The sequence below is a fragment of the Cynocephalus volans genome, chromosome 6 (genome assembly GCF_027409185.1).
Source record: "Cynocephalus volans isolate mCynVol1 chromosome 6, mCynVol1.pri, whole genome shotgun sequence".
Lineage (NCBI taxonomy): Eukaryota > Metazoa > Chordata > Mammalia > Dermoptera > Cynocephalidae > Cynocephalus > Cynocephalus volans.
The window spans coordinates 137990231-138062319 of record NC_084465.1 but is presented as its reverse complement, the minus strand read 5'-3'; the positions used below and the strand labels follow the sequence as shown (position 1 = coordinate 138062319).

The 72089-nt window shown below is 35.1% G+C and overlaps 2 protein-coding genes across 3 annotated transcripts; one reads left to right on the top strand and one right to left on the bottom strand.

Annotated features, from left to right (window-relative positions):
* Positions 1-5164: 5164 nt before the first annotated feature.
* On the bottom strand, positions 5165-25797 carry ARL5B (ADP ribosylation factor like GTPase 5B). The gene is made up of 6 exons (XM_063100610.1): positions 25517-25797; positions 12765-12825; positions 11028-11175; positions 8677-8760; positions 7433-7584; positions 5165-6374 (listed from the first exon to the last, which is right to left on the bottom strand). The coding sequence occupies exons 1-6, from the start codon at positions 25563-25565 to the stop codon at positions 6326-6328; spliced, it is 543 nt and encodes a 180-aa protein (XP_062956680.1). The 5' UTR covers positions 25566-25797; the 3' UTR covers positions 5165-6325.
* Positions 25798-34085: 8288 nt separating this feature from the next.
* Positions 34086-71534, top strand: NSUN6 (NOP2/Sun RNA methyltransferase 6). Of its 2 annotated transcripts, none has more exons than XM_063100619.1 (11): positions 34086-34383; positions 37284-37439; positions 41421-41497; positions 44175-44284; positions 45582-45735; positions 49505-49586; positions 57354-57473; positions 60577-60721; positions 66809-66957; positions 69599-69724; positions 71059-71534. In XM_063100619.1, the coding sequence occupies exons 1-11, from the start codon at positions 34309-34311 to the stop codon at positions 71290-71292; spliced, it is 1428 nt and encodes a 475-aa protein (XP_062956689.1). In that variant the 5' UTR covers positions 34086-34308; the 3' UTR covers positions 71293-71534. The 2 variants fall into 2 exon arrangements, with proteins under 2 accessions (XP_062956689.1, XP_062956687.1); XM_063100617.1 differs by having other exon boundaries at positions 41418-41497.
* The last annotated feature ends 555 nt before the right edge of the window (positions 71535-72089 follow it).

The window sequence follows — 72089 nt, the reverse complement described above, 5'->3', positions numbered from 1 at the left end:
AATGAGCTAAAATGTGTATAAAAGATGAACATTTCCAGAGCAAACAGCATCCTCTTTCTTGTGTAAGCAGGCATGCAAGCAACTCATTTTAACATAATTGCAGAAATAAAAAATCATGAGTACCAGCAACCTATACTTAACATATAAAAGAAGTTATTTCATGACACTAATGAAGTATTAAGAATTTAAAAACATGTCTTATAAACAACCCCACCATCAGAAGAACATGCTTTGAGCCATTTTCAAGAAGTGATGATGTGAATGCATTAACTAACTTGTTTGCTCTTAAAATTTTCTTTTCTAATGCTTATACATTGAACCAATAGCACATGTTGCAGTTGCTTAGTTGGGGTTCAGAAGCACAGTTTGTGGCATGAAAGACATTTTTTCTTTCCTCTGTACAATACCATGGGTCCCACAGAAAGATTCAATTCATAATTTTGACCTTATTAATACCATCTTCTATTTGACCAAGCTGACTAGCTAAGATATTGTTAGAGCTTTTGCAGAAAGCTTGAAACTTGTTGGATAACAAAAGTTTGTATTTAAATCTTAAGAATCAACATAAATATGAATACAGACACTTTAAAGTAGTTTTACATTCTGAGGCAAGAAATAGATTGAATACAGGACCAGCTGCTTCGTCTTTAATGCTTTAAAGCACCAATTTATGTTAAGATGGCAATGTGTGGTTATAATCATTATACTCTGATTAGAATTAATGCAAGAGCAAGGCTATAACTGCTTTTAGTTTTCGTTGTTTCTTTTTTAAACTATGGTCTGTGGAATAGATGAAGAGGGTAAAATTTATAAATATTCTGTAACTTAAAAACCTCATAACCATCATTCTATTTCAAAATTTCAATGAAATAACAGTTAAGCTTTTTTTAAAATCAAAATTGAAAGTTTTCATAGCTACACTGAACAGTTTACTCCAAGAGAATAAAATAGGGGCTTCAGAGTCCCTGAATGTCCTGAGGGAAAATAAAAAAAAGATTAAAATGATTACAGTCCCTTATGAATAGGGCTAAAACATGCAAATAAATCATAGATAAACAAGACCAACTGATAGTCATTTGATATCTTACCAACACTGATGGAAATATATTCACAGTACAGTATAATCAATCAAATTTAAAGATTTTGCCTTTCCCTTATTTTATTTAATTAAACTAAATATTGACTAAGTACATGCCCATGTACATTAATAAAAACCATATGTGAATCTGATATACCATGTTAGCCCTCCTAGTACTAAACAACTAAGAATAAAACGAAACAAAATGTCTAAGGAATGTTTCTCCTTAGTTGTGAATTCTGCACATTCAAATACAGTTTGGGTGAAGGGGGTATTTATGGGATGGTACAACATCCCACAAACTCTAGCAAAGCACCTTATGGATTGAAAAATGAGGTAATTTTTTAATTAAAATTTTACAAGTCTGTGCAAAAAAAAATTCCCATTCTGTTAGAAGTTGTTTTCTATTCCCAAAACTATACACAGCACATTTTATTATTTCTCCCTTTCCAGGAGACAAAGTAAATTACTGGTTTAAAAATGTAAAAGACATGACTACAGTTCCAAATTCTAAGCACCTGAAAGTCTTCAGTCTTTGGCCACATTAAAAATAATGTAGGCCATCTAGTTGTACTGTACAAGACTGTGCTTTCTAGTAATGTTAAGTGTCTTAAGTGGGGACAGGGGAGAAATTCATTGCCTTTGTTCACATTTTCTCTTACCTAATATCCTTTTGAAGATTTCCCTTCCCCATGTTTATCTTTGCATTTGACTTTGACTTGTTTCTAGCTATGCCTCTAAATGTCCAAATTAACATTTCCCGAACATTTCACTAAACCATTTACATTTAAAGCTGATTTTAGAATATTTTCTTACTTTAAATTTAAAATAGAGTAGTTGAACATATTTTTTTTGACATTCTCTATTTAGCTTTGGTCACCTGGAATTTTTAAAAAGTACTTTTTTGGGAACCTGGCTTTTGGATTTCAGTCTTCACGGTGATACTAAATGAATAAGGATGACACATTACTGAAAAATCTAAGCTTGAATATAACCCACATTCAGACTTATGAAGACATTTGTAAAATACTGACAACCTGGCTACACTCTTCTCTTTCAATACGGAGAAGTCAAACAGGACTGCAGCCTGGGTTGGTGTCTAAAGGCAATAAACTGAACAAACGAACCACTTCCAGCCTAGTAAAGCCAGGAAAAGAAGCAAGGTGAATTCTCTATAAGACAGTATTTCCAGCACACACTGGTGCCTTAAGGCAGATTAATATCACTTTTGTAGCAATATGGTTTGCTTTTGCATTGTCATTAGCTATTAGCTCGATTTAAGTTGAAGAACAGTTACTACTTGCTACTTTGTTTTCCTACTTGATTGTATTCACGTACTAAATAAAATGATAATGGGGTGGGAATCAAATAGATAAAAATGAATTTAATTCCATATTTTGAGGGTTTTTATATTCTAATAATAGCATATAAGGATTCAGGATTTTAAAAACAAAAGACCTGTTAGAGATTTAGTTTGCTTAAGTTCCTCAGTATGGGAAAAACAAAAGGAAGGCTATGAACAGTAATTGCCTAAAGTCAACTAGACAATCGATAAATCGTCAAATTAAGATTCAAATCCACTTTAGGTAGCCAGCACAATATTCTACTACATACAAGATATCATGCTGTATCTAGAAGTGACTTTACCCTGACAAAACGTAAAAGATCACTTTGAATTGAATTAGACTTTAAGTTCATTGGCTGCAAAGCCATAGATGAAAAGTTAGACTCATAAAATAGGGTCTTCAAAAATAAATGCCAATGAACTCTGTCTATAGGACAAAGTACATATTCCTACTGATATGGGCTTACACAATTAAGGATTACATGAGAGCGCTATTCCAATATAATTCTGTTTATAATTTGACCTAAAATAGTACACCAAAAGAATTTTTTTAAAAAAACGCTTTTGTTTTCTTCAAAATTTTCTTTGCTTTGTGACTCCCAAAACTCTTGAGAAAATATTGTTTATAGCACTGCCTAAACCACTCCCTGTTTCCATAGGAAAATAATGATTTTCTCTTTATGCTATAAATAATGAAACTTAAATTATGCTTCATCAAAACAATTATAACTAAAGGGACAGTACTCATTTAAAAATTATTTTTAGCAATGAAACTTGAATTTATTATCTTTCCTGTAATGAATATAGAATAAAATTAATTATACCTTTAAGCACACTAACACAAGAAACTAAAAGCAAAAGAAAAATTACATATTTAATCTCCACTTTTCAATAGATTATATATATTTGAGGTTTTAAGGAATTAAATTACATTAACAATGAAAAATATTCAGTATACTTCCTTATAAAAAGGCCTGTTAATTCTAAAAGAGTTCACAAATGGGCTTCGGTATAAGTATGATGGATTTAAAGACAAAGAACACAACATGTCCAAAATTAAGATAAATGCCATATTTGAACTTACGAGGGTAGTTTTACATTTTTAACACATTAAAAAGATTTGTTAAAATTTACTTTTATCTTCAAATTAAAAAAAGAAAAAAAGTAGAATAATCTGAAGGTAATATGCATGGGTCCCTTGCTTTCTACTTTCTAGAAACTTTGCTAGGCAAGAAGTAAAGTTGAAGGAGAGGGTAAAACTCAAATGATTCCATTGCTGAACAAGTTAGCTGCTAATCTGACTTCTAAAGAATATGTATAGGACAAAATTGAGAACTTATCTGAAAATATGAATAAAGGCAGCAATCACGAATTACATTTTTCATCAGACAGTATTTCTAGTTGGTTGACTGAATGTCAGAATCAATGGCTGGGTCAAAACATTCTCTTGGAGTAAAGGGTAATCAGTTCCATATTACTGTAACAGGCAAGATCTAAGAAAACTTATAAAAAACTTTTAAAACGTCTTACATGAATTTCCTAACTGAACTTTTTCCCCAAATGGCACAAAATCTACTGGGACGCTGATTTCATCTTCAACACACAGCTAAGATAAATCATTTCTAATCCAAAACTAACAAAATGTTTCTTAAAAAGGATTTAGAAAATAAAATAAATTGTACTTTAAAATTAAATAGCAAATCTGAGTCGATACTAGTAGTTGTTTAACAAAATACAGTCAACTATTAAAAACACTTTCAATATAATGCTGATGTGGTAATATAAAAAATAACTGTATAATTTGACAGAAGAAAATTGAGCCAGCCAATCTTATTAGATACAAGAAGGCAGATAATCATTTCATAAGAACAAATACAAGAATACTAAATATACTTTTTCTCAGGACAGACTTATATAATTATCTTCAGTACTTACGGTAAACAATAAAACCAAATAGAAATTCAGGCAAAGTGTGCTTTAGGTAAATGGTATTTTCTTAATTCCCATTCCTAGCACGCGCACAGGCACGCTCACGCGCACACACATACATACACCATCCATATTGATTTATGTCCACTTTTCTCTCATGTTCTTGATATTATGGATTATATTAAAAACAAAACAAAACTAAACTACACTTATCCTCTACTTAGTACAGAATCACTAAGAAAAAGATACAAAACAAGGTTAAACAACTATTTCCTGAAGTCTAGAAAAGCATTCCTCTCAACATTTTTCAGTTCAAGGATGTACTACCACTAAATAGAAATCAGAAAAATGTTACTACATTTCACTTAATTAATTCAACTTAATATAATAAATCAAATACACCTGAAAACAGAGCAAAATTGAAATCAACTTACAAATTAAAAACATTAAAATTAAAATACCAAAGGTATTTTGATATTCTTATGAACACTGAATCTTATTTTGACCCAAATTTAAAAATACTGCAAAAATGAAGTATTATTCTCTAAGTATGCATTTTATCCCTTTCATCACAGATAAATCACACATTTGAAATAAACAGAATTGAAATTACAATACTTGTCCTCCCTCTCAATTCAAAGTATGCACTGTTTAGATTACTGGTAATATTAGATAGACACTGCTCTTATTAGACAACTGTCTCAAAAACGTTCTAATGTTATCCAATAAATTTTTAATAGATTATGACTTTTTCTTAATTATTTTTTAATTTATAAATTGTTAAGAGTAGTAACTTGGAGTTTCACAGTAATATTCTAAAAGCTAGGATTAAATTCAGCAGTTTCCTATAAGATTTTAGAATATGAGGCATAACTATAAAGATGGCAATTGTTTTAAGCCTATTACACACACCCTCTACAGATTTAAGAAAAGCCACATGGTTTTTTAAGTAACATACTGCTGGTGGTAAAAATACTATGGCAGACACAATTCCAAATTTTAATAAGTAAAATTGTCTGTGTATACTTCTGCTTTAGCTAATGTCCAAAGCAGATGTGATGTCTCTTGCAAACAGAATAATTGTAATTTTTACTGATATAAAGTTATTTGAAAATTGACAGTAAAATATATTCCAAGTGTCTTATTTTTAGTGCTGGTATCCTTTAATAACTTCCGAGAGTTATAATCAGCATTGAATAATGTGAGATTTTTAAAATACCAGATTCACCCAACAATATTTACCATCGAAGCTGGGCTTTCAAATAAATATTTTACCACGATTAGTTTTTGGCCAAATGTTGTAGGCAGAAAAGTGAACTTAATTCCTTTGGGTAAATTAATAGCCTTTGTCATTTCCATGCTAATAGCGACTTAAAATTACTCCATGACTTGCAATAAGGTCAGGGATGTTTAAAGGTAAGTACTCATGATGTTTAATCTTCATTATTGTATATCTTCTAGGCACATTTCTTTCTTTGTAAGTTCTGTCCAAAAGATAAACGGTTTACAGAGGGAGCAAATATTTAGTGCTGGAGAAGTTTGCAAGCACTACCTGATGATTTCCACTATGACTATCAAACCAGTAATTAAATGGTTGGGAGTGAATGGTGGTCAAGAATTCAAAGAAACTGGTCATTAAGGTTATAACAATACTTCAGAAAACCTAAACATTAAAGATATGACAAACATTTCTTACAAGGCAGTCACTGACTAATTACAATAAGCAGTCAGAAGAATTCTGTTGCTGAAAACATAGTTATACATTAAGTTCATCCAACTGAAGATTAGTGCATTAAAAAAAAGTTAAGAAAAAAATCTTTCATGTTCCAGTTCAGCTGCACTTGATTCAAGTGTTGCTCATAGAGGTTTGTGTTGTTATAAATTAAACATGCTGCTGCCTTAGCAGCCGAAGGTTCTAGGAAGAAATGTTCATGTCACAGAATAAATAGAGCAGTCTCTTTCAAGCAAAAAAGTTATCTCACGCCAATCCGGGAAGTCATCCACTCTAGACCTTGACATAACCTGAACAAGAGATAGAAGTATTACCAAAATTAAAAACTCCATTCTTCAGAAAAGAATTGAAAGCATACTTATTATTTTTAAGTCTCACCCAAAGATTGGTACTACAATCATTATTTATATACTTCAGTGACAACGTTCAAGTAACATCATAAGTGCAACTTTTAAATGGAAGATTGACTTAAAAATGGTTTTAATTAGTTAAGTAATGTGGGAAATTACTTCAGTCTCATCTTACACATACAGCTTTGACAGTTTTGCCATCAAGATCACAAATACACCCCATCCTTAAAATTATTTGAAACTGAAACCACTATAGAAAGATAGCAGCAACTTCACCTTACCCTCCTAAATTCTAAAGAATGGAATACTTATGGCTCAGTCTTAAAAGTACAGGTCAAAAAGGACTACCCATAGCTATTATATACTTCAAGCTATTTCTAGTATAAGAAAAACTAAGGTAAGGTTGATTTGAGGATAAAAAAGTTCTTGGATATAAACTGAGTAATCCACATATAACACATGGGGTTCTCCTTGGCCCAATATCCACATTCATATTCTTAGGAAAGGAAGAATATACTATAATGGCATTAGTCTCAAATGCTTATTGTCTATGCCTCCCAAAAGGACTCCTGATAATAAAGGAGATGTACTCTTGCAGAAAGCTGGAAGCTTAGGTTTAAGTCCTTACAGAAAATGTGAAATTTCTTTAAAGCTTCTTCATTAATTCAGGTGACATTACAATTTTCTCTGTTAGTAAATAATAAAAGGAACAAATGAATAACAAAAAGTTGGACTGTGAAAACTTAATTCAAAAGTTCATTGCATTTTCTGAGTAAAACATTACATTTATGGTAAAAGTTATAAAATAGTTGCCAGTAATTTGGTCATTTTGTTTACCATAATTATTTCAACCTGTAAGCCTGAGACACAAAGTAAAAATCAGGTTTAATTACAAACAAAAAAAGGGAAGAATATCTAAGAAGAAAATAAGCTCGCCTAAAAACGTTGAAAGAAATTAGAAAGAAGTCACACCGCCCCCCAGGTTAATTCACACTTACCCTTCTCCTGTTAAAGCACAGCAGGACTGAATGTGCCAAGGATGGTCCTTAATTGAACTAAGGGTGAGGTACTTAGAGATTTCAGCTGCTGTCATACACCCCTTCATATCCTGTTTATTTGCAAAGATAAGAACTGCAGCCTTCCGTAAATCCTGAAATTAAAACAAAATATTTCTAATGTGTGAAATATCATTATTCAAATTAAACTAATGAAGCAGGAGGGTAAAACATACCCAGCAGGACAGTTACAATGAAAAGCCTCTAAAGTGATCAGTCACTAATATTTAATTTTAAAATTTTATTGCAGTAAAAATAATCTCAAATAACTGTGATTTAATGATCCACTCTAACACAGACAGATTAAGATAAGCAGAATAATTAAAACTTATCTTCCTATTTTTGGGCAAAGGAGACCAAGCTAAAAAAAAAAAAAAAAAAAAAACACAGCTAAAAATTGACTTAAAACTGTATGAGCATTATTTTAAAGGGCAAATATGTTAGTATGTTGCCAAATATTACAGAATTGCTCCAAAATTTAGAGTACTGAAAGTGGAAGCTGGGCAATACTTATTAGTGTTTGTATAATTTAAGCTCATTGATAATGTTCATCACAGCATTGCTTCTACTATAAAACATTAGAAATAACCTAAATAGTCACTAACAGAAGAACAGATCAACTGTGGCATATTCATACAGTGGAATATAATTGTTAAAAGGGATAAACTAAAGCTGTATGTATTAAAAAATACACAGATAAATCACAATGTTGTCCAAAAAAAGCAAGTTCCAGAAAAACATGCATATTATGATACCATTACAGAGTTTTAAGAATATTTAATACAATATTCTGTACAATTTAGATACATTCCATGTATCTAAGTATTTAGAATTAAGTGATTTCAAATTATTCATTAAAGAATTTTCAATTATTATAAACACTGGGGGAAAAGACACAAGTTTTCCTTTTTCTTCTCTCAATTTATCAGACTTTCAAAGGTATGCATAAGTTTTAGCTTTAAAAAATCCTGGCAAAAACAGTAGTAGTCTACAGATTAATATGTTAATTTTTTTAAGCCTGAAAAGGTAATGAAAATTTTTAACTTCAAGATTTTCATCAATTTAATATAAAGTTTTGTTAATAATGAAATAACCAACATTATATAATATCAATCTTTGCAAAAAAGCAAAACCAATGTACAGATACCTCACTCCATTTTTTTAAAAGATTTGCTTCCGAAATTTACCTCATGAGCCAACATTCTATATAATTCTTCTTTCGTAATAGCTAGTCGTTCCCTGTCAATGCTATCAACAACAAGAATGATGAACTAGAAGACAATTAAAAAGAAAGAAAATTAAATGGAAGTTGAAGTGTTCTGCAAAACTACTTAAGTGACGTATTTTTTTCACATTGCGTCATCATTACTATAAAACATCTACTGCTTTTTCATCAGAAAGAGCTTATATAATACTGAATAACATATCAAGGAGTAAAATCCAAATGTTAATAATAAAATACCTGTAAGTTCAACAGATAAAACCTGTGCTCAAGTTTTGTTTTGTTTTTTTAAGTGATATATTATCCTGTACCAGTCAGCTACTTGCCCGCCCCCAAAAGGGGGAAGAGAGTGGGGCTGGTCAGTTAGCTCAGTTACGGCATGGTGCTGATAACACCAAGGTCAAGGGTTCGGGTCCCCTTACCAGCCAGCCACTAAAAGAAAAGAAAAACGTGATGCCTGAATATATAATACTATGTAATACTAAGATTTGTTTCCAAATGTTGGCAACAAAAAGTAATTTTTAAAAATAAACTTACAGGGCAAACCAGTTAGCTTAGATAGTTAGAGCCTGGTGCTGATAACACCAAGATCAACGATTCAGATCCCTGTATGGGCCAACTGCCCCCCAAAACAAACAAACAAACAAACAAAAACTTACAGTAACTTAAATACTTAAATAATACTCTTTCACTAAAACTACAAAGTACTCTATTATCATTTATTTAAACAATCAATAATTATTTACTTATTTATGTCTCTCATGTCTATTAGAGAAGCTAGTTTGAAAAAAAACAGATTAAAAAAACCTAAGAATCTAACACATTTTTAAAAAACAGTATCAAAAATAAAAGCTGAAGAAAAAATGTGCTAAATAGAAAAAAACATATACACTTAGACGTTAATATGCTAAAAGGAGATGCAGGTAAAATTAAGGAAAGGCAAGAGAATCAGGAGAACTGGAGAAATTTCCTGGTAAAGGTATACGTGAGATAATATTAGACCTTTCAGATCCCCATACCAACCAGTTACCCCCCCAAAAAACTCAATTCTGTACCCCATAAATATGTATAATCAATTATGTTTCAATTAAAAAATAAATTTTAAAAAATGTGCCTCTAAGAAGAAATAGAAGCAGAAGATGTTACAGTTTGAATGTCTCTTCCAAAACTCCTGTTAAAATTTATTAGCCATTGTTATATTATTAAGAGGTAGGACCTTTAAGAGGTGATTAGGTCATGAATGGATTCATGCCATTATAGTGGGAGTGGGTTAGTTACGGCAGGAGCTCAGTCCCCTTTCTCCCTCACCATGTGATACCTTCTGCCATGTTATGACACAGCAAGAAGGTGCTCACCAGATGTGGCCCCCTTGACCTTGGACATTCCTGTCTCCACCACTATGAGCCAAATAAATTTCTATTGTTTATAAAATTACCCAGTCTGCAGTATTCTGTTATAGCAGCAGAAAACAATCTAAAAGAGAAGATACACCAGATTTGTTCCCCAGGTTGGCTCTGAACTAATAATTAAATAAGTGACAGAGAACTCTGGAGGATGGCTTGCAAATGCATTTTTTTAAAGTTAAAAGACATTTTCACCAAAATTGTAAATGTTAAACTCATGTTATTTGAAAACCTTTTATTAAATTATTTTACAATATTTTATTCTACCCCTAATCAGGGCCTCTTATAAACATATGAGATCTTGGAAAAAAATATATAATTTCTCTAAGTGTTAGATTTCTACAAAACTTGAGGATATTATGGCATTATTGCGAGGATGAACTGACAGAGCCTAGCCAACAAAAAAGCAATCAACTAGCAATAGCTCTCAATACTTTCTACTTGCATTTTCTCTTCTATTTGAAGCCCAAAATTCCTTATAAAACTTATTAAAAGGCAACTGTCAATATGTTGTATGTACAGCCTATCCATTTTCTGTGTTTACTATTTGGTTCATTAAAATTCAAAAGTGCAGATGATCCCCAACTTACAACAGTGCAACTTATGATTTTTCAAATTTATCATGGTACACACCATCGCAATTTTAAAGTAATGTACAGTATTCAATAAATTATATGAAATATTCAGCACTTTATTATAAAATAGGCTTTGTGTTGGTTAATTTTGCTTAACTATAGGTTAGTGAAAGTGTTCTGAGCACACTTAAGGTAGGGTAGGTAGGCTAGGCCAAGCTACAATGTTCTGTAGGTTACATGTATTAAATGCATTTTCAACTTATATTTTCAACTTAGGACGACTTTATTAGGATATAACCCCATCATAAAGTCAAGGAGCATTTGTAATCAAAGCATACCTCTGTGTTTGAGTAATATGTGTTCCAGGATGACCGCAGTGACTCTTGACCACCAATATCCCACATAAGAAAATGAGTGTTCTTCACAACTATTTCTTCAACATTGCTTCCTATGGTTGGAGAAGTATGAACCACTTCATTCATCAAGCTGTTGAAATACAGACATCATAAAAACTCTTCTGTAAATCTTGAGAAACTGAAGCAAGTTTTATCTCTATGTTTTTTAGATGAATACCTTATTTGCACCAGTGATGGTATAATCATTAGCATGAAAAACAGAAACTTGGGGAATATTTGTGCAAATAAATATTTAAACAAAGAATAACTCCTGAAGGAAGATTATCTTCTGTTTTTTTCATGGAATGAACTGCAGGCTTGATCTGGATAGAAGGAATTGCTGTGGTTGCTGTGCTGTGGTGTGAGTTTGCATTTCTGTAGCCCAAAATTCCAATACCACTGTGCCCTGTTATCAGTTAGATGAGAACCAATGCCCTATCCTGAAAGATCAAGTTTCTAGGTGACTATGACACCAATACTTTTTCAAAGTAGCAACCACTGAATAGTAGGCTATCCATTAATACTGAAGACTGTCTATGTGAGAAGATGAAGACTTAAGCTCAGCTATAAAAATTTGTTCAGGATTATTAACCATAACTATAATCTTAAAAAGAAAAGGCCATGAGCAAATGGAAATTGTCATTAAAATAAACTATAAATATATTTAGAATACTGATGTCCATATCACTTATACTGTCATAATCATTGGTAAAGCTATATTAATACAGTCAAATATGCATATGTTGATAACATGCCAGTATTGTATTAAATGAGGATCAAAATCCTCTTTTGCGTTTCATCTATATTTTTGAGGCTATGTAAAAAATTATTTCAAAAAAATGACAGCTTTCTAAAATGTTTATATTTGATGTTTAAAGGCTAAGTCATAATAAAATACATAATAGCCAAGGAATAAAAATGTTTTAAAGAAAAGCAATAGTTAGTCAACTCCAAGACAATAAATCATAAGTTAGCAGCTTTTCAGCAAAGTAGCTGAAAAATGTATTAAGTTGAGTATTTCTGAGTCCAGATGTACTTCATGTAAGATATGGTGGGAAGAGAAAAGAACCACACAGTGGTTGCTTGGGCTACAGATCCATGTTCCCCGTTTAACAAGGATCATTTCATTGGTACTGAACGGATAATGAGAGGTACTTTGACAGGTGGATTGATGGACTGTTAAAACTTCCTTAAAGGTAAGTATCAAATGTACTTCTCTAAAAGTTTCAAGTCTCCCTTTTGCAACCTACTAAAGCAACATTCTCAGGGGTGACAGTCATTTTTTTTGACTTGACAAGTCTGGCTATGTTAAACAATTCCAAAGCTATTAGTCAGGAGAGCAGCAAAAGTTTCCTAGATATATCAATGGATTTACACAAACCTCAGTATGTGGAGAACTAAGTGGAATCCACTTAATCACCTCACTCCAGTGCTACAATACATGCTACTTTGGTTTAATATTAATTCTTCCTTTAAAATCCAGAAAACAATGTTTGTGAAGGCTTTAGCAAACATACTGCAGTTTATTTTACTTGTTTTGTAACTTTTGTGTTTGGCAAAATAAAAAACCCTATGTTCATGTTTTTCCATCATATTATAATGGCATCTCCCTCTTATTATAAAAAATTAGTTTCAACAACTAATATGATAAAAAATTGTTTAATGAACACCCATACTTACAATTGATAAAGAATGGTGGTTTTCCCTGCATTATCCAGTCCCACTATAATTACTTTGTGTTCTACAAAAAGAAAGCAAACCATAAACATTTAACACTGCTACATACTGCAATTACATGCTTTCAACAATGATTATTAGCTAGTTTGTTAATGAGAATTATTCACCAGATAACTATTATAGGACTGTTAAAATAAAGAAACTTTATACTGTTAAGGCTACTGCCTTAAGTGAGACAATCTATTGTGATGTTTTCTTGTAAAAGAATTTGGGAGATGGGTAAGAGGGAAACACAGAAGAACCTGGTCACTTATATTGAGTTTGGAGGGGAAACCAAACACTAATCTGAACAAGATATTAGGAGTTAAAACATAAGTAAAAAGAAAAAAATGTTTTACACACCTGCTTAAAGTCTCTACTAATCAAGTTACCTTTTTATCAAGTTGTTTTTACACCTGGCAGTTTTCCCACCTACAAAGATTTTTTTTCTTCCTTTCACTTAAAAATCCCATTTAAAGCTTAAAACTGAAAGGTTCCACTAAGACACATACTCTCAACCAGTTTTTTACTTCTTCCATTAATTTACAGATATAATTACTTAGTCTTTAACATTTTTTCAACCTGGATTATACAATTCTTTTGAAAAGATACCGTTTCTGTTCTCTGTACAACAAAAACCTTGCCAGTCCTTTCCTCCTTCTGGTGCCATGTACTAAATACTCACTTCTCTTACAAGTAGTTATTAAGGGCCATCTAATTATTCTGTTAAGTAGTATATAATCTGAAATCTCCTTAGAACACAAAAGAGAATACTCCAGATATCATCTTGCCTAGATTTAAGATAAACAAACTGTATTAAAGATTCCCTTTCTCTAGGGCAGAATGTTTAAAAAGCTACCAGTGAACCTCAACAGTGTATTTAAGAAAGATGCCACAAGAACCATAACACAGTTGATTTGTAGCCAATGATTTGGCACATCTCATATCACAATACTGCTCCTCTTTATAACCTCTAATGAATGTGTAAATTCTGATCATACAGCTAGTCAAATATCAGGTCACATTCCTATTCTAAAGCTTTAATACTGTATCAGCCTAAAAAAAAAGGGGCCATAATTAACAGATAAGTTCTTGAGATGACAAACCATCTTTGTTATCTCCTAATGCCTTCCACACTGAAGGTACTGCCTGTAATATTGCAGGACAAATAGACATGGTCCTCTGGAAGGGCTATTTTCACTACATAAAACAAATCTTGTTTGCTTATTATAACTCACTGTAATTCTCCTTCTTTAGTTCATATGCCCTAATTTCTAATGAGCCAACCTTGAAGAGCTGCCCTGTTTCTTTTACCTTACAGTACAAGAACAAGAGCACTCTTATCAGTGGAAGAACAGACTGCCTGGCACCAAGCATTCTAAGTTTTGATGACACATGGACACTCCACCTACCCAGCATCTGAAGACTATGGGGTCCCCATGGCAGTGAGAAGGAAGCTAAAAGGTAAGCAAAACTTGGGCACAGGTACTCCTGTTCAAGGAGAGAATGGTGGGATAGTACCAGATGGCTCACTGTAGAAGCAACTCAAATGAACACCTGCGGCCATTTTCAAACAATCCTACTCTTTGCTTCCCATTTTATATTATGATGATGATCATAGTATTAAAGGCCTATGACAGTAAAATTCATAAATAATGCATCATTTTGAAAAGTTGGTCACCAATGTGAACAGGTAGCAAACCCTGAAAGTGGATAGAGTATGGATTTCATTAATTTTGCATTAAGTTTCAAATGTCTGACTAACAACTTATTTTTCCGATTCCACTTTTCCCGCACTGATAGGGAATTATAGCAGTTAAGACAAAAAACACAATATCAACTCTGCCAATCAGATGAACATTAGGCATGTTAATTAACATCAATTTTACTTACAGAGCAGGGAGTAGAAGTTTCCATTTCAGTAGGATTGAAATGTCTAAAGTTGTTAGGAAAAAATTATACAACTGTATACTTTTACAACTTCAAGTGATCCTCAATGTGTATGTATAAACTATATATGCTTTACTTCTAACTCCTCAAACTACTGTCCATGAAAACTAAATATCTTGTTGATAAACTGAAACACAGTCAATTCTCAGTCGGCATTAAGGAGGGCAAACTATAACATGTACAATACTAAATTACTTATTTAGAATAAATTCTGCAAATATAACTATAGCAAATTTACCTTCTTGTTTTTCAGAAGCGTTATTAAATTTGTTGTTACAGAGTACAAGGCGCCTATGCTTAGAGCAGAAATGTGTGTGTTAAGGGTGGGGTATCACAATTTAAAAGGTTTTATGGATAGTCAAATTATCTGGGGTTAAGACATTACTGTAACTATCAGAGTTATAGTGAAACAAAATGTTTTAGAAATGTGTCTGCATATCACAAGACAGTCACCCTGGGCATCATATTCCACTAGAAATCTCTTCCAGGAAACCAAGCTGCACTCCTTTCCCCAACAAAGGGCTGAGACAGAAGAGTAATTCTAGTGTTACTAATCTATGCATCTCCAGAGCCCAACACAACGCATGTTTATTTATGCTAAATGAAGAAAAGGACTAATCTCAAGAGTTTTTGTTTAATTTTTTTGTTTTTGTGATGATGATGTTGCTTTTCTTAAATTGAAATGAAGGACAAAAGCTGGTCACATTCAGAGATTAACAGCATCATCTAGGTGGTAAAGACCATTTTTCTCTTTCTTGGTTAACCTGGTCCTAACTTCAAGTGATTTCCGCAAGTTCTTTAAACCCATTTGGAACTGTCTTCTGAGAATATCTATTACACAGCTCCATAAAAAAGGCTGGGCCATCCATACAGCAGGACAGTTCTTCACTGGATATTATCACCGAAGAAATCATCAAAATAATTGAAGAAGTCCACATGAACCGCCTTTTCATTGGCTGCCAAGTCCATCAGGAGCCCAGCCTCCTGCCTCCTCCAGGTCCAAGTGGGGCCCAGTGCCCTCAGGGAACATCACAGAGTTTTTGTTTAATTTTGATCAAGTGTTTGCACAGAAGTTTCTCTGGGTCTTGACTATGGCTTTTGTTCTCCTGGATCTCTTTAAAAACTGGCTCATCCTTGTTTGTAAGCAGGGCATAAAAATGAAAAAGCCATACAGGATGAGGATTCAAAAGAAAATTAGTAAGAGCACTTGCTTGTAAACAAGTGCAGGTAAAAATAGCTAACAAGAAAAATGATAAAAGAAAATCCAAAAAGTGGAAGAAAAAAATTTTTCTTCTTTTACCCCATTTTTTTCATTTTCATTAAACTGAGCAAAAGAATGTGTAGTTTTCACATAGAATACCAAATGATGCAAAAGGAGTAACACTAAGGGAAGAAAAGTATTAGAGAAGCACTAAAGAGCGGCAGTGTTAAATAAATTGTGAAATAATGTGTCAAAATCTACTTCAGACTAAAATATCATATTGTTAAAATGTATGATAAAATTACCAACTTCTAACTTTAATACATATGAAAGCCCAAAAGATATCATAAAATAGGGATTGCCACCTTCTAGGTATATAAAATCTGCACCAACATTATCATGGAACTAGAGCAAGCCTTATATGTACAGAGTGTGAAAACAGCTGTGTAACCAAACAGATAAACAAAAAATGCCAAATTGGGTGATTTAGCAAATTAGGATAGAGCATATACAGAATACAAGTTTGAATTATTGCAAGGGGTAGGCAGTAAAAAGTCCGAGGATGTGATGTCACAATCTGAGACCTGAAGGCCTAGACAGCAACGATAAGCACCCACAGAGGTCTGGCTCTTGAAAATAAATGAAAAGCCATAGAAAGCTAGTTCTGTCCCTCTATTATACTGATTATAGAATTATAAAATGTTATAGCTTCGGACAAACTGCAGAACTTGAGATCTATTCGTGCCCTCTCACACCTTCATCTCCAAATGTACCTCCGAGGAATCCAGACTCCAAAAAAAATAAACACACAAAACTACTGACCTAGGCCACCTTTCTTATTTTATACATAAGGAAACTGAGGTCCTATAAAGTTAAGTAATTTGCTCGAGTAAACACAGGCATATGATTACACAGTGAAAGCTAGAATTTGTTTCCCTATTCTTTCTGCTACATCATATTAAATTCCCTCCTCAATTCTTTAGCCTCCCCCCACTCCCACCACAGTATCCACATTCCTTCCTGGATGCCTAAATTTTTTCAGAGTGGCGAAGTAAACCTGATGATTCAACAATTCAACATCTATTAAGTTCATTAAATGACTAAGTCTATGATATCTGTGATTAAGATGAACAAGGCGAGGACTCTACCCTCAAGAATCTTAAAAGTCAGGTATACAAACAAGCACTTACAAAATGGCATCATTATTACAAAGTTACAGGTACAGAGGTATCACTTGGCAATATTTTTAAGGATAAATGAGATCTAGAATCCAACTCTCAAGGAAAAAAAGGTCAATAAAAAAGAATTCTCTAGCATGTAATTCTAAGTGTTTTACATGCATTATGTAAGTTAGTGCTCATAAACATTCCATGAAAAAGTGATATGATTCCTCATTTTACTGATGACAAAACTGAGTTAGGTTGAATAACTTGTCCAAGGGTGATATTGCTGGCAAGTAAAGTTAATCTCGGCCAGGCATTTGATTGCAGAGGTGGAGGTCTAAACTATTTAACAACGTATTGCCTCCCTAGTCATCTTTTAATACCATTTATATAAAACTGAGTCTTACAATAATAAAAAAGAATACCTTATTGGGGAGAAGAAAAACCATCTTCTGCTATACAAGGGGATTAAATACATATAAAAGCAAGATCAAAGATTCTAAGTAGGTTAAACTCTGTAGGGTCCCAGGCCAGGTTGAAGTTAAGTGCCTAAGAGGATACCAAAGACATTTTCCCCAACTCACTGAACAAAAGTAATGATAAGAAGTCTTTAAAAAGAACATACTGAAATTGATCTAACACATTTAGTTACATAGAAAATTCAAATATTGCCCATGGGAATGTTATGATCTGGAAGGCAGATGTTTATGCATAAACAATCCAATCCATGGTTTTCAGATTGTCTAACCATGACCAGTTGAGAAATATATTTTACATCACAACTGAGGACACATAACTTAAGCAAGTTTCACAAAACAACACCTTAACCATCTGAGATATAGTCTGATAGTTGCTATGTTTAGAATATTCCTTTTTTAAATGAGGGTTCTCACTAAATTGGCATAATAACAGATGATTTATACAGGGCGCTGTGGGAAAAAACTGGTCTAACAAATATGAGTTAAAAAAAATAGACTGGATGAGTACAAAAATACGAAAAAAAAAGTTCAAATTCAAGAAGCTCAGCAAACTTCAGATAGGAAAAGTGCAAAGAAAAGCAAAACTAGTTCAGATCCCTGTACCAGCCAGCTGCCAAAAAAAAAAAAGCAAAACTAGGGATAGGTACATCACAGCTAATCTGCTGAAAACCAAAGATAAAGGGAAAATCTTGAAGGCAGCAAGGGAAAAATGCCAGGCTACATAAAGAGAAGTAAAGATACTGATATTAGCTGACTTGTCATCAGGAAAGAAAAAAAAAGGAAGCCAGAAGACAGTGGAATGATGGAACGATAACTTTAAAGCACTAAAGAGGGAGAAAAAAAAAAAATCAACCAAGAATGCTATATTCAGCAAAAAATATACTTTAAGAATGAAGGCAAAATAAAAACATTTTCGGATAAAAGAAAACTAAGAGAATTAATCACCAGCAGAGCTACATTACAAATATGCTTGAGTTCTTCTGCTTGAAGGGAAATTACACTAGACGGAAATTCAAAACATCGAAAATAATAATGTGGGTAAACAAGAGATAATATGTTTCCCTCTCTTAAAACTTAAAAGTACATGCGACTGTTTATAGCAAAATTTATAACACTATATTTTGTGAGGTTTATATCATGTAGATATAACACGTGACAAAACAACATAAAGGACTAGGGGAGAATGCAACTCTACAGTTTCAAGGTGCTCACATTTTATAGGTGTTACACTGTTAACTCTTAGTAGACTGCAAAAGGACAAGGATATATGTTGTAATCCCTAGAGGAGCCATAAAAATGCAAAAAGGAATAAAGTCAGTATATAAATTAAAATATAATTCTAAAAAAATAATTTATCACCAAAGAAAGCGAAAAAGGAAGAATGGAGCAACAACAACAAAAAACAAAAGTAGACAAGACAAAGAGAAAAAAAAATAGTAAAGAACAAGCCTAAATATACAATCACATCATAAATTAAACAATATAAATAAATTGGACTAAGCATTCCAATTAAAATTGGACTAAAGATTCTAATTACAAGGGAGAGAATTTCACAATGAATAAAAAAACAAGATCCAATTACATGGTCTGTACAAGAGACACACATTAAAGTACAGATCTTAACAAGAGTGAAAACCACTTTAACCTAATAAACATTGATACGAAATTACACAACCGCAGGGTACCCATTCTTTTTAAGTGCAAATGGTACATAGACCAAAACAGACCATAGATAGACCAATAAAAAAGTCTCCGTAAATTTTTTTTTTTAAAAAGGAAATCTTACAGAGTACATTTCTGACTACAAGGAAATTACATTAGGAATTAAGAGCAAGCTATCTAAAAACCCTCAAATATTTGGAAAGTAAACAACTTAAACAATCTGTATGTCAAAGAAGAAGTCACATACAAAAATTAGAAAATATTTCAAACTGAATATTGAAATACCACATATTAAAATGTATGGAATGTAGCTAAAGCAATATGCAAGAGGGGCATTTTTAACTTTGAAATATTTATATTTGAAAAGAAAAGACAAAAACAGTAACATAGTGTCCAACCCTTAAGAAGAGAGGTGGTAAAAAGAAAAAAAAAAAAAAAAAAAGTAAAGTAAAGTACACCCAAAGTAGAAGGAAAAAAACACCAGAAAAACAGAAAAATGTTAAAAATTAAAAATATTTCTTTTAAAAGATTAACAAAGCAAAGTCAGAGGACTCTCACTACCAGACTTCAAAATTTACTATAAAACCATAGTAATCAAGGTGGTTTAGTATAGCAAAGGAATAGACATACACATCAATGCCAGAGTAGAGAAAGCCCACTTCATATGATCCTTTGAGTTTTGACAAAGGCTCCAAAGCAATCAATTTGGGGGGGGGGCGGGTGGCAGTCTTCAGTAAATCATGCTGGAGTAAGCAGATGTCCATGTAAAAAAATAATGAAACCCAATCCCTATTCACATCATAACCCCAAAATAATTTGAAATGGATCACAGATGTAAGCATAATAGCTAAAGCTTCCTGATTAAACAGGTTTCTTAAACAGGACACAGAAAGCAACAGCCATTAAAAATTTTTCTTTTTGAGAAATTACATATCACCACAATTAGAAATTTCTGCTCAGCAAAAATCCCCATTAATAAAATGAATAGTGAAACCACAGACGGCGGAAAATATTCATAAAATATATATCTGACAAAGGACTCGATTTCATAATACTCGTCTATAAATAATTCCTAAAATTCAATAATAAAAAAGACCAAACAAATTTTTTAAAACAAAGGATTTGAACAGTCTTCAAAGGAAGATAAAAAATATCCAATAAGCACATGAAAAATAGCACACCCAACAGTCATGAGAAATGTAAATTAAAACTACAATGAGATACCACTACAAATCCAACAGAATGCCTGAAATCAAAAAGAATGACTACACCAAAATTTGGTAAGGATGTGAAACAGGTAGAGCTCTCAAACATTCCTAGTGAAAAGTATGAAGACAGTATAACAACTTTGGAAAATAACCTAGCAGTTTCTTAAAAAATAAATGATATATCTATCCTATGAACTAGAAATTGCACTTCTAGATATTCATCTAAGAGAAATGAAAACATATCTATAAAAAATCTTCAGGGTATTCACAGTATTACAACCCATCAAGATGCAAATGAGTAAATTTACTATGGTATATTCATACACTGGAATTACAACAGAGTGGAGAAAGCTTCCAATGTGAAAGGCTAATGTAAAAATAAATAGAAATGGAAAATTATAGAAAAGTTCAAAGAAATTTAGAAGACATATAGTGTTCATGAAACGATGCCATGAAAATTTTAAAAATAAATAGGAAAAAGCTTTTGTAAATGAAAATTATGATAGCTAAACCACAATATTCAGTGAAAGGATTGGAGAACAAAGGAATTAACCCAGAAAGCAGAACTCAAAAAAAAAAAAAAAAAGACAATACAATAGAAAAGAATCTTTAATAACCAATTTAGCACAACATGACCAATAGTACTTCCAGAAAAGGAGAAGAAGAAATCTTGAGGAAAATAAAAAATTTCCTAGACCCAAAAGAGGTACTAAAGATGTTGAAAAGGTCCAGACAGCACACACACAATTAATGCAAAAAGATATAACAAGGTATACCCTTTGAAATTTAAAAATACCAAGGATAAAAAGAGAATTCTAAAAACTACCAGAAAGAGAGATTTAAAAAAAAAAAAAAAAAAAATCAAGGATACTGGTCTTTTCAACACTGATAGCTGGAGGACAGACAATGTCTTCAAAATCCTGACAGAAATATTTTCCAATTCAGAATTCTATAGCCAACCCAATTATAAATCAAAAGTAGAAGAGATCAATAAATTTTCAGGCATTTGAAATTGCAAAAATTTACCACTTATGAAAATCTTTGCAGAATATTTCTGAGGGAGATAAAAAGTAAGAGTACTCTTACATCAAAGTAAGAGTAAAGCAAAAAAGAAAACACAGGTTTAATAAAATAGAAAATCATAGGAAATTCCTAGAATGATGGCAAAGACAAGTCCTGAACAGCTGTGTATCAGAGGGAAAGGCACAAGTCCAATTTAGAGCAGGATGAAGGACTAAGGGAGTTGAGAGGAAGGATAAACCATCTTAATAGGTATGAGGTGGGAAAAACTGTTACAGAAAGGCTTTTGTATAGTGTAAATCAACTTTGCCAATCGGATAAAAAAAAAAAAAACTAAGGCAATAAGAGGTTGTAATTACTCTTGGAGGAGAGACAGTGTGAATTAAACCAACAAACTATACTGGGATGATGAGGGAAGGGAAATGGGCATAAAAAGTGCTAATTTCTTATCTACCATAAGGCAAAAAAAAAGAGTTTAAAGAGATAAGAGGGGGGGGGTGGGGGGGTGGGTGGGTGTGTGTGTGTCACTTTTATACTTTAGAACCATTAAACTTTTTAAAAACAATGTATATGTTTTACTTTGATATAAATTTCTATTTAAAAAAAAATCAACAAAAATTAGCACCTACTGTGTGCCAGGCATTGGGGATAAAACAGTGAATAAGACAAAGTTCATGCCTCAGGGAGTTTATTTCCAATGAAATAAACACAACAAACAAGTAAACAAATTTATAATATGATAACACAGGTAGTAATAAATATTACTCAGAAAAACAGTAAAGACAGTGAATAAGTGCTGAGATGGGAAGAGTGCTATTTTTGATAAAGTGGTCAGGAAAGGCCTCTCTGAGGAGTGACATTTAATCAGAAATCTTAATGAATTAATGGACTGAACTATTCAAAGGTGTGGATAAAGAGTGTTCTGGAATACATGAAGCAGATAGAAAAGGTAAGATAAATAGGTAAGTTTAAGTTTGATGCGTTTGAACCCAGCAAAAAGTCCGAAATTAGGAGCAAAATAAGCTAAAGGGAAAAATGTAAGACACAAGGTCTGAGCACTCAGAAATGATGAACAAAAATGATCTCATAAAAAGTTGGACATCAGTGCTCAAAATAATAACATGAAATTCACCAATGAGAAATGATTAGATAATGACGTTATGATATTATTGTTATTTGGTTCTGAAAATGAACTTCAACTAAAACCTTAATTCATTTTGTCCTTAATGCTGGGTTACACTAGAAATAACTGATGACCAGTTCATATAGTCACAACACAGAAAAAGACTATGCCTATGAAAGTAAAAGAGAGAAAAAAAAAGGAATGCAAAACTTTGGAGGTGCCCTTAAAGATACCACACATAACACACACAGACATATTTTACAGAAACACATACACGACCACATGGATATATAATATAATGTTTGCAAAGGTAATCATATTTTAAAAGTATTTCCTTCAAAAATAATTGTGTCAAATTAATCAGTCTTCTAGTTTAAAATTAATATAAAATCACAGGGATTAACTATGTATTTTTAAATCCCTTTACTTAAACAATACATGCTTTAGTATACTTATTCCCAGAAAGGTACCTGATTTATGATAAGATGCCTGGGGCTCTAAAATGCTACAGGAAAAAAAGATAGGAGTGAGGAAATATTGGAAAAAAGATAAGAGAAAGGAGTATATCAAGTAAGATTAGTAGTTCTTAACACTAGCTGCGCATATGAATCACCTCAGCACTGATGCCCAGGCCATCTCTCCCCATTCTGATTTAACTGGTCTGAGGTAGGGCCTTGGGCATATTATTCTAATACATCTATCTAATGCCTCTGGACTGGATGTGCATAGTGGTGAGAACTGAAAATGCTGATACTGGCAGCTAATTTTGTTGATACAGAAAACAAAACTACAGTCTAAAATATGAATCTGGTCACATTATTCCCCTGCTTTAAAAAAAACAGTCAATGACCAAACTCTTCAGTGGCTCCCATTGCTTGCTCTATACAGTTTAATGTCTTCCTTGACATCTGAGGCTCTCTGTGATCTGGTTCCTATGGCTACCTCTCCAATTTCATCTTCTCTAACTGTGAGACAAGCAAACTAAGATACAGCCATGTTAAACTATTTTCAGCTAATGTACCAAACTATTTCATTCCTCTTTCTTTTGCCTATTAGTCCTTCTGCCTAGCATAACTGCCCCTTCTGCCTCCGTCTGCTTAGCATGCCCCATAAACTACTCATCATTAAAGTCCAAGTATACTTTATTCTGCAATGTCTTCCAGGAACCACCTGAGAAAAATTAACCACTTCCCTCTTGGTGCCATCACTACATTTTTATATGTATCTGTTAAAACTTACCACAATGCACTTTTTTTCGTACGTCTCATTTACTAATCTTTGAGTACTCTGAGAACAAGTAAGGTATGTATCCTTTTTACTTATTTTCAATCTTTTTATTTCCTATGCCTAACTCTGAAGATGGTTTATGGTCTGAGTAAATGTTACATAAATGAATGAGAATAAAATGACAGAATAACCACTAGTTCCAAATTTTCAACAGGGAAGTTAAAGGAAAAGAAAAATTCTAAGTAAAAATGGGGATTTAGGAGTCCTGAACAATTAATTATGTGATTATAAAGCAGCCCATAAGAGTCTTTCTCCATTTTCTGAATTTTCTCTTTACGTCTTTTATTTCCTTCTAGTCTGATTAAGGAAGGCTTAAACTGAAAAAGATAAACAGCAGTAATAAAACAGAAAAGGGAGAAAGGGGAATGGGATGGAGTCCACGGGGGGAACCAATTACTTTGATAATGTTTTATTTCTTAAGCTCCGGAGAAAGATAAACAGATGATTGTTCTATTAATCTTTATAATTTTTCAGCATGTCTTAAAATACTGCTTTTCATAGTAAATTTACTTAACAAGGATAAGAAAATATAAACCGCTGAAAAAATAATGTATTATTTAACTCTGGACCCTTTGAAATCACTTGAAAAGTGATATTTATCTGTGGCAACTGCATATATGCCACGTAAATAAGATTATCTTATTTATAATCTTAAAAAACACTACTTTAGTGCTCTTTTAGACCTAGAAAACAAGTGAAACAAACCCATTCATTCTCCTCACAAATTAATCCAGAGAAAAGAAATCTACATTAACAGTAACAAATAGAAACCATCATAAAAATACAACTGGTTTATAAACTATGCCCAAGCATTAAATGAAAAATAAAACTGGGTGAATTTAAAAACTGGTTTCAATTTCTAAGAAACCATTCTGCTAAAAAAAAAAAAAAAAATGCCTAAAAGTTTACTTATTAATGGTCCCTTTTTTGTCTGGGTACTTTCTCTTCTGAAGACATCACATCTCATTCTGATTCAGAACAGGTTTTACAACTTCTTGGCCCTTTGGACTTGCGACTTCTAGGTGTCTCATAACCTGTTCTAGACTAATTACGGACACGTAACATCTTACACAGAACTGAGAGCATTTAAGCTTTTAAAAACCTAAAGAATAAAAGGGGGGGTTAGGATGAAGGCTTCCGGAAACTCGTGTACCTGAATAGGACAACTCATTCCCCAGAACTAGAGGGCAGGTGAAATCAGAAAGAACTTGAAGGTGCACTGGTTAAGAGGGCAGGGCGAAAAACAAAGCAATATTAGTACTAAAAAGTTTTGTTTCTGGGCGGACACTTGTCCTGGGGCTAGACACGGACACAGGATGTTTAATTAAAAACCGAAAAGGCCCGCAACATGCCCAAAGGCATCATTCGGTGTTTTCCGTTTTGCTTCGCTAAAATCCCCAAATTCTGAGTTTGGATTCTGGGATACCAAATGTCTCCTCTTCTGTCTCCCTCTTTCTCCTGCTCATCAGGTCTCTCCCGCACATTCTCCGGGTCTAAAATACTGATTTTTCTGCCCGCCTCCTGGACTAAGTCACTTCTCTGCGCCTCTCATCGCTTCTCTCAACTAAGCCCTGCCTCTGGCTCTTCCTTCGGCAGTAGGACCCGATGCTCCATGCTTCTCACCTTGATTACAGAAGAGGCTCCACAGTTTAGCGAAGATGAGCCCCATCATGAGCACCTGGGCGGGCCGCGGGGTCCCTCAGCAGCAGGTGCCGCTGCGCCGGGCCCCCCACCGCGGCGCTGGCTGTGGGGAACCGCAGAGAAGCCGTCTGAGACCAGGCGGTGAGGACACTGGTTGGCCGAGAAGCTTCGCCCCACCGCTCAACGACCCGTCAGAGGCTGCCCCGCCGAGTCCCTACCGGATACTCCTTTGTTTCGAGCTCGCTGAGCCCAACGCCGACCCGTAGTCCCCTCGGTCTGAACCCACCTACCCACCACAGCCTTTACCAGCCCCAAGCCCCGCCTCCGCTCCGCCTCTCCTCCCGATCCCAGGACCACCCATCGCAGGAAGGACGGCCCGTGACGTCGGCGCGCTTACGTCATCTCACGCCTTCGACGTGGCATTTCCTCCAGTTTCACTTCCGGTGGGCGGGCCCTAGCTGGGAGATTGAGGCATGATACCGGGTTGTGGTGCAGTTCGCGCTCCCTTTACTGTCACCCCTCAGAAACCTTATGCGGGACTACCTTTCTTGAGTGTCTCTGCTGTCTGGCAGCTGCGTCCCCGGCATCTAAGACCGGGAAAGACCGCAGTTTCTCTGAGCAGCCGCCGTTTGCTACCTTTTTGCTGCACAGAAGTGAAGAGTGTTTCTCCCATAACTGACCTCTTCTTGTTACCCTGGGCAGGCGGGCGTGGGGTTCTACCTTGATTCTTATTTCTGAATAGAGTTGATTGGGAGACGAGCTTTGGAATGCCACTAGCCATCAGTTATGTGGTTAATTTAGGTCCCGCTCCCCCCAGTTTTGCCAAACATTACGTATTTTCGTAGATCACAGATCCGCGCATAGGCCAGTTTGCTGCATAATTGTTTCAATTCCGTTTTCCGTGGTTAGGTTCTAAGAAATTGAAAAGAAAAGCTTCACAGCCTTTAGGGAGACAAGACTGTTCTTGAAACCAGTCAGTTGACGGAGCAAGCTTGCCTGTAAAGAGTATGGACTTTGGTCAGGAGGTAGAATTTTAACTCTGGCATCGTGGCCTTTTAACAAGCCAAACTATTTCGTACCTGTACAAAGAGACTTATGCCCTCGCAGTGCTTTGACTTAGATGCAGAATAATAGGCTCCAACTTTATGATATTAAAGGCAAGTTTCATTCTTGAGGAAAGGGGATGAATTGAGCCTGTGTTTAACTTTCGTGACCATCATTTGGACCAAAACTATAAATGATTTTGTGTTTGTGTAGAGGCTTAAAGGGATATTTGTAGTCCTGGATTCATTATCAAAAGCAAACTTTAGATTCAGTAACAATTGCTACACATGAATATAAACGAGTTTCTTTTTTCTTTCTTTCTTTTTGTTTTCTTGGCTTTCAGAGTTCTAAGACAGTTTCTGAAAAGAACAAAGAGTTTTTGTATTAAAATGCAGAGCTTTGAAGCAGAAAACTATAGATTTCTTATTTTTATGATGCCTAAGAATACTTTAGAGACACTAAATTTGAATTATTCCTCTTTTAACGAAATAGAATGAATATATTTGAGCAGGGCTGTTGATATTTTTATCGGTTCTACTCCTTTGAAATATCTGAAAATTTTATTTTTTTTAAATATCTGAAAATTTTATGTTGAAGAACTGTTTGTTAAATTTTACTTTACTTTTAACATCTTTTCTATAAACAATTTACCTGACAATGAAACTGCTTTAACATTTTTAAAATATTTTTTATATTAAAAAGTGTTATTTGCAGATTTAGAAATTTAAAATTTTTACTAACTGGAAAGAAAGAAAATTAGCCACAACTAAAAAATGAAGATGATTGTTAAAAGAACATAGCTGTGTATTATCTAAAAAGAAATCATGCTGATGTAGATATTGATTTCTTAGAAAAAATACACCAGTTCATATTGTACATTCGTATCAATTGTATATCAGGTATAAATTGTAGTAGGAATACTTGTTGATAATTACATCAAACTCGAGAATTCTGAGAATATACTTTTTAAAGCCCCACTTAGGATATAACATCTCTGAAAAGTTTTTCTTAAAACATTCCTTTAAGGGCTGACCAGTTAGCTCAGTTGGTTAGAGGACAGTGTTATAAAACCAACATCAAAGGTTTGGATCCCTGTAACAGCCAGCCACCAAAACAAACAAAAAAAATCCATTTAAAATTTTTTAAAAATTAATTTGAGTGTAGCCCTTGATCCAGGGGAAACACTGTTCTATGGAATGGCACTATACGAAAATAAATATATTTTGAATTTATGAAATAAGAAAAAATGTCATGATAAAAAGAAACATGATAATACTATCATTAGGATTATAATTTATTTTCTTAAGTGCTATTTAGAAATAACTTCCTTTAGAACTCTCATACATTGTTGGTGGGACTGCAAAATGGTGCAGCCTCTATGGAAAATGGTATGGAGGTTCCTCAAACAATTGCAGATAGATCTACCATATGACCCAGCTATCCCACTGTTGGGAATATACCCAGAGGAATGGAAATCATCAAGTCGAAGGTATACCTGTTCCCCAATGTTTATCGCAGCACTCTTTACAATAGCCAAGAGTTGGAACCAGCCCAAATGCCCATCATCAGATGAGTGGATATGGAAAATGTGGTACATCTACACAATGGAATACTACTCAGCTATAAAAACAAATGAAATACTGCCATTTGCAACAACATGGATGGACCTTGAGAGAATTATATTAAGTGAAACGAGTCAGGCACAGAAAGAGAAATACCACATGTTCTCACTTATTGGTGGGAGCTAAAAATTAATATATAAATTCACACACACACACACACACACACACACAAAACTGGGGGGGGGGAGAAGATATAACAACCACAATTACTTGAAGTTGATATGACAAGCAAACCGAAAGGACATTGTTGGGGGGAGGGGGGGAGGGAGAAGGGAGGGAGGTTTTGGTGATGGGGAGAAATAATCAGCCAAAATGTATATCGACAAAATAAAATTTAAAAAAAAAATTTAAAAAAATAAAAAAAATAGAAATAACTTCCTTTAATTAAAATGGAATCCCAGTAAAATCTATGTCCAGTTCAACAAAATATAAGAAAAGGTATAAGTGCTATCTATCTATAGCACTGAACAAACTGAAAACAAACTGAAATTTCAAGGAAGAAAAATGTTGAAAAACTTGGGAATTTAAAAAAGAAAACCATAGTATTTTTTAGAAGGAATTATTTGTTACACTTCTCACTGTGTAACAGAGATGGAAAAAGGATTACTCAAAGCACCGTGAATGCGATGAGAAGCCCAAAGGGACTGCACCTCAGCAACTCCTCTGTTAGAAGGAGAAAACTGGGTACAGCCCCAATTCAAAATTAGGTTCTGTTTTTTTATTGTTGAGACAAGGAAGTTTCACAAGAAAAATCAGTTGATTCAGTCATTTCAAAAGGACACAAAGACATGGGCAATGTGACAAAAGTTATCTATGGCTAAGTATAGCTTAAACAATGGAAACTAGTAACATCAGTAAAATTAACGTGACATTCCAAAGTACAATTTGTGAACAGCTAAGTTAGTCAGACTGTGATCATTATCTAAAATATAACCTCAAATGATTTAAGCAAAGTTACATTCTTATGATCAAATCCAAGTATAATTATCTGTAAAGTTTCCACCAACAAACAGCTTGCCCCTAGCAAACATTTTTTCACATCTTTCCCTTCAGCAATTCTTAAAATCTCTTAACAGGATCAGTATGACAACCACCTGTTAGCTCTAAAATCCTTTACATATACAATCCCATACCTAAGCAGTAATTAGAGTTGATTAGATGGGCTGTTGTCATGCTCTCTGTAGACCATTGTCTCCTAATTGAGAACTTTTGTCCTGTACATGAATTTACCTAAAAAAACCTATTCTAAAAATCAAATGAGAATCAACATTATTTAATCAGAATTGATTAAATGGGCTGTTGCCACTCCGTAGACTGCTGTATCCTAAATGAAGACTTTTGTCGCATACATGCATTTACCTAAAAACCATATTCTAAAAATCAAATGAGAATCAATATTTCTAACCCTCTACAATTATTATAATCTAACATCAACTTGGAAGAACTGGCTGAAACTGGAATTGAATTCAATGTGTTAGTTATCTAAGATCAGTGGTTTGAATGAAGAGTTCAAAAGACAATATGTTCTACCACCCAGGAATGAAACTTACTCTTTTAAAAAAAAATAGAAATAATTCTCCTCAACTTTTATGGCAATGTCCATTGTGATTTTAGTTTAATTCATTGGTCTCCAGATGAGTTGGGTGTATTGGTTTTTTGTTGCTTATAACAAAATACCTGAAATTGGGTAACTTATAAGAAAACAAATTTATTTCTTACAGTTTTGAAGTCTAGGAAAACCAAAGTTGAGGTGTGCATCTGGTGAGGGCCCTTCTTCTTGGTGAGGAGTTTCTATTGAGTCCTGTTGTGACGTAGAGTATCTCGTGGCCAGGAGGATGAAGAGTGCTTTTACGTGCTCACTTATTCTCCTTATAAAACTACCAGTCTCCTCCTGATAATCCATTAAACCATCAACCCATTACTCCATGAATGGATTAGTCCATTCATGAGAGCATAATTCTCACAATCCAATCACTTCTTAAAGGCCCCACCTTTTAAATACCACATTGGGAATTAAATTCTGACATGAGCTTTGGAGGGGACATTCAAAACGTAGCATTGGGATTGGTAGATTTCCCTTCAGGAAATTCCCTTTAGCTATATGGTCTAATAAATCAACATTATCTTATTCAGTAAACATTTATTGATAGACTAACACTCTTTAAAAGAAATTTAATATGTTATTCCTGTCAGCAATAGAGTATATTGGTAAAATTCTCAAAAAGTTATTTTATGTTGACAAAGAGGAGCCATAATATTCTAAGTTTCAAAACATCTATCAGGTCAAAATATCTTTAGGTGTCTGACTTTGATCATAATTCAGTCAATGAGAATTAACATCTCTTCTGTACTTGAGGGCTCAATATGACCAGTCTTCCCACATCTGATAATGTTCCTTCTAACAGGTACCTCAAAGCATTCATCATGAACACATGTAGTCCTTTAGGGGCTCTGCTGATTCTCCCTCTCTCCTTGCTCCGTGGCAGTCATGGTGGCTTGTAAATTACCAGTTTACAGTAGGTTTTTGAAGCTCATCCAATTTCTTTAATTTTCTAGGTCTTCTCTCCTTAGAAGCAACTGTAGCTCCCCATTGATACAGTCTTATTCCTTAGGATGGAAACTCTTACACACATTTCCATAACACCTCATTTAAACATCTGAAATCTTCACTACTCTTTTAGATGGAAAAATTAGCTCCTGATATATCAGAATTTGGGTGACTTTAGTTCTTCCCTCCTGAACAATCTTCCACTATCCTATAGCCTTTCTTTCAACACATGGATATTAATACCGTCTAACATTTATTGAGGGCTGACTTTGTTCTAGCACCATTGTAAGCCCTTCACTTAGTTGATTTAGTTTTTAGTAAAAATATGACATAGGAACTATTATCTCTATTTTACGGATGAGGAGACTAAGGCGCAAAGAACTAATAATTTGCCTGAGGTTATAAAAACTGGAATTTGAACCCTAGCAGCCTGTCACCAGATGTCATGTTTTTAACTTTTGCAAAGATATGGATCACCCAAGAATCCTGTTAAACTCCACACTTATAAGTTAAAGCCATTTTCTTTTCCAGAATCTATGTAGTTGGTCCCTACTCAGGTGGGAAAGATGTATTCAAGATAAGGCAGGTAGGGATTTAAGCCTGGTAACAGTTGGACTGCTGGATCTTTAGAGAGGTGTCCCCCAAAGCAAAATGTGCTAAGCACAACAAGGAAAATGGGATGTCCTAGGTAAGGTATATATTGCTGTTTCTTAAAATAAAAATGAACCAGTTTAAAGTTTGTTTGTTTAATCCTGGCAGCATTCTGTAAATTATGTTTATTCATCCCTTTATTTTCCAGATAGTAAAGGTCCTAATTTATAGTGTCTCAGATGAAGTCAAACAAATTTGAACAGCTTGGACTAGAGATGCTGTACTGTCTCAGGACTGGATTTATGGGTGAACAGATGACTATAGGTCTCATGTTATCTTTATCAGAACCTTACAGGGTTGAAACTAGGAGGGAAATAAATTTTCTTGAATAGAGGTAGCAGGAAACCAGAATTAAGACTGTTCTCCCAGGATCAATCTGGAATAACATTTTGAAAGGTTAAAGAAGGCATGGCTGTCATAGAAGAAATAAAAGGGTAACATGGAATAATTATGAAAAGGGAAGACTAGACAGAAATTACTCTCTTTCTCTTTTTTTGTATTGGTAGGGAAGTGAAGGCCTAAATTATATTTCTCAACCTTTTAAAATGATCAGCCCCCTAAAGAACCTTTCTAGATGATTTTTCTCTATGCGCCTAATATCCTCTTAGCCCCACCATGAAATTAAATACTAAGGAATAAGTTTTGTTTGTTTGTTTTTTTGCTGAAGTTAAGTTTTGGAATGGCACAAACTAATATTTAAGAAGATAAGATTATGTCTAAGATTTTTTGCTCCCACTCAATCCCCACCCACCCGCCAGCCTTGAGGGCCATATCACCCTTGTTATAGCCTAAATGACTCTTAAGTGGGTATATTCCTATAGGGCTATTTCTTTGCTTGGATAGTATATCCACTATGACAACTTCAGATTTGTAATATGCTTTTCTTGCAATAATATCTAGCTAAGAATAGTCTAGATGTCCTCAGCTCTGTCCATGTGTGCTGAACTAGTGAACTAATTTCCAACAAATATATGCTTTATCAGCATTTTCTTTCTCTAGTTCATAAAGATGTCCATCCATGTATTCATTTAGTCATTCAACAAATATTTGAGTGCCTATTATGTGTTAGTGTACTGGGTATGCAGTGGTGGGATAAAGTCTCTACCCTCATGGAGTATCTAGTTCAACTTGTTCCTTCTTCTGCCTTACCTTTTAAATACAAATTCCAACCATTATTGGTCCTATGGTCACCATAAAGTTGAGGCTGCAAAAATTCCTTTGGAAATGTCTAGTTTAGACATTTCCTACATCATTTTCAGATAATTTGGCCACAAAAGAACCCAATGAATTTATTGAAGAAACATGCTATGGTGCAAGGACAAAGTACTGGCTTTAGAAGCCAAATTACTATGGTTCTTATCCTGACTTTCTAATTACTTGTGAGGTCACAGAGAGTTATTTCAGCGATGAGAGCCTTGGTTTACTCATCTCTATACAGAGATAACCGCCTTGCAGAGTTGTTGTGTGGCATAATGGCCATATGTTACAGAAGAGTTGGTGTATCACTGAAAGCAGTTATTTCATATATATTTAACTTCTGTGTGAAAATTAAAGAGAAAAAAACAAGAAAAAATCCTTTCCTACAGTTACGTGTAAGTGACCATGGTGTACTGCAAAAAACACCAAGACAAGGAGACAGGAGAACAAATTTTACCTTCCTGTTCAATCATAGAATGGCTCAGTAACTTTGGTTAGCTAACTTCTTCCTTTGAATCTTTTTCTTCGTCTAAGTATGACAGATGTCATCTGATTATGACCAAAAAAAGATTATGCCAAGGGTCTCCCAAGCTCTAAAGTATATGTCAATTACGATACACGTAGCAGTTAGCCTTATAACTAATTGTAAATATTATCCGTGGATTTTAAGTTTTATCTGAACATTCAAAGATTTTTTGTTGTTGCTGCTCACGGCTGGCTGGGACAAGAGTGAACACTGTACCTTGCAACACCACGCTCTAACCAACAGAGCAACCGGTCAGCCCTGAAGGATATTAACACACCATTAAACCAACAGTTCAAAAGTATGAATAGTGTTGTTTATTCACAACTGGAGTCAGATCTGCATGTCCCAGACAGGTGATTTCATGAAATCGAAGGATGGCTGATTCATCATAATAAACTCTAGCCTCATCTTCTACTTCGAGGCCACCCAGCAGAACACTAATAGGGCACCTCCCCTTATTCAGGCCAGCAATGTTCTCTACTCAACCCATGCCGTTTCCCCCAATTTCCACCGCAGCCACTACTCCGCTCCCAGGAGATAGGTCTGTTTGCGCGCCCGCCTTACCACACCAATCTACTTAAACAACCCCTTGCCCTCAAGCCCCGCCCTAAAAGTAAGCACTGCCCACTGGGCTCGAAAACACCGGAGTCGTGAAGCGGCGGCGATTTGCGGCTGCGTATTAGGGAAGCGGAAAGGGAGGGTTGGGCTGCAGGCGCAGGAAATGACGCAAACCGGAAGCGCCGTTTCGCTGAGAAGCTGGGGGCGCGGGTTTGGAAATTGGGATGTAAGATTGAAAGCGATAGAGCGAGTACCAACCTGGTTACCGGGTCTGTGTCCAGTTCACCACGGATACAGTCACTAAGCCCCCCGTTTTATTTTTAGTTCTCTCTGCAACGTGAGTGGTATTGCTTCAGTGATTTCTGTGAGCATCTCCAGAGGACCAGAGACGAGTGTGGTGGAGGCGAGGAAGCTGCTTCTAATCTGGCTCAGCTGGATAAGTGTGGACGTTCCTCTGCATTTCTGAATGTAACTTGGCGTGATCAGCGCGACTTCCCAGGGTACCTGGTGGCCCCGGCACTTTGTGGGTGGCTATTCGTTGTCAAGACACTGCTCATTATAATTCGGAAAAAGAAAAACCAACGTTTTCCAGCATTTCTCTTGGAGGGAAAACTAAACAGCAAGAAAAATGTCTGTTTTCCCTAAGATATCTTTAAGACCAGAGGTTGAAAACTATCTTAAAAAAGGCTTTATGAATAAGGAGGTAGGTCAGATAAAGATGTTAGGTGATGTTTGTAAAAGTGCAAATATTTTTCCCACTCTAGAGGAATAGAAAAAGTCTAAAGGGAAATCTTTACAGCCATCCTATCTTACTAGTCGTCTATCCGAATATATATAAAAAGAGTACCAATGTCTGTCTACGGGTATTGATGCTTACTGAGATAAGAGGTGAATAAAATATACGTTTTAACACAGGAATGGTAGAGAAGGGAAAAACCGACATGTGCTTCTCAGTAGTCATAGCACTGAAGGCGTTACAAGGATTAGCAAGATCCTTGTCCTCAAGTACTCAAATAAAAGATACACCGGTACTCATAGAGCGCTTGCTCTGTCATTCAGGTGAATGGATACTATAATTTGTGAAAGCCTCTTAAATGCTATCAGTTGTGCTAGGTGATTTGCAAACTTTTGCATTTTAATCTCCACAATCTTTTTGGTAGAAGTTTGTTCCCATTTTATTTTACTTTATTTATTTGGTGGCCTGCTGGTTTGGGTATTCAAGCCCTTCCTTTTGGTGTTACAACCCCGACCTCTAACCACAGACCTAAACGTCCAGTCCTGTTCCTATTTTAAGAGGTGAGAAAACAGGGTTTGAGGAATCGTGTAACTGACCCAAATTGACATGGCTGTCAAGTAACTTCTGAAATCTGAAGCAGAGAACTCGGGCATAATGAAAAATGATATAGATGTAGAATCTCAAGACCTTGATTTGTGTTCCAGTACTTTGAATAACTGACATTGCCTAACCTTGATTTCCTCTTCTATGAAAATTGAGAATGGTTAGAAATACTTTACATGGTTGTTTTAGGGTATTAAACAAATGAAAGCAGTTGGTGTAATTTTGGCACATAATCCTCAAAAAATGTTTATTCTCTATGATTGCAAACGCTACGTTCTGTTACACTTTACCATGCTGCTGTTACCAAACTCAGGTCAGGCTGCCTGCCTTCTCAAGAAGGAAAGAAAAAAAGATTCAGAAGTCAGATGGGTGGTGTTTAGGAAAGCAGATGTATTCAGCTGAAGGAGGTGGTAGGCTATCCCGTCTCAAAGACTTAGATTGACTGACTGAGGGGGTTTTAAAGGTGGCAGGGGAGGTGTTGAGGGAATGAAACGTGGAAGTGAAAACAAAACTAGGAGAGAAGGAGACATGAACTATGAGAGGTCCATGTTTAAGTCAGGTACAAGGTCTCTCCAAGGCCTCATCTGGTTTCTGTTCTCATCTTCACTGTTATCTCAGGACTTGGCAGGATTTTGATTTGCTCCGGAGTAGAACAAACTCTTTCGCATAGTTTCGCTTCGCAGAGTTCTGGTTGACTTGGCTGGTGCCCAAGGTCAGCTTCCAGTCATTTGGCTTTGATCACTTCTCAAAACTCTACAAGTCTCAAAGAAAGAACCGTTAGCTTTGCAAAGTACTGATTAACTTTTCAGCCTTATTTTCCTATTTAGCAAGCAAAATAAAAAAGTCAGGGGGTGGGAAGAAAGAGTGGAGAGAAAAAAACTGTCCTTTTTAAAATTAGCCTTCCTCCCCTGCAGCCCAGGTGGTTTTAGGTCCCAGCATGGCTTCAGTCCTGCTCACTCCAACACTGCCTGTAGGCTTTGATTTTTCCAAATCTTTGGTTTTCTAGTCAAAGCAACTTAAATGTTACTTTTTTTTTTTTTTTTTTTAACTTACATTAAAGTAAGTTTTGGCTTACATTCCGGGACAGCTGCATCTGGCATGGGCCTCAGGCTGCTTCAATTCATGGTGGAAAGCAGTAGGCAGCCAACGAGTACAAGCAAATCACATGGTGAGAGGAAGCAAGAGAGACCTCATTTTTAAATATGTTATTGAAGCCATGACTTTTAGATTTGATTTCTACATTTTATTTCTAAAGATTATGTTAAGGGACTAGGACTGTGTGGAAAGAGAAAATAGCTTCTGTTGATTTCAAGGGACTTAAAATATAAGGCACATACTAGAGAAGTAGAAGCATTGAGAAATTTTTTTCCCAGCAGTCTTTAAAATGGTGAACATTGTTTAATAAAAGAAGATCCAAAATTTTTTTTGACACCTCTGCCTCAAACCCACCAACTACAGGATTTTACAAAAACAAAAGCCATCCCTTTATAGAAAGTATCAGAGGGAAAGGAATATTCAGTTTTAATAAAACTAAACCTTGAGAAAGTACAAATACCTGAAGACTGGGTAAGAGGCTTACAGGTGGTGTATGAAGATTCTGTGAGGTAGGGTATAGTCAAAAATGACAAAAAAGGGGGAATATGTGCCTTGAAAAGCATTAGTTAATTTTAAGGGAACTTGGTTGTTTGAGTCTTTATACCTTCATTTCTGACAGGTATCTTTGCTACCCGTCTTTTTGGGGCGATATCTATTTGTTACATTTAATGATACCGTATTAAAAAGCTGATGTCCTGGGGGATCTTTGGATGACAGTGAGTATATCAATGTTACTTATTCTAAGAATATTGGTGTTTTAAAAGGCTGCTAACCAATATGCTCAAGGATACGACGTTAGCAAGTAAATAGCTCTGTAGAAGTGATGTAACAATGCATTATAAGTAGAATGAAATCCTGAATTTATGTGAATAAATGTAGCAGATATTAATGTTTTCAAAATGATAATTATGCTTTGATGTTGAGGTGGTGTTTTTCTAAGCCCTTTACATCCAGCATTTTAAGTGTTTATTACTGCAGTTAAACTGAAGAATGCTGTGAAGTATTACCATTCCCTTAGTGTTAACACATAAGCAGTATGGCAAAATGAAATGGAACTGAATTGCTAAAATATGTTTCATTAGATGGAACAAATGTATAAGCATATTCTGCTGAATATTTTTATTCTTATAATGAAATTTAAACTTATTAACTTATTTTCTTCTTTTTAGGTTGTATCTGCTTTGGGTAAACAAGAAGCAGAAAGGAAGTTTGAAACTCTGTTAAATCGCCTGTCACACCCTCCATCATTCACAACAGTCAGAGTGAATACACATTTAGCCTCAGTACAACATGTGAAAAATCTGTTATTTGATGAACTTCAGAAGGTCTGTGCAAATTTTCGTCATTTTGTACATAATTACATTTTTAACAATCTATGTTATGTTGCTCCCCATTAAAATCCTATGAATGATGTAATGCTATTCCAATTTTACAGATAAGGAAACTGAGGATCATGAAGCTAAATTGTCAAGGTTATAGTAAGCGGTAATGCTAGAACTTGAACCTAGCACTTCTGATTCTGAATTTATTTTTATATATTTTTATTTTTTTCAAAAGATGACCGGTAAGGGGATCTTAACCCTTGACTTGGTGTTGTCAGCACCACGCTCTCCGAAGTGAGCTAACTGGTCATCCCTATATAGGGATCTGAACCCTTCCTTGGCCTTGGTGTTATCAGCACCACACGCTCACAAGTGGGCCATGGGGCTGGCCCTTGAATTTATTTTTAGTGACAGGTAGGACACTAAAGCCGTCTGGGCCTCAGTAGCTTCATCATGAAAATACCTGCGAAAAGGTCTGTTCTAACCCTAAAATTATGTGACTTTGTAATAAGGAGCATATTAATCAGGAGGACAGATTGTATAGGTGAAATGACCCCAGAAGAGGGAAGTACCTACTGAGTACCTGTAGGATTATATTTTTAAATGACATAAAAACTAGATGTTGGAGTACCTAATCTTTAATAGAACCAGGAAATCAGAACAATATAAAAAAATGTATTTTTAAAATAAAACAAGACATTTATTGTCCAACCAATAAAATAGCTTTGGCATAATGTTCTTCTTGTAAGTAAAAACAATATCGTAAGATGGCATTTTATGAGTTCCAAGCAGAAAAATATTTGAGTTATCTTGTTTATATTGTATTATGTTTTTGCTTTCAAAACCTTTGCATTTTGTGTTTCATACACTGTACACTTAAATTTGCCTCTAAAGAAATGTAAGATGGAGGAAAACAGATGCTTGAGGAGGTACCTCATAAATTGCATGTTGTAATTATCAAATCTCTTACAACAAGTAAGTGGTGGATGTCAGCATTCTCTCTAAATTATATCTAAATTAAAAGCAGGAGGAAAGAATGATTAAAGGGCTTCCATTTGTGTATCATAGGCTGTGTTATCAGTTTACTCTAGATGTAACATTTAGAAATTTTAAGAGAATTATAAGGGGTATTGATTCATTTATCCCTTTTTCTTTAATTTCATTAAATTTATGGAGTGTTTGTCATACTCCCCTTAAGAATAATTCTATAATTATCAAGTTGCAAGTAGATGACCATGTTATAGGAAGAACCAGCTATGGTATCTAGTGTGTAAGATCAAAACTTAGTGTAATAATTAAATAGGACTTGGAGAAAAATTAATCTGCTTTTTACTTATAATCTCATTGAGAGTGATGACATTAGGCATAAATATATAAGCAGTTGCCTAAGCAACTATAATGATTTTTACATAGATATGTATGTGTGTTTTCAGATAGTACAAAGGAAACTGTTCTGAGATCATCAGAGGTGTCCAACTCAGGCAGATCCAGATTGTTTTCTTTTCTAGCATATTACTCCTAGAACCTGCATATTCTGTTATCCCAGTCTGATAGTTATACATATTCTCATGGGCTAGGATCTAGGATAGGGCAAACAGGATCAGTCTGGGCTTTGAGTTCCTTTCCTTAAAGATGGAGATTGGACAGGGAAGCTTGGGTAATAGGCACTAGATATGAAACTCGTTGTAGAGCAGTACCTAATTCTAGCAAGAAAGAGGACTTGGAGGAGGCTTTATACTATAAACTTTCCACATTGCAAAGCTCACGTGTGTCCTAAAGAGGTGTCCCAAATGGTATAATATAAAAGGTGCTTTGTCCCCAGATTTCTCTGGGCCATATATTGAAAATAATAATTGAAAATTTCATTTGGCCTGTGAGGATGTGGAGAAACAGAAACCTTCATACAGCGCAGGTGGGAATGTAAAATGGTATGACCTCAAAACAATTTGGTAGTCTCTTAAAAAACGAAACATAAACTTACTATATAGCCCAGCAATTTCATTCCTTGGTATCTTCCCCAAAGAACTGAAAACATAAATCCACACAAATTCTTAAACATGAATGTTCATAGTAGCATTATTCATAATAGCCAAAAGGGGGAAGCTATCCAAGTGTCCATCAGCTACTGGATTGATAAGCAAAATGTGATATATTCATACAGTGGAATACTGTTCAGCAGTAAAAGTAATGAACCACTGATATATGCTACAACATGGATTAACTTCAAAACATCATTAAGCAAAAGAAGCCAGATGTAGATACCTTGTATTGTATTATTACATTTACGTGAAATGTCCAGAAAAGTCAAATTTATAGAGAAAGAAGGATTAATGGTTGCCTGGGAATGGGAATTGACTGCAAATGGGCATGACGGTTCTTTTTGGGTTGATGGAAATTGTCTAAAACTGGATTGTGGTTATGATTACACAGTTCTTTAATTAACCAAAATCATTGAATTGTGCATTTTAAATGAGTAGATTTTATGGTATGTAAATTATACCTCAGTAAGGCTGTTACAAAAAGAATATAGGACAGAAACAAACAGAAAAGGAAGCTGGTGATATGCTCAGTTTGGGGGAAAAAAAGTTTGTGTTATGAGAATTATGCACATGTGTGGTTTTATGAAACTTTTATTTCTGTATTATTTTAACATGCACCTGTTAGAAAAGGAGAGAAGAAAATCCTTGGCTTGAGAACAATTGATCTCTATGTGAAATATTTTTATAGAATAAAGCAAATTGTACTTATAGAACAAAACAAAAAGAAAGGACAAAATTCATTGTCTTTCTTCTCCTCTTTGGAAAGATCTGCTTTCTGTAGTCAATACCGTAGGGCATCCAAAACAATGAGAGAGTGGTCTCATCAAATGAAAAGGAGTTTACCCTACAGATAGCTTATTAGCTGTCTGTTGGATATGGTCACAACCTGAAATATCTTTGTCTGGAAGAAGCAGAAGTCCAGAGAGCTGTTGACTTGGTAGAAATGTAGTTACAGTTCTAAAATATGGGCAGTTTTTTTCTTTTTCCTTATCTACCTAAAAATAAGTAGATTTTAGAAGTTTTCTCTAGATAGCGTATGGATACTATACAGTACAAATTTGTATCATCGTTATTGCTCTTTCATGTGGTATGTGAAAATGAGTTGATAAATCTGGCCTACATGGAAGAGGCTTGGTCTCAGATATTTTCATGTTGCCCTCTGACAGAGTATACAGTCCCTGTTATTCAGTCCACTATGCAGCTACTCTTTATTCTGCTGCATAGGATGCTCAGTCATCTTCTGTCTGCAACAGTGGTACACTGGTTCATATTTAACAACCCACTTTCTGGGAAAAATAATGATGATTTGTGGTGTTCACTAATTTCCATAGTGTAAAAACTCCCACAGTGGTTAATTTCAAGCTACCAGCGTGACCTCAGAAAAAGTAAGAGGTGCACACAATGGCTCTCCCATGCCTGTGTGAGCTGCCTGCAGCACCTATATCACTGGCCCTGTACCTATTTCCATCTGACAGCCAAGTACGATAGAGGATGATGGAAATTCTGAACCTTTGCCAAAAGAATTTATTTCCCTCTCCAAAACTAACATGGCTTCCAGTGTTGATAATGTCTAATAGTATTTAGTTATCTCAGTCTTTAATGTCTTACTCAGAAGATTTTCTAAATGAGTACTATATGTAATTCTGTATTGGATCTTTATTTTCAAAGTAAGTCACTTAAGTTGAACATAGTTTGTGTTTATAAAGCCAAACAGTATGCAAAATTGAGTCATAAAGAAGTCAGGACACGTCAGAATTAAATTATAGAGAAAACAATGTAGTTTTGAGGTCTTTTTTGATTTTTACAGTATTTCATGGAATAAAGTGAAAGTGCCCCAAACTAAGCTTCATGCTCTGGTAGATAATGGTAATGAAAAGCTCCATAAATTGAAATATATTAAATATATTATTGCTTTATAATCATATGTGTTTATTTTTAACAGCAGTTTAATGGATTAAGTGTTCCTATTCTTCAACATCCAGATCTTCAGGATATCTTACTTATTCCGGTTATTGGACCCAGGTTTGTTACTATTTTATTTTCAAACTATATTCTTCTGAATAAAAATTTGTCACAAGGATTTTTTTTACTGCTTGGTGATAAAACTAAGTTGCTCCATTGTTAGCAAGTTTATATTGATAAACAGGAATTCACAAATTCATAAATACAGACATCATATACTATTATGGAAAATATTACTGGTAAAAGAAGACTGGTAATGGGCCCAAACATCTTGAGAATAATACATTTTAGGTCCATTTAGTGTGGTGATCATTTTTTTCACTTTCTGAGAGGCTTCATTTCGTTTGTTTACTTGTATTTCTTATGAGATTCCAGTGCTAAATTAAAACTTCTTTTTGAACTACAACAAAAATACAAAGCATCATATTTCCTCCTTTCACCACTGATGTTGTGTTTATAAAATTTTATTCATAAATCAATGAGTACATAAAATTCCTATGTGCCAGGCATTGTTCTACTTATATATGTATTTGGAAGTCATGTTCTTAAAAGTTGAAAAATAGGCTTTTATATTATAATGGAGTTCTATTTGTAAGGAGCATTTAAAAATCACTAATTATGGTGTAAAATGTTTTTAATCTAAGGGTTATAATAAGTATAAAAATACCCATTTTTTCAAAGCTTTAAGGTAATTTATTGGTCAACAATAGAGTAATGGTTTAATAAATTATGATTTACCCATGCATGATATGACCTTTAATGTGGGAAAATTATATGTACCAATAAGAGAAGATATTCATGATCAGTTGTTAAGTATCAAAAGCAAATTGCTGTACTTAGGATAATTACAATTTTTTGCAATTAAAAAATATAACTTCATGTTTATGTGTATTTATTTACATATAGAAAAAAGTCTGGAAGCTATAACATATCCAACTATTAACATTGGTTAACTCTGAGGAGGTAGGATTGGGAGAAAGGGTAAAAGGAGATTTTCACTTGTAACATTTTTCTTTCATTTTTTACTGTAAGTATGATTTTTGCAATTTAAAAGTTGATTTTGTAGGCTTCTCATTCTATTCAGCTTTTTTAAGGTGAAATTTACATACAGTGGAATGGGGATATCTTCAATGTATAGTTTGCTGAATTTTGCCGGCTGTGTATAACTGTGTAACTAAGACCCATACCAATCAAGATATATGAGGGTACTTCAACAAGTTTGTGGAAAAATAAAATTAGAAGATAATACAGATCTTTCCATGAACTGGAGTACCCTCATAGAGCATTCCCATCACCCCAGAAAATTCTCTTGTACTCTGCTACCCTACCAGGAAACCACTGTTTCCTTCATGTCTTACTTTTTAACCAATCAGCTACTATAGTAGATCACAATCAGAGGTCTTTTGACATATGCAAGATTGCAGTTGTTTGGGTTCAAAATTTGGCCATATCAAATTCTGTTAAATATCCTTTTCTTATTCTTTAGTTTTATTTAGTTTTTACAAAGAATTAAATTTTTCTTCTTTATAAAAGTAAGACAAATTTCTAAAAAAATTAAAATTGTGTATAAATATAAAAGTAATCATCCGTTATGTCTTCCATCCCAACTCCCAATTCTGTTTCTCTGAGCATTGTATTTGAATTCTTCTAGACAGTCTCTGTCCTCACATCTGCACACCCACATGCATGTGTGCATTTTTAGAAAATAATTAGGAAAGACTATGTATAATGTTCTGCATTTTGCTTTTCTGTTTATTTAGAATAGGTAGCCACTGGAGGTCTTGGAACGTATCTCCTTTGGATAAAGGGGACTAATGTATAGAAAATAATTAGAATTTAATCATCCAAATATTTCAGAAGAACTAAAATGGCCAGTATTGGCAAGAATGAAAGAATGAGAATCTCTCATATACTATTGAAACATTTACCAGTAAAACTTTTAGAAGGTAATCTTGGGGAAATGAGCCTCTTTAAGAAGTAGGCACAGAATGAGCAATGAAAATGTGTGGGAACAGAAACAAATAATATATAGCAGAGAAGTTTAGTGAGGTTTGATGATTTGGAGATCATGGAAAGAAAATGGGACACACTTAATTTCCCCAGCATCGAGTTGTGACAACACATTTAAGATGTTGCCAACCAGGGAAACTCAGTGCTCAGGGTTGTTACTCCGGGCTCACATCAGCACCTCCTGATCTTTGAAAAACCCTTCCCTGAGTGTTAGAAGTGATACCCAGTAATGAATGGAGTATGAGAAATGGGAAAAGACTCAAAAAGTTTGGGGAGCAAAGGAAGGGAAAAAAACTTGTCTTCATTTGTCTATCTAGTTTAAAATATTCATAATTTACAATGCAACAACTTTCCACTTAAGAAATGTTTTTAATTCCTTGTGTGTTTTTCTGTTTTAATCTCTGAAGATAGGGAAAGTCTATTCTTCTGCTGATGCTATTATGAAATAGTAATGCTTATTAAGTGATTAAGCAATTTCTTGTGCCACTTTATTGCCTTCCACCAGATGGACCTCTTTTGACTTTTTTTCTCAAGTTTTCATCTTCTTTTTGTTAAACTATTTCCTCCATATCTGTCTCTCTTTTTTCAGCTTTCTCTTTCTCATTTATTTAGACTTTCTGATTTGTCAAAACTAAAGAGGTTATTTATGTACAATTTAGATTGAAACACTGGAAAAGTTGGCAGGCATTGGAAGTGTAGTACTTTTAAATTTCTCTTTTATCCCTAGGAATAATATAAGAAAACAACAGTGTGAAGTCATTGTTGGCGCCCAGTGTGGCAATGCAGTGTTAAGAGGAGCCCATGTCTATGTTCCAGGAATTGTGTCAGCTTCAAAATGTAAGTGTATGGTTTAGGTTTCTCTTTAAAGATTCTCTAAAATTTATGTGCATTATGAAATGGAATATTTATTAAATTATCACTCAGATATATTTCAAATGTACCCATGTGAGATATTTTCCAAGCTTTGCATTTATTCTAGGCAGTGAGGATGTTATCTGGTAAGGACTAACAAATTAGGCATCCGTATAAGGTGTTCTGCCTATCCTTTTCTTTCCTTATAAGGATGTATGGGATGTTTGTTTAGGGGATCATTACTGATAAATAGATTGTAAGATGTCAGTATAATTCTGTTTTGTATTCTTGACTGTGTTGCCCTCAGGCTGCTGTCATGTCATTTGTGAGGGTAACATCCAGAACCTGGAATCTGAACATGGGGATGAAACTCAGTGTTCTTAATGTACTCACCCGGTTGACAGCATATTGCATATGATTAGTAAGTTAGTCACTGTGGTTCAGTGGTGTCTTATTAGCCTTGAAATCATTGCAGACTTATTTGGTCTCTGGGTTTCAGTTATCTTGTCCATGAAGTAAATAATTTGATCTGCAGAATTTGGCAAACTGTGCTGACCAAGTCTGGCCCATGCCTAGTTTTGTATGGCCCATAAGCTAAGAATGGTTTTTTCACTAAGAATGGTTTTTCCATTTTTAAAATGTAAAAACAAATACAAGGAAGAATATGTCATAAAAACCTTATATGGCTACAAGGCCTAAAATATTTATGTTGACCCCTGATCTATATGCTTAAGTCCTTCTAGCTCTAGTTAATAGGCTACTCACTACTATTGTCAGGTAATAGGCTTAACAAATTATAAGAGGTCTTCAAATGTTTTTTGGAAGTTGAATACAATTTCCCATTATTAATATCACTGGAATTTTTTTACTGAAAATAATTTCATGAAATGTCTACAAAAACTAGATTTAATCAAGCATATAAATCAACTCTGTACACTACAGTTTAAAGGTATTCTAAGTACGTTAGTTTTTGGAAAATAATTTATACAGAAGATGTCCTTCCTTCTCTTCTCAGCTAAATATTTCCATTTGAGATAGGATGTTTTGAAGACTATTCTATTTTTTTTGTCATGGAATAATTTTTCAATTAGATTTATTTTTAGGAATTATTTAATAGTCAAAAGTCAGATTTTCTATTAAGGATTATATTGAGATAATAAACCAGTTTGAACTGCTTCATGTCTGCTATTGATGCCCCTAGAGATTCACAGTGTAGCTTAAAGAATTTTCAGTATTCTGCCTAAGAAGAGATCTGTATAATCTGATTTTCTTCTTTCTCTAGTTATGAAAGCAGGAGATGCTATTTCCATATATTCTGATATTAAAGGAAAGTGTAAGAAAGGAGCCAAAGAATTCAACGGAGCAAAAGTATTTCTTGGAAATGGGATTTCTGAACTGAGCCGCAAAGAAATCTTCAACGGGCTACCTCAACTGAAGTATGTCATCAAGACTTATGGGAAATAAGCATCTTGTTTTGGTTCAAAGAAAAAAACAGTGTAAAATGTGTCTAGTTGAATTATATAAATAATTTTTTCTTGGTATATATTCAACTAGAAAAAATTTGTTTAACCTATATTTCTATGATTTTTGGAAAAAGTGCTTTTAAGTCAAAAAGGGCAAATGGTCAGATTTAAGAGCCCAAGTAAGCAATCACACTGTAATTATCAAATAATTTTATTTGTCCTTTTGAATTTTCTTGATTTGAAAATTTTTGTGTCTTTGAAAAACAATGCTCATCTTGAGAAAGAATGAATTAGATGACCTATCCAGATCTTTTTTAACATTCTGATTTTGTGAAAGAAGAGTCTATGATTTCAGTATGTTAAAAATTTTAAAAATTAAATTAAAATTTCCTCAGAAAGCCAGCACTCACATGAATATTTATGTGCAAAAATAAATGTTTGGGTTTGTTCAAACCAAACTAAAATATATTTAGGTCTAAATCATCTCTGGTTTCTAGTGTACCTAAATAAATTTAATGCATCCAGGCTATTATTTCACTTAGTTTTCTCAGCCTGTTTTAGAAGTTCTGTGGACAGCTTCATTACTCCAAAGTTGACAGCTAACATAGACATGCTAAAAGCGGTGAATTTATCCATCTAGAACTAGGCCATGTCCCAGATGCCTGGAACAGTGTTTCATGTTGCAGCAATTTGAGTTTATAGCTGAAATGAATTCTTCTGAAGAAACAGACTATTTGATTCCTAATCTGGACAGTAGAACTTTCCAAATGACTAAGAACAAAGATTTTTATTCTCCATAGAAGGATTTATGACTATGAAGATTATGTATATATCTGCTCTGTTTATCTTTGAGTCAGTAATATGGAATTGAAATTTTGACTGCCTCCTTTAGTTAATTGTTAGTGGTATACTCTTCATTCTCTTATTCGATGTGGTAGTTTCAGTTACTGTGCTGAAAAATTTTTTTGGAAGTGTTCTGGATGTTTTGTTGATGGGAATAGAAGACAGCCATCTTTTAAAACAGTTGATTTTGAAACTCAATTCATTTACCCTGTTGTGATTTCAGTCTCTGCCTATGTGAGACGAAGCACATTTCCATAACATGGAAATGCTGCAAGTACACCCTTCCCTTATTTATATTCTTTAAAAATTTTAGAATCAACTCTACTCACTATACATTTATTATTCAGTTAGTGAATTGGGACCCTTTGGTTTCTTGAATTCCAGGTGGGTTGAATCATTCATAGACTCATGGAGGTAGATTAACTTACAAACAAGATTATATGTGATCTTATATTTTGCATTATTATGTGGAGATACCTAGTTACAAAAATAGTTTTAATCGAAACATATATAATCCCATACCATACAATAATTGGCTTAAATTTTTCTTTATGTTATTTTTAGTTAAATACTCTACTTGCATAGGTGGACTCACATGGTCAGGAGATAGTTAAAGGGGGCAGGAACTCAAAGCACTAGGTAGGAACTCGATTAGAAAGGCAGGTGTGTACATTTTAAAGTTTCATTATTTTTCAGAGGACTGGAGTCCTGGAAGTTAGAAAGTCATTTAAATTATGAAGGGATGATCAGGCCATGAAATTCAAGATGTTCAATAATGGGCCTAAACTCTGGTAGGAGGTGAGGTGTTGATTGAGGTTAAGAGCACCAGCTATCTCAACAAAGGACTGACTTTTAAAATTACTTATGTATTGTGGGGGGAGGGGGCGGCAGCTGGCCAGGACGGGGGATCTGATTCCTTGACCTTGATGTTATCAGCACCACACTCTGCTTAGTGAGCTAACCGACCAGGCTTCAAAGGGATGTCCCCAATGTTTATCGCAACACTCTTTACTAAGAGTTGCTTAGAGTTTACTAAGAGTTGCTAAGAGTTGGAACCAGCCCAAATGTCCATCATCAGATGAGTGGATATGGAAAATGTGGTATATCTACACAATGGAATACTACTCAGCTATAAAGATGAAATACTGCCATTTGCAACGACATGGATGGACCTAGAGAGAATTATATTAAGTGAAACAAGTCAGGCACAGAAAGAGAAATATATCACATGTTCTCACTTATTTGTGGGAGCTAAAAATAAATACACAAAAAAACGGGGGGGGGGGGGGGGGGGGGGACACGACATAACAATTAGAGTTCCTTGAAATTGATAGGACAAGCATACAGAAAGGACATTGTTGGGAGGGAGGGGGGAGAGGAAGGAGGGATGGAGGTTTTGGCAATTGGCCACAATAATCAACCATATTGTATATTGACAAAATAAAAAAAAACAAAGGGATGACTTTTGAATATGGGGCACTGACATTTCAGAAGGTTCCTGTGTTTATTTCCTGCTCAGGGGCAGAAACCATTTGACTGGGAAGTGAGTACAGTGGTTTGATTTAATCCTGACTAGAGCAAGGACTCAGTCTTAACTGATTAAAAGTGTGGATTCAGAGATTTCAAGTGGTAAAAAATGAGTGAGGCAGTAAAGGGGATGGGAAAAGGAAGAAAAGGAGTCAACATTTCTTGTACGCTGAAGGCTGTTAGAACTGAGGGGAGTTCATGGTCATACCACTGCACTGACAGTCCCCAGATATCTGCAGAAGTTATTTCACTTTACAGGCCAACATTAAGTGGGATACAAACCATTCATGTAGATGTTTCTCTGCCAAGATCAACTCAAACTATCTATGAAATTGTCTACGTACTGTTTCTTGTTTTTTTTTTTTTGGTGGCTGGCTGGTATGGGGATCCAAACCCTTAACCTTAGTGTTACCAGCACCACACTCTCCCAAGTGAACTTACCAGCCAGCCCTACCATGCTGTTTCTGAGGCCTGTATCCTTGTTCTTTCTACTTTGTCTCTCTTCTTTGCTTGTACCCTTATACCTGGTTTAAATCCTGATTCTTATCCTTGACTTTGTAATTAGACTGTACTCTTTTCTGTGCCTGTCTAATCCTTAGAACACTGCTTTGATTTATTCTTTTTCTTGCTCCCTCTGGTTTGGCCTGATATCTCAGGCCATGCATGCTTGGCTAGCTCCAACAGTGTTTGTGTGTTCTCTCTCCCCTTTGATAGTCTCTGAAAATCTCTCTCAAATTTCGATGCTTGTGTTTATGAATCACTCTGCACTTTGCCATCCTGGGTCCTGGCCCTTCCTGCTCTGGTCAGTTTCACTGCCACTCATAAAATGGGACAGAGGTGGAAAAGGTCATCTTGGGATTCTGTCAGTACCAGGCAATTATTCTATAAAAAACGAGAGAAGAGCAGTATGGTGCGTTTGTCATTGCTCAGCATCAGCATGATTCTAAATATTTTTCCATTTTTCATGAAAGTACCTAGCAGAGTTCCTTGCAGGCTGAGTCATTCACAAAATGTTTGTTGAATGGAAAGGCTAATAACAGTGATCATAAATCTGTTACCAGAAAGATTAGCGTGAATCAGTAAAGAGTCAGGTGTTCTTTGCTTATTAGTCTGTTCAGATCTCTAAAGAAACTCATTTGTGCCTAAATAAAAAGTTTGGTAACTTTATCCGTCTTAGTTTTGATGGCCTCCTACTCTACTACAGGTACAAATTCAAAAACAATTCACAGGGCTGTTCTATTTTGGTGTTGAAAAAGCAAGTTTTAAAAAGGCAGAGTATCTTATTTTTGACATACTTGAGTATGTTCCTAGAAATGTAGTTTGTACAGACTGTGTAATTTATAAGACTAATGTTAGCTTTCCTGTTTTTCAGAGGTATAGGTATAAGAATGACAGAACCAGTATATCTCAGCCCGTCATTTGACAATGTACTGCCCAGTTACCTATTTTTACAGGTAAGTATTTATAAACGTAAAATATTTAGTGACATTGAAACTTGTATCAGTGAATTATTTGTAATCTAAGGTCTTTTGTTTTTTTGGTTTTTACTTCTATTAACATTTTTTTGTCTATTTATATATATATTCTGATTTACCTTTGGGTAAGAAGTAAGATGAAATATAAGCATCTTTCTTTTTCTCAATTGAACTACTTTTTCTCTCCTTTATGCAAAGGCGATTTAATAATTTATTAAAATTACTGCTTTCCATCTCAGAATATTAATCCCTAAATACATGCATTTGATATACATATTTATTGATATAAATATTCCATTTGTAACTTTGAGTAAGATTCATATGGTTTACTACTATCCTATTTTTGTTAGGTAGTTATCAGTTGCTATGATATGACAAATGATTTGTTTTGCCTTGCCCAGTTGTACTTTCATGTACATTAATTCATTTGATTTGTTACAATCTGCTGGGTAGGTGGTGGTATTATTATTATTTTTCCCACTATATGGTGAAGATATTGAAGACCAGATTTGTTAGGGTTCTTGCAGGGTTACACTACTAGTAATTGGTAGTATCTGAACTCAAACCCAGGTCCAGATGCCATGTGCTTTCTTCTCTGTCTGGTATTTAACCAGAAGACATTTTATAAATCCAAAGATTATTTCTGGTGTGAACAAACAGAAAAGCAGATTTATGTTTATTATCATCTAATGACACATCATTAGTGATGATGTAGCACATTAGGGCATATAACCTAATGTATTATTACTTATAAATTATTTTGTTTGCTTTGTTTTAGTTTTTTTGATTGTTGTTGTATTAGTCTGTTTCTGTTGCTTATAACAAAATACCTGAAACTGGGTAATTTATAAAGAAAAGAAGCTTATTTCTTACAGTTTTGGAGGCTGGGAAGTCCACGGACAAGGAGGTGCATCTGGTGAGGGCCTCCTTCTTGGTGGGAACTCTACAGAATCCTGTGGTGACCAGGGTAGCACGTCGCAAGAGTGGGCTGAGGAAGTCATCAGAACCATGCCCATTACTCTGTGAATGGATCAGTTCATTCACAAGGGCACTGTCCTCAAAATCTAATCACCTATTAAAGGCCCCACCTTTCAAATACCCTAGTTGGATTTCCCAGCCTCTTACCCACTATTACAATGGGCATCACCTTTGTACTGTGTGAACTTGTGGGGGACACATTTAATCCATTTGCAAACACTTGTGAACATTTGACAACATAGCCCTGAAACATTGCTAGAGATATCTGCACTCCTTCACATTGGTTAACAGCTAATACGATATTATTTTTTCCTTTTTTTTGACAGTAAAGGCCTAGGTAGTTTTGACTTTGGAAAAGAGAGGGAATCTATACAATGCAAATTTGTTTTTTACATTTCTTGCTACCTATAGCTGATTCTCCCCTTCTAACCTTAAAATTAGCTTAATGATGACTTTATGAAATATAAATTGTGAGTCATTTTGTTATTCATAATATCCAAAGAGCACCAGGAAGCCGTATTCTTTGTCACCTAATAGCAAGGGACATGACACTTTACTGCTGGAGTAAAGCTTTTGTTTCTGGGCCGGCCCAGTGGCTCACTCGGGAGAGTGTGGTGCTGATAACACCAAGGCCATGGGTTCGGATCCCATACAGGGATGGCCGGTTAGCTCACTGAGTGAGCATGGTGTTGACAACACCAAGTCAAGGGTTAAGATGCCCTTACCAGTCATCTTTTTTTTAAAAAAAGAAAGCTTTTGTTTCTGAGGGTGGAGTTTAACCTTTTCATTTCCCTAAAAAACACAGTGGAAGCTGTTTTACTTTATGTAATCTATCTTGATGACCATTGATCAGCCAGTGAAATTTATTAAAAATGATAATGGTAATAGCAGCTAACAATTATTGAGTGCTCATTGCATTCCATATACTATGCTGAGTGTAATATGTACATTATTTCATTTACTTACAAACCTCCAATTTCATAATAAGGAAATGGAGGCTTAGAGAAGTAAAGTGCATAGCACATAGTAGGCACTCAGTAATTTTTCAGTGAGTAAATGAGTGCCAGATAGAAATCAACAAAGCCAAAATTTGAGCCCAGTTTTTCCCCCTAATGTCCTTTTTCTGTTTTAAGATCCACTCCAGGATCCCACAGTGCATTTAATTATTATGTCTCCTTAGTCTCTTCTGGTCTATGATAGTGGCTGAGTCTTTTCTTATTTTTTTAAGACCTTGACAATTTTGAGACTAAGTTATTTTGTAGAATGTAGACTTAGGTTTGTCTAATGCTTTTTCTCTTGGTTGGACAGGAGTTACTGGGTTTGGGGGAAGAATACCAGGAGGGGAAGTGCCCTTATCATATCGGGGGGTGCATGATATCCCTCTGGAGATTTTGATTCAGTAGGTCTGGGATAGGCATTGGGAATCTGCATTTTGTTTGTATATTTTGAACTTCACAAGGATATTGTGATATATACCAAGGTTTGGGAACCCATGCAAGGAAAAGTCAGCCTTTAGATTTTTTCCTAAGATAATAATCAAATAATTTTTTAATATTTATTATGTTCCAGGCACCACACTTAGCGCTTTTCAGGCACTTTGTAATTTAATCCTGTTTCTTTCATTTAATTCATTATACTGAATTCTCTCTTATTGTCTATTATCCACTTTTATTTCTTCTCATCTTGCCCATGTAAGCTCTTTCCCTTTTGTCTTAAGTTGTCTTACAGAATTGTTCTAGTTTGGAAAATAACATTTTCTCTGATGTGATTCCGTCATTGCTATAGGCTGAGTATACTCTTATTGAATCCATGTCATATAAGAAAACTTGCCAGAATCCTTCCATTATATTATATTTCTTACTCTTTCAGTTATTGCTGTAGGATGCTTTCCATGTGTGGAACAACAGTTCACATGCAGAGCCTGAGGGTGTTACATCTGGGGTCACACCATGTCCGTGTGTCCCTCATTGGTGATATTCATTTTGATCACCCTGTTGAGATGTCATTGATTTCTCCACAAAACATATAATTATGTTTTTCCCCCTTGCAACTATAAATCAGTCTATGGGGAGACATTTTAAAAATCATCCAAATATAGGGCCGGCCTGTGGCTCACTCGGGAGAGTGCGGTGCTGATAACACCAAGGCCATGGGTTCGGATCCTATATAGGGATGGCTGGTTCGCTCAAGGCTGAGTGTGGTGCTGACAACACCAAATCATCCAAATATTCTACTTCTCATTAAAATTTCCCCTTACGTGTAGTATACATTGGTGATTTTTGCCTGAGCTAGTCATTTCTGTTACAAAATGACTTTCCAACTTCAGCATATCCTTTGTATTTGCCAGCCAGCTCTTGGCATTTTAATGTGAGAGCCCTCCCTTCTTCCCTGTTTATTTACTTATGTGTTTATTAATAGTGTACACTCACAAATTTCTGTTTTTAAATATTTTGTAATTCATTACTGTATTTAATTACTTCGGTGATCAAATCGTCCCAGATTTGGCCTTTAGGAGCCCATTCCCAATTTCATTTTAATCCACGTAGTATAGGACAATTTTCCTAGACTTTAATGTACGACTATAATAAAAATCTTGGGGAGTTAGTTAAAATGCAGATTCTGATTCATATGTCTGGGGTGGGTCCTGAGATTCTGTATTTCTAATAAGCTCCCAGGAGATTTGGATGCCCATGATTTGAGGGCCACATTTTGAGTAACAAGACAGTGTGCAGATCTGAGAAGTAAGAGCTTCGTTTTCTAAAAGTGAAGACTATCCCTTTCTGTTTCTTATCTTACTATTATGTTACTGGACTTTTTGCATGATAGAACTAATGTATATAAATGTGCATTATGTAAACATACTTAGATACTTGAAATATAAAAATGTAGGTAGGATAGCTTTGTAAACATGGAGGTTTCTTCTGTCTTACCCATTATCTGTCACCTGTAAGAGCCAACAGGTCTGATGCTTTTACGTTTTGTGTAATTAGTGCTCAGCTGTTTCTTTGGCAGTAACTTGCCTGCAGTTCCAACTGTAGTTTATTAAATATAAAGGAAGAATTTAATCTTACTGTTGTAATAAAAGGGGCATGCATGCAGGTCAGGAATGCTACTGTTGCACCTCTATCAATATGTAAGTTCTGTGAGAGGAAAGAACTTAATTATTTTCTTAACTCCAATGCATAGATCAATGTTTGGTACATAGTAAGCACTCACTACGTTCTGCAGAGTAAATGAATAAAACCATCCTTCTACTGTTTTGATTCTGAACTTTAAAAGAGGTTGTGTATTTGGTCAATGGATGTTTGCTTATTAGAGTCTGATAATAGCTTGACGAGCCCCATACATAGCTTTGACTTCCCACTTTAAGCTACTTCCTTGTTGAGATGGAATTATATGTAAGAATAATTGGTAGTTTTAGAAAAATGCCCAAAGGCAAATGCATTCATAACTGATAAACCCCCAACCCCTTCTGACTCTGAAAAGACCCAGTAGCCAAAAAGAGAACAGATTTCCCTGGGAGTAGGCAAGAGATTTGGACTGCACCAAGGGCTGCCGGGCTGCCTTGTGAGTGTGCAGTTCCACCATAGCCTGGAAGGAGGAGTAACCTGGTTTCACCATACCACATTCCCCCAACAACTTGATGAGTTTATTTCCTTTTACAAATGAAGAAACCAGGGCTGCTAATCCAACTGTTTTTGCAAATAGGTCTTCCCTCACCCCAGGCCCCAAAACTCATCTAGCAGTAATACGGTGGACCTAGAGTCTAGAAACCTGTTTCTTGTTCCCAGTTCTGCTAATAACTGTTGTGCCAATACCGTGGACCTAGAGTCTAGAGACCTGTTTCTTGTTCCCAGTTCTGCTAATAACTGTTGTGCCTTAGACCAGCCACTTAACTCCTCTGCTCCTCATTTTTTCTCATTAGAAAGTAAATAGAAATTACTCCTGTCCCATCTCAGTAAGGAGCTTGGTGGATAAATGGGGCTGTACGTACATCGAAACTCTCAGCTTCTTGGAACAAAGTTTCTGCTGAAATCAAGGTGTTATTCTTGTTTGTTATTCTGGTTTGCTACTTTTCTACAGTTTCTGCCGTTTGAAATTTGGGCCAATAGAGAAATCTGTGATGCTGTTTCACTTTGAACTTAGAATTTTGTCTTCCTAGGTATTTTTCAAAGTATCTTTAAAAATATGAAAGAAAACATGCCCAAATCATGAACTGAATCTTCATGCAAGATAACATTCTTTATCTTTCTTCAGTAATCTATGCCAGCTTTTGTTTTTTAAAGTTTTGTGTTGTGCTAGGCTCTTTGAATATATTATCTCAGGCCTGCACTAGCTTATAAAGTAACCGGGTACCTTGTGAAGACAAGGTAGTTCATGAGGTGACTGGCTAAAGAAGTTACACCTTGAAGAAATCATATCCAGTAGGCACAAGAGGTTGGCAGCTAGTAGCCTTTTTCCATTCCATGTGATTACTCAAGTTATTGTACAGAACAGGTTTAATTATATACTTTCTGTTGGGAAAAGTTTCTGAGAATTTTTTATTTTTTTATTTTTTGATGCCTTTTGCCTTGCTTTTCTCTGGAAAACCATTATCTCCCCAAATCTATACCATTTGTTGTGCCTAAAAGCTAATGCAAAAGCTTCATATTAGATAGTGTTTTTTGTTGTTGTTGTTGTTGGAGGGGCGGTGGCAGTGGACACGGTAAACATGGTAAGGGGCTAGTGATAACAGATTATTCTTGATTTTAGTACCTGAAATTACCCAAAGATACACTTTATGAAGTTAATCTGAGTGTTGCCCAGTCATTAAAATTACAAGTGTACAGTAGGTTTTTCAAAAAAAAAAAAATCAAAAAGGAAACTTTTAAATTGTTTATGCAATCCACAGAATTAAAATAAAAATTTTAGATACCTTCCGCATTTGAAGTAATCATCAGATAACAGTTTAACAGTTAAATACTTACAGCACTGCTTTCAAAGTTATATTCTAGGTTAACTGGAAGAAAAAATGGTGCCTGAAACTTAATCTTCTAATTGCCTGGTTTCTTTTAAACAATTGATTTAAGAGCCAGGTGAGGTTGGACAATCTAGAGAGCATTAAATAACTACTACTGCCTGAGCCCTACCACCTGAAATGGTTTTGATATGTCTGAGTGGGGCCTGGGTCAGGACCTTCAAAAGCTTTCCCAGGTGATTCTCATGTGCAGCTAAGGTTACGAATCACTGTATTCTAGCTGTGGTGTACATCTGGATGCGCATGAGAACCATCTGGGGGGATTTTAAAACACTGATGCCCTATTGCTAGAAAGTCTCATTTATCTATTCTGTATGAGAACCAGACTTTTTTTTTTCCTCAGCTCACCAGGTGATTCTATTTTGTATCCAGGATTGAGAAATACTGTAGAAGGTAGTTAATTGTTTTAAGAAAAGTCTTGTTATTTGAATATTTAATGAAGCCTCTTTACACGGACTTCAGAAGATGTGTGACTGGAAGATGCTTTATGTATTACTTATGTTTGGTTGGAAATTTATGTAACCTTTGGCCAATCCATTGATGGTTATCATTATTAGGAGTGAAGCCTAACCAGCTGTCTCTAGATACAGAATCACCAAGTCTTTAGCAGCCATATACTTGTTTCAGTGTTTTCATATTGGAGTTCAATTTTTAAGTATTTTTGGAATAAGTTAGGCCCTGTTGAGATAAACTATTTGTAATAGGTTAAGCCATTTTTGGTGTTTAGTGTTGAAGGACAGCTCTTAAGGTGCCTAAATTATTTGCATTGATTTTAATGCTTTTTTAATATACACAAGGGGAAAACTTGCTCTCTTGTAACTCCTTTCTCACCACTGTTTTTCTCTTTTGAAGTGGTGATCTTGGATTCACCTGAGAACATTGCAACCTTCTCAGAGTTCTTGAGGACTTACTAATGGATGTAATGTTCAGTGTTTTGGTGAGAATGGATTGTAGTCTTTAAGCTTTAAAAATAAATAACTCCATGCTTGTTAACCTCTACTTTTGTTTTCTTGCTAAGGAATTTAAAAAATGAGTTATTTTGAGATTCTATTCCATCTAATTCAAGGATGACTGTCATCCCGTATAACAGTCCTTATTTAATTAATATTAATAACAAATTAATGATTTAATATAACTTACTGCTATAGATGAGGTATGTTTGGGTTGTGTAATCTCATAATTTATTTTGACGCCAGTCAGAAATAGCCAGGATTTTTTTACATTTTATTTTTTTCTTACTGACATGTGGTGGTGATAGGGAGATAGGGACCCAAACATGCCCGTTAGGTGGCATTAGCAGCATAAAACAAGGACTTTTTAAATGTGAGTTAGATGATGAGACACCCAAAATTGCAAAATTATGTACCTTTTTTGGAAAAAGATCTAGAACATTTTCATATTTTTAGAGCTCTCTGGCTTCCAAAATATTGAGAATCACTGGAATTTTAAAAAGACAATACGATTTTATTTATTTATTTTTTTTGCTGATACCCAGAAAACACTGATATCAAGGAAGAAACTCCAAATTAACTAGAAAATGCATCCTGTGTGTTCATGGGGTGGGGGTAAGGCATATGTAATCATGGGATACTCTAGGAAATTGGGAATTTCCTGACATTAGTATATTTACAAAGACTGGTAGACTTGAGGATATTTTACTGGATATTCTCTAAAGGTTTGTTTACATTCTCTGTTTCTAATTAAAATTGCTTTAGAATCATTGGTAATAAATTGCATTTTTTCACTTATAGAATTTGCCATCTGCTGTAGTAACTCATGTTCTGAATCCTCAGCCTGGAGAGAAGATTCTAGATTTGTGTGCAGCGCCTGGAGGCAAAACAACACACATTGCAGTGCTAATGCATGATCAGGTGAGACTGTCTTCACAGTAAAACTGCTCTCAACATATTATATGTTTCCGTGGTAAAGAGAAAACTATATGAAACTTATAAAACATACAGATATTTATAATCTGATTTATTTCAGATTCAGCCAAAGACTGTTCAATTACGTCAGTCACCAAAAATTAAGTTCAGTAGACAATTATGATTTGTGAAGACTGTCTCAACTTTCTTGAATACCCAATTTGCTAATACAATTATAGAATTCTTCCCTCATAAAATTAAGTTTAAATATTTAAGAGATCTTTTCTTGTTTTTAATTGTAAGATTTTTGCACTTGCTTAAACTATTAAATTCTGCCACTAAAAATTAGTTTGACAGTACATTCTCAAAGTGTTGAAATATATGTATATGTTGATATATATTCACACACATTGATATACAACACACTAATAAACATATATACACACATATATGGGGGGGTGTTTATCTTAAGAGTCATATAAACCTAAACATCTGGCTTAATTATAAAGCCTACTTTACCACAAAATAAGAGTAAGTCTGTCTTTAGATGAGTTTAGCTCAGATTTTACTGCTCTTTGTTATGTACATATATTTGCCAAAGTTGTTTCTTTTATTATGCACTGGTTTTATTTGTGGTCAAAACTCATTGTGGCCTTGTAACCATTCTATTCAATTGAAGAAGGATGTGGCAGGTTCATGCCACCTTGCCTGTTTATTTCAAATTCTGTAAAACTAAATGTTTGCTAAAATCCTTACACATGCTAGTATCTTCACCGATAGTAGGTTCCTTGATTTAGAGTCAGATTTTGATTTATTGATTGACTGATCAACTATTTATTTAGTACTTACTATGTGCCAGGTACTGGGAACTGAACCTCAGTGACCAAAATTTCCATCTTTATGGAGCTTACATTCTAGTGACAGGAGACATATAATAAACAAACAAATGAATAAAAGATATGGCATATATGATTGTGATAAGAGCTATGGTGAAAAATACAGAAGGATTAGGGGAATAGGACTACGGAGAGGAGGGGAATGAGTTTGCTGTTTCAAATAGTATTGAGAGGAAGGGTGCACTCTGTGAAGGTAGTATTTAAAGAAAGACTTTAAGGTGATGAACAATATGGAGGTCTGTGGAAAGAATGTTCTAGGTAGAGGAAACAATAAGTATAAATGCCCTGAGGTGAGAGGGTACCTGATGTGTTTGAGGCACCTCAGTAAGTTTGCTGAAGCAGACTAAGTGAGGAGGAGAGTAGGAAGGAAAAAAAGGTGGAAGGTGGGGAGGATGTTTGGGCAGATCTGCTTTTTAGGGTCTGACAGGACTCTGGTTTTACTCATGGTGATTGGTAGTCAGTGGAGATTTTAGAGCAGAAGAGTGACATAAGCCTACTTCCTATTTAAATTATCACTGTGGCTCTAAATTGAGAACAAAAGGTAGAAGCAGAGAGACCAGTTAGGAGACTGTAGTTCAGGGAAAAGTAGAGGAGGTGATAAGAAGTGGTCAGATGCTGGAGATGTTCTTAAGGTAAAAGGAGATGCTGATAGATTGGGTGTGGGTTATGAAAGTGAGAGGATATTCAGAGATGTCTCTTAAGGTTTCGGGCCCAAGGACGTGGAATGGTGGAGTTGCTGCTGGATAGGTATGACTGTGGGAGGAACATGTTTTACAGGGAAAAATCAGAAATTTAGTTTTGCATATATTAAAATAAGTTGTCTAGACATTCAAGAATATAAATTGAGCAGGCAATTGGATATATGAGGCTAAAATCCAGGGGATAGCTCTGGGTTGGAGATATAAATTTGGAAGTCATCAACATAGAGATAATAGGTAAAGCCATAAAGCCGATGGTGGATGGAAGGAGAAAGTAGAGGAGGTCTGAAGAGTGAGCCTCATGGGTACTTAACAACAACAGTCAGAGGCTGGGGAAATTAGGAGGAATGGCCAATGATGTAGGAGGAAAACCAGAGGAGTGTGATGTCCTGTAAGCCATGTGAATAAAGGGATTAAAAGAAGATGGTAAGATCAACCATGTCAAATGTTGATAAGCTAAGAAGAGTACTAACAGCTGTCACTGGATTTAGCAACATGTAGGACATTGGGGACCTTGTCATGAACAGTTTTGGTGAGTATAAATGCTTATGTGGTTTGAGACTCGAAGAGGAATCAAAGAGAGAACTGAGATAAGACCTTATTCTGGTTGTTTTGGGCTACTTTACTTGGTTTTTCTGTTTGTTAAGCTATTAATGGAAACAATGGCTACCACTAAACCTGATGGCACTTAGAAACATCAGCAAATTTTCTGTATTGCATGCAGTCTTTGCCATTGATACATGTAGCACAAAAGGACAGTATATATACAAGGAGCAAAAACTGTAAAATATATAGAAGAGTCAATCCCACCATCTCTGCAATATCATTTTATAGTACATGTACATAGTATAGCATAGTACATTATATGAATGTCATAATGCATTCTCAAAATTGTGGCCTGTTTATTAACTTTGATTTAACCAATGTGTTACCATATACAATTATTTTTGAACTGCTTTTTATTCCAGTCTAGAACATTTTTCTATGATAGAGGCTTTGGCTCATATTTTTCTGGCTTTAGTTCACAGAATTCACAGGAATTTTATGTGTATAGCCCCAAAATATTAAAATGAGGACCACTTTTACGAGTAACGTTCATTTGCATCTCAAATCACTTTAAGGTAGATGTCTCATAGCATTAGTTTCTGCTCTTCCAGAGGTGAGCAAGGCAAATGAAATTGGAGATTTTTAATGCCAATCGATGTTTTTTAAGTTTATTTAGAAAATTGCAAATACTATTTTCGATTTCAAGTTTTGTTAATTATAAGCTAGCCATTATAAGAAGATTAATTTTCTGGCAAGAATGTGTTTTTTAAAAGGAAAAACTTAAGTGTTTGATATGAATTTAATTAATGAATTCAGCTTTAAAAGTAGGGATGGGAGGAAAGTGGGGAAGACAAAGCATAATTTTCCACTGGTTTTTCTCATTATTAATTTTCATGAGTGCTTTGGATTTACACTTTATTTTTGTTTTTTTGTTTTGTTTTGTTTTGTTTTGGTTTTGGTTTTTTTTAGGGAGAAGTAATAGCACTGGATAAAATACCCAACAAAGTAGAAAAAATAAAGCAGAATGCTTTGTTGTTAGGGCTGAATTCCATCAGGGCATTTTGCTTTGATGGAACAAAGGCGGTTAAACTTGATATGGTTCAGGACACAGAAGGTGAGTTAATTTTTCTGTTTATTATTATTTTTTAAATTTTATTTATAAATATTTATGGGGTACAGAGTTGACTATCATTATTTGTGTACAGTATGTGATGATCAAGTCAATATTATTAACATGTTCATCATTACAAATTGTAATTACTTTTTGTGTCCCTTATGAATTACTCCCTATCTCTGTTTCCCACCTCTAGTAGCTATAGGTCTGTTCTCTTCTTCTGAAAGTTCAACGTTTTATTATGGTCTTTCTTTGTTTCTTAGCTCCCACTTATGAGGACATGTGGTATTTTTCTCTCTGTGCCTGGCTTATTTCACTTAACATAATTTTCTCCAAGCTCATCCATGTTGCTGCAAATGGCAGAATTTCATTCTTTTTTTATGGCTGAGTGGTATTCCATTGTGTATATATACCACATTTTCCTTATTCAATTGCCCCTTGATGGACATTTAGGTTGGTTCCATATTTTTGCTGTTCTAAATAGAGCTGCAATATACATGGGAGTGCAGGTTAATTGACAAATTATAATTGTATATATTTATAAGATACAATGTGATGTTTTGATACATGTATACAATATCAAGTGGTTAAAACAAGCAAAATAGCATATGCATCAACTCATTTATTTTTTGTGGTGTAAAACATTTGGAATTTAGTATCCTAGCAATTTTGGAGTATAAAATACATTATTAACTATAGTCACCATGCTGTGTAATAGATCTCAGAACCTTATTCCTCCTGTCTTACTGAAACTTTATTTCCTTTGAAGAGCATCTCCCCATTCCCTTCCCTCTCCCCCAGCCTCTGGTAACCACCATTCTACTCACTATCTTTCTGAGTTCAACTTTTTTAGATTCCACATGTAAGTGAGATTATGCAATATTTATCTTCTGGTGCCTGGCTCATTTCACTTAGCATAAGGTCCTCCAGGTTGATCCATGTTGTTGGAAATGACAGAATTTCCTTTTTTAAAGGCTGAATAGTATTCCATTGGGTGTCTGTGTATACATATATTTACACACCATGTTTTCTTTATCCATTCATCTGATGGACATCTGGGTTGATCTCATATCTCGGCTATTGTGAATAATGTTACAATGAACATGGGAGTGCAAATGTCTCTTCAACATACAGATTTCAATTCCTTTGGATATATACCCAGTAATGAGATTGCTGGATCATGTGGTAGTTCTATTTTTAATTTTTTGAGGAACCTTCATACCATTTTCCGTAATGGCTGCCCTAATTTACATTCTCACCAACAGTGTACAAGGGTTCCCTTTTCCTCCACATATTCACAAACACTTATCTTTTGTTTTTTTGATAATAGCCATCCTAACAGGTGTGAGGTGATATCTCATTGTGGGTTTAATTTGCATATCCCTGATGATTAGTGGTGTTGAACATTTTTCATGTACCTGTTAACCATTTGTATGTATTCTTTTGAGAAATGTTTATTCAGATCCTTTGCTCTTTCTAAAATTGGGTTGTTTTCTTGCTGTTGAGTAGTTTTCATTTCTTATACATTTTGGATATTAATACCTTATCAGATGTGTGGTTTGCAAATATTTTCTCCCATCCTGTAGGTTGTGTCTTCATTTTGTTAATTGTTTCCTCTGCTGTGCAGAAGCTTTTTAGTTTTATGCAATCCCATTTGTCTGTTTTTGCTTTTGTTGCCTGCACAATGTGGAGCTGGGGCACATGACCAATGCTGACAAGCCTGCCCCTCCCAGTGAGATGCTACACTCCTTCCATTTCTTGACTGGGAACTTAAGGAGGGAGGGAGCATGTGTTCTTGGCTGCACGCACATGAAGTGTATCTTTCACTCTGAGCCTTAGGGAGGGGAGAGGCTCTTGAAGGCGGAAGGAGGTGGAAGGAGTGAGTCATGGATCAAGTGCCAGATTCTCACGGTTCTTAAGGAGATGTAGTAGTTCTTGGATTAAATGTTTCTTCATTTGCTATATGCCCTTAGGGCCTTTTTCGGAGATGTTAAATAGTAGTTTTGTTTTTTCGTTGGGGAGAGGGTCTGCAGAGCTCCTCCTCCTCATGCCCTTATTCCAGAAAACATTTCAATCTCATTTTTAACAGTAAATTCCTTCTTTTTTTTTTGTCCAGAAAAATTTAACAGGTTTATTTGTCATTATTATAAAGTTGAACTGCTGAAGCTTGTTCACTGAAACATTTTGACTTGCATTAATGCTTTACATCCCTGCATTTATATTAAAAATTCCCACACAAATGAAAATGGAAAAACTGCCTATACCTGATTTCTGTCCCCTATTTTTCCACTTGTAATCATACGCTTACGTTCCTTTTGACCCCATGGAAAAAAAATATCTAACATTCAGAACTACCGATAACAGGAAGAAGGGAAATTTTTTGAGAATGAAATGTTTCCCGTCATAGTGGATTCTTAAGCCGGTTCTCCACGAATGTGGCGTGCTAGCTGGATGTCTTTTGGCATAATTGTTATACGTTTGGCATGGATAGCACACAGGTTGGTGTCTTCAAAAAGGCCAACCAGATAGGCCTCACTTGCCCTCCTGCAAAGCACCAATAGCTGCACTCTGGAAGTGCAGATCTGTTTTGAAGTCCTGAGAAACTTCTTTCACCAGATGCTGGAAGGCGTGTTTGTGAATCAGAAATTCAGTGGACTTCTGATAACATCTAATTTCACAGAGTGCCACAGTACCAGGCCTGTAACAATGAGGTTTTTTCATCCTTCCAGTAGAGGGTGCACTCTTGTGAGTGGCTTTTGTAGCCAGTTGTTTCCTGGGTGCTTTACCACCAGTCAATTTGCGGGCAGTCTGCTTTGTAGGAGTCATGGTACAGAGACCTCCTTAATTACCACCCTTCTCCTCGGGCTGGAGCTCGGTGAGCGAGAGGCGGTGCTGGTGTTAGAGAATGATGGTGGCGTGGCAGCAGCTGGAAAATTGCTTTTAAATTATACACTACCCCAAAGTAATGTAGTTTTAGAGGTCTTTAAGTGTAGTTACTTAGTCCGTTTCTGTTGCCTATAACAAAATACTTGGAACTGGGCGATTTATAACAAAACAAAATTTATTGCATAACAGTTTCAGAAGCTGGGAAGTCCAGTGTCTGGAGAACACATCTGTGAGGATCTTCTTGGCGGTGGCTTTACAGCAATGCAGGGGTCTCACATGGCGGAAAATGGCAGAGCAGAGAGACGCTCACATGCTTTCCTTTTAAAGCCCTCAGAACCATGCCCCTGACCACCATTATTAATCCATTCACTGTGGCATAGTCCTATAATCTAATCACCTCTTCAAGGCCCCACCTTTCAATTACCATAATAGGATTTCTTACCCTCAACAATTACACTGGGAATTAAGTTTTTAATATATGAACTTTGGGAGACACAATTCAATCAATCCACAGCAATTACATATTATGTGAAAAAGCTTTTAATAAACAAAAATGTGGGTATTCTTATACTACAGATAACCCTTAGAGTTTATCTCATGCCTTTCTGGTTTTGAATAAGACAAATTTCACTTGTGCCAGATACGTATGGGGGTCTGTTTGGTGATCTTGGTCTGTTCTAAGAAAGGTCCGGAATATTTATAGTAATTTCTTAATTTAATGTCTACATAATCATCCAGTACCTTCAGTGAAAATGGTGCATGTTAGGAGTGGTGAGTGTGGAAATTGGGCATTCCCACTCCTTCAACAAGGCTGAAATCCAGCCGTGGTTTGTTCCTCATGGTACAGGACTCTGTTAATGCTTATTCTAGTTTGTACAAATGCACCTTTGGGCTTGCGAATTTCCTGACCTTTCGGGAATTGTTGAGAGCGGTGTTTTAGAGGAATTCATCTGGCCACAAGATTAAAAAGAAAAAACCAAAAACTCCACAGTAGAGAGAATTTAGTATAAATTTGTATTAGAGAGACAATTTATATAAATAAACAGTATAAGGAACTAGGTATAGGTTGAATGGATGTTGGAGAGCTGTAAAAGCAAAAGGAGGGCACTGTAGCAATGTGAAGCTAGTGAGTACAGGGGGAGTAGCCCTTTCAGTTGCCTGAAAAATGGAGAGAGGGGCCCCTTACCAGGGCCAAAAAGCTTAGAGTAGAGGCTCCGTAGAGCTGGGCTTCAAAACACTTATGGAACAAGGTTCTGCCTAGCTGCTGCTTATTTCTCCAGACCAGAGCAGGGCACCTTCTAGAGCTGGGACTTGGACCTCTCAGGGAGAGGGGGCTGTGTCTACTTCATATTGGTACTTAAGGGAGAAGACTGGAAACTGCTGAAGCCACGTGAAAGGGCTGTTGCTGGGACGGTTTGACAGGAACTCCAAGTAAACATTGAAGGACAAAGTCTGTTCTCTCTCATCCCCCCCTTCCACCCCCACTCACTCCTGTGCCTTTTATTGGTGACTCTTGAAGCCAGCAGGCAAAGGAGGATTGTACTGTGCAGAGTTACCACCTCAGCATCACACAGCAGAGTATGTAAGAGGGTAGTTTTGGAGCTCAGAAAAATTAGCTTAAGTACTAGCATATTCTGGAGCAGAACAGGAACATGTGAAGTAGGTCCAAGTATATACAAGAATTACATATGTGATAAAAGTAGCATTTCAAACCTGGAAGAAAGAGTAAGTTAGTCAATAAATAGCTCTGAATTGATTTTTTGGTTTTTTTTGGACAGAGAGGAAAAAGGACTGTACACAAAAATAAGTTAAATATGGATTAAAAAGTTTAGTGTTGAGTTAAACCATGAGAATAACCAGAAGCAGATATAGCTGAGAATTTATCTGATTTCACAAGATTTTAAAGAGTGAAAGCAAAGATACAACTCACCAATGAAGATACATTTTATACTCAACATTTATGTATGTAAAAAAAAAAAAAAAAGATGACAGATAGTGAAAAATATAAAATATATAAGAAAGATTAATATCTTTAATATACATAGAGCCTTCTAATCAATGAGAAAAAGAGAATAGTCCCAATAGAAAAAGGACAACGACAAAGAATGTGTCTATGTAAAGAAAAAATACAAATGGCCGATAAAATAAAAATCAGCTTTGAGGAGATTCTGGGAAAATAAGTACACTCATGATAATGAAAGTGAAAATTGGCATAGTCTTTCTAGGTGTCAAATCTTAAAAACAATTGCTTACTTTGAAAAGAATTTCTTCTAAGACAGTAGGTAAGAAAACAAAGGTGTTTAAAGATGGAGGTGAGTTAAATTGGTAATAGCTGTGGCTAACAGCATTGCAATCAGAAAGGTAGAAGGTGATGTTGGGAGAAAATTTAGAACATTGCACTGCTTTGTGTCTTATAAGAAATCAGCTAGCTTTTTTTTTTTTTCTTTTTCTTTTTTGGTGGCTGGCCAATACAGTGATTGACCTTGGTGGTGTTACCAGCACCTCGCTCTAACCAACTAAACTAACAGGCCAGCCTTCAGCTAGCTTTATATATAAGCAGTCAGCAGCATTATCTTTTTTGGAAGTACATAGCATAAATGTATAAGCAGACCATTTGGTTTCATGACTTTCTCCAGTAACACTAACTAGATCAGAAGTTGGAGTGAAGAAAATTATTCAAGTGTGCAAAGGAGGACTTGGTGGAAGATTGAATCCAGCGGGGTATTGACTGATTCTAGACCATAGCCATACTGATGGCCACAGAAACAAGGAGATGGAGGAACAACAGACCCAGAACCAGTATATTTACCTACAACCTAACAGACTCTCTGTTTTTCTGAGGCTGTCTGCAGTAGGAATTACCAAGAGAAGTATCATTTTCCAAAATAACTAGAATTCTTTCCAGGTCCTAGCTCTGATGAATTGTAGCATCTGAAGTTGCTTGATTAGGCTGTGGTTTGTACTATATCAACAGAATAACCCCCAACTATAATAACCACATTTTTAACCTTCCTAAAAGTCAACTCTATATTAAATACGTCAGAATTAGTTTAATCAGCTATTTGATTGAAGGGGAGAAATTGTTTTTATTTTCCGTTTCAGATTATGATTTTAAATTCCTGATCATTGCTTCCATCTCAAGAGTTTTCTATTCTAGACTAATAAGGCAGATAGCAAATACATTTATAATTCTCTTTATAGGTGAACCTCCATTCTTACCAGAATCTTTTGATCGAATTCTTCTGGATGCACCCTGTAGTGGAATGGGACAGAGACCAAACATGGCTTGTACTTGGACTTTGAAGGAAGTGACATCATATCAACCATTACAGCGGAAACTCTTTACTGTGGTATGTGATGATCCTTTGCTATGAAAGAAAGTTGACCTTTGCTAGTATGATGTTTAAACCACCGAGAGCAATGTTTATAGCAGTATAATTCACAATAGCCAAAAGGTGGAAACAACCCAAGAGTCCACTGACAGATAAATGGGTAAATAAAATGCAGTATATTCATATATGGAAAATTATTCAGCTTTAAAAAGGAATGCATTTCTGATACATCTACAACATAGATTAACCTTGAAAACATCATGCTAAGTGATATGAACCAGACACAAAAGGTAAACTATTATATGATTCCACTTCTATGCGGTAACTAGAATAGGCAATTCATAGAGACAGAAAGTAGAATAGAGGTTACCTAGAATGGGGAGTTATGGTTTAATGCATGTAGAGTTTCAGTTTGGGATGGTGAAAAAGTTCTGGAAATGGATTGTGGTGATGGTTGCACCACAGTAGAAATGTACTGAATACCATTGAATTGTACACTTAAAAATGGTTAAAGTGATAAATTTTATGTTGTCTATATTTTACTACACACACACATGCACACAAAAGACTGAGAAGACCTAGTTTTAAATATAGGGAGCTTACCTCTATGTTGACTCACCCTTTAAGATGCATAGGCAATAATAGAATTTCTTCACTGGGACATTTAATGAATTTCAAACATTCTGCGCTATCTTAAAAAAAAAAGAATCACTGAGTTGCTCACATATAGTTACTAATTGATGTAAGCAGTTAGACATAAAATTACTTTTTTTTTTTTTAAATAAGGCTCCTAGGTCATCTTAAGTAGCACATTAGGAGTAGGAACTTTAATAGAGGCAAACACATTGATAAAAAGGGGAAGTGACAGTGTCTGGTGTAGGATATAGAAAAGCAATAAAAACTTCACAAATTTAACTTGTCTGCAGTATGTTTCAGAAGAATCCCAGATAGAACATTCGACAGTTTCTCTCTATCTTGCAAAAATGACTCAGCGGATTTCACAGAGTATAGACAGCATTTGATCAAAGATGAATTCATTATTTTCTCTCAGCCCTCCAATTATAAATACATAGGCTGTAGCAACAATGGATATACTAAAATTATTTAGCCTCTGAAGTTATTTCTGAGTACATTTCTGTTCATCTTTCCTGGAGTCTCCTTTCATACCCAACAGTAGCACTGGTTGTAGATTATTTAACTTCTTTTTCTGTGAAGTCTTCAAAGAACACATCCTTGGAGTTAAAACCGCAAGCAACAAAAAGGAAGCTTTACTTATAGCTGAAAACGACTTTGACTTGAGGGTAAAATTAGGATACTGCTCTGCTTTCAGCGACTTGGTTTTTTGTTCTTTTTAGGTCACAGCAAAAAGGAAATTTAAAAATGGTACTAGAAGTAAGATGCATGAGCTCAACAGAAAGGAAAAGATGATAGTGTATGAGAGAACTTAAGAGCCTAGCAAGTGTGCCATGTGGCGTGGCTAGAAATTTATTAAGAAAATCGACTTTAGAATCAGACACATATTGACTTGAGCCATGGCTCCTCCACATGAGTGACTTTAGGCACATTGGTTTCCATATCTGAGAAATAGGGACAACTCTACCAAACAGGGACACTTCACTGGTGATAGTAACTTTACCTCATGGTTGTTATAAGGATTTATTGAGAAGATCCATTTAAAGAGTTTAACACAGTAACTGGCACATAGTAACAAAGTTTCAGTTTTGATCACTGTACTCTGATTAAGAAATCACAACTATATACTGTATGTTTTTAAAAAGTTTTCATTAAAATTAAAAGATAAAATCTGGGAATTAAAAAAAAACCCAAACTTTAGTTATTTCAGAAAAATTCATTTTAGCATAGCACCTTATTTCCTGCTTCATTTATTTACTTTACACATATTCATTGAGTACCTACCATCTGCAAGACACTGTTCTAGATGTTGACAATATGGTACTGAAAAAGCAGACAAACAGTTCATGGCCTTACTCTTTTCTAACTGGGGAGGGAAAAAAAAAATAAGTTATTTAGTATATTACAAGGCAAAAACCCAGGCAAAAGATAAAGAGGCTGGGACCAGAATGATAGCAGTGGAATTGGTGGGAAGTGAGAAAATTCTGGATTTCTTGAAGGTAGAGCCAGTAGGATTTGCTGATGGATGGGGTATGTGACAGAAAGAGAGGCATAAAAGTTCATCCAAGGTTTGGGGCCTGAGCATCTGGAAGGTCGGGAAGACTTCTGCAATAGGTTTCAAAGGGAAGATAAGAGTTCATGTTGGGACATGTTAAATTTGATAGTAGAAATGTGGAGAAGGCAATTGAATATTTGAGTATGGAATTCAGAAAAGTTCTGGCCTAAAAATGTAAATTTGTAGGTTTCTGGCATAAAACTGATGTAACTAAAGGCATGAAACTGAACGATCGATCGTATTTGGCAGTCTTGGTCCATATGGAGTATGACAGCTCCAAGATAACAAAATGTATCTAGTCTGGAATGCAAGTATTGCTCTTATGTGTTCTAATTAGAGAAGGAATCCTGATCATATAGAACATCATTTTATCTCAAACTCTTGAAAGATATCATACATTATGTTGTAAAATAACCTTCAGATGTTTATTTGGTCTTGCAGTATACATGGTCTGATCACAGTTTTCTTTAGGCAGTGCAGCTGCTGAAGCCAGGGGGTGTGCTGGTTTATAGCACATGCACTGTAACACTGGCAGAAAATGAAGAACACGTTGCCTGGGCCCTCACAACATTTCCTTGCCTTCAGCTTCAGCCCCAGGTAAGAGTAGTTTCATTTTTCTACATGAAATCTGATAAACACATGAGGTTATATGAAGACATATGTCAACTAAGACTTATGAAACGAATACTGTAATCAACAAGAATGTTTTTCTAATTGACCATTTAGACTGTCAGTAGAGAATATGCATGCCCAGACCAAGTTTTTCCCTGTCTTCCTCCCTGACAAGAGCTTGGGTGTATGTTTGTTATATGTTTATTCCATTTGTAGCTATTGTTCATGTTACTCCGTACTTTGTTTCCAAAAAGTTGTTTTGTTTTTTTTAAGACTGTATTTATGATTCTATTTTTAGCCTATGATGTTTGAGATTAAGTTTAAATCTCTAATAATGCTCACATTCATTCAGATACATTGAACATATAACTTTAGTACTTTCCTATACAGAATTGTAGTAGGTAATTGGAATATAAAAATAAGAATCCAGAGATGGTTTGTAGACTCAGAAATTAAGATAATTACATTGTAGAGGAAAGAAAGACTCCAGAATTCACTTGGAAGTAAACACACACACACTCAAATGTATTTCCCTCACGCCATGGGATAATAATGTTTCCTTAAGTGTATATCTGAAAACCTATCTTAATTAACATAAACATTTGTCTGTGAAATGGTGACTTAAGTTAGGATTATGCATTTTTGGCAGTAGTGGTTTGCAAGTATCACGCAGTTCCTTATGATTCTATATTCTTCTGAACTAATTGATGCAGCCTTAATTTATGTATCCTTTTCTAGTATTTGTTTTTCTAGTACATGTAAAAACAAGAAAAAGAAAACTTTTATCATCCAATTGGTATGCGTCAGAGAGAGGCATCTTGGATACCTAGGGAACTCCTCTCAGTTTTGGAGGGAGATAAATAAAGCTGAATTTTATCTATTGCCTTATTGATAATAGTGTTCTATTTACTGAGTGCCCACTGTATGCCAGGCATGATAGTACCTTCTTTATTTAAGCCTTAGAACAGAGTATTTTATCTGTTTTGTAGATGAGGAAATAGGGTTAGGTAAAGTTACTTGCTAAGGTCACACAACTACAGTGTGACAGAGCTGCAGTTTGAGTCCATGGGTTTCTAGCTATGAAGTCAGGCCATTTGTAATGTTACAGTACTTGATAACAAGCATACAGGACATAATAGGTGCTCATTCATCAGGTGACCATATAATACTGTTTTCTCACTTTACTACCCAGAAAATAGCATGTACATTCCATAAAAATAAAAGGTATTCACTCATTTTTCTATTTTAACTTGAATTGTACCAGGCGTACTTACTAATTATAGGAGGTTCATCCATATTTATTCATTTTCTCCAAACAGGAACCACAGATTGGAGGAGAAGGAATGATGGGAGCTGGCCTAACATTTGAACAATTGAAACAGCTGCAGCGATTTGATCCATCTGTTGTACCATTACAGGACACTAACATTGATTCTCTACAAGATGCCAGAATAGAAGACATGATTTGGCTGGCAAACAAGGACTGTATAGGTTTTTTTATTGCAAAATTTGTAAAATGCAAAAGCACAAAGGAGAAGGATGTTCAGAAATGAAAATTCCAAATGTGCTGTTTGTGTGTATGTTTTAAACCAAAGTGTTGTCATGCCAACTGAGTGATGGCATGGTTGCCAAGGAAACAGAAAAGGCTGTCAGCTGTTTCATCAGGGACTGAGAGACATTCAGGAAGTAGGAGGTAGTATGAGATTATATTTTGTGTGTGTATGTGTGTTTTAAAGATATGCACATTTATTTGTTCAAATAACAAATAGATAAACTGAATAACAAAATATTCTAGAAAATAGGGTTTTGAATTTTCACAAAAACTGGAGATGTACATCTTATTAAAATTTACATATTTCATTTGATAATCTCTACAAGTATTTGAAATATTTCTCTTAAGTCTTCTAAAACCATGCAAATTCAAATTAATTTCAACAGAAGATGAATAAACTTTTCAAAGGCAAATTAATTTCTAAGCAAATCAACAAGTCCACTTAATGAAAAAAAAAGAACAGAAATATCTAAGTTTAGCAACATAAATTGCATTAAAAAATCAATAAAACAATATAAACACAAGGGCACCTCAAAAAGTTTGTGGAAAAATAGAATTGAAAGATAATGAAAATCTTTCCATAAACTTTTTTTGATTTGTTAAATTTTTTTTTTAAAGGCTAAGAAATATGTTCTCTGACCACAATAACAAGGAAATTTAGAAAACTCACAGGTGTGTGGAAATTGAACAACACTGTCCTAAATAAATAATGGGTAAAAAGAAAAATCACAGGGAAATGAGAGAGTACTTTGAGATAAAGATCAAAGCACAACATACCAAAATTTATAGGATTCAGAG

What these genes read in the sequence shown, in the direction of transcription:
- ARL5B (XM_063100610.1), bottom strand. Translation starts at nt 25,565, where the DNA reads ATGATGGGGCTCATCTTCGCTAAACTGTGGAGCCTCTTCTGTAATCAA. An exon ending in GAGCCTCTTCTGTAATCAAG is followed by an intron (nt 12,826 to 25,516) that starts GTGAGAAGCATG and finishes TTCTTTTTGTAG; the next exon opens with AACACAAAGTAATTATAGTG. An exon ending in ACCACCATTCTTTATCAATT is followed by an intron (nt 11,176 to 12,764) that starts GTAAGTATGGGT and finishes GTATTTCAACAG; the next exon opens with CTTGATGAATGAAGTGGTTC.
- NSUN6 (XM_063100617.1), top strand. Translation starts at nt 34,309, where the DNA reads ATGTCTGTTTTCCCTAAGATATCTTTAAGACCAGAGGTTGAAAACTAT. An exon ending in ATTCCGGTTATTGGACCCAG is followed by an intron (nt 41,498 to 44,174) that starts GTTTGTTACTAT and finishes TTTTATCCCTAG; the next exon opens with GAATAATATAAGAAAACAAC. An exon ending in CAGTGCTAATGCATGATCAG is followed by an intron (nt 57,474 to 60,576) that starts GTGAGACTGTCT and finishes GGTTTTTTTTAG; the next exon opens with GGAGAAGTAATAGCACTGGA.